Here is a 64,535-nt window from a genome sequence, read left to right on the forward strand (position 1 = left end):
CCAAGCATTGAATATGCAATGAACCAAATATCATACTATGTATTCCAATGGTACTTAATTGGAAAGTGGAACATTAGTTATATTATATTTCCAATAATCTCCTTCAAGCTGAAAATGTAGACTAAAAGCATCCAACTTGTTACAGATGTAAGAAATGGTTTGTTTTCTTATCCTTTCACCCCTTCTTTGCCTTCCCTCCCCTCTCCCCCCACACCTATAAAGGATATATTTATTTAAGAGAATGAAAATAGTGAGAAAGAACTAATTTAAATCATACGATAATCATAATTAAATGATTAAATTTGTTTAATCAATCATAATAAATAATTTTTTAGTATGATTATGAAAATAAATCTAAAAGCTTAAATTAATTCTTTATGATTTTTTTGACTGAATAATTCTTTATCATATATGTTCCAATTTTATTTTATTTTTTGAAAAATATGGTCCAATGTTATAAACACGTAATTCATTTACTTCTTTCTAATGATATACTATGAACATTGACATCAGTGCGTGTATAGCAATTGGTCAAAGAATTAATAATTTTTCGATTCCCTTTCCATTCATGTTTTTTCCTATCTGCTTCCGTTCATGTTTAAATTACTCAGAGATTCCGTACGTTATAACTAACATAGCAGTTTGTCTCTCCCTTATTCTAAATTTATGTTTTACACAGCCACATAGCAAAGGCATCACACATTTCTAACTTGGGTTTGATTCAGGAGCTTTTCTTTGAGCTTAGGGCTAACCTCCGTGATAATATCACGAGCTTTCTCTTCACCTATTTATTAATACATTTATTTTAGTCTACACATTATACAAAACAAATGTTTATTTTATATACTAAAATTCTTAATAAGGAAATATCTTAAAATATATAAATTATACTTAATATTTGCACAAAAAAAACAATTTAATTTGTGATATAAGGTTATTTATAATTATAAACAAATTCTTTTTAAGAAATTATTAAAATTCAATTTAAAAATAAAAGTAAAAGGATGGATTAAAAGATATAGACAATTAATAAGATCAAGAAAACATATAAAGATGAAAAGATGGTAGTTTAAGATGATTGAAAGAATTTTTTTGGTTAGTTGTCTAGATAGTATGTCAAGTCAAATACACATTCAAAGAAGAAAAGAGAGAATATACTGAGAATATCTGATTGAGAGAATGAACTAAGTTGTGCATTATAATTTACAAATATAAGTATATATTTAGTACTTAAAAAGAAAGCAAAAAGAAAAAAAATATAAATATTCCTTATTTATTTGGTTAAAAAATTGATTTAAAAATGATAACTATTGGCTTTGGGCCTATGGGCTTTGGTTATGTGTAAGCCGAAGTGTACGGCTGTGGAGTATTTATGAAGCACGCCCACTTATCCTTATTACTGTGCATGGCTCATCCTTTCCGTACCGTGTAGAAATATAATCAAAGATTTAAATTCACTCAACCACTTTTGTTCACCTTCTCTTTGTGTTTGTGACCCATGTTTATCTATTGGTCAGATACCACTGAATGTAAATTCAGAGAAGAGTTGTGAGAAAAGTGTAATACAGATCAAATGAGAAATATTGAAAGAAAATGAAATAAATTAAAGTTAATCTCAATATATTTATAATTTATGTTAATAACAATAACTTCATTTGGCCTTCACATTATTTTTACTCATTTTATCTTCAATAACTGTATATATACTCAATTATTAAAAGAAAAATAACACTCACAATGTATGAAAACTAAATTCTCAGTAATGCATTTTAAACTGAATTTTTATAATTAAATGGAAGCGTCTGTGTTCCCATTATAACAAAAACGGAATTTTGGTTGTTTAATTTTATTTTTGACTAGTTTCATTTCAATGCACTGCGAATGTAAAAGTTATAATTTCTAACCAATGAAAAATCATAATAAATGAAATTTTTACGTTAAATTCTTTATTATTAAAAGATCTTTTTACTTGTCAATTTCTTTTTTTTTTACAATAACACATGTCAATTTCTTTTATTATACGTAATTTTACTATATTTTTATAGGATATTGATCAAATGTTGCTCTTTTATTTTATTTTTTTGTTATCAAGGGGTCTAAGCCCAGAAAATTAAAGAAAATTACGCTGAAACTAAACGTGGAGTAGAAACAAAAGTTGACAACGGGTTCATAGGCTCTTGCCAACCGAAGTCCTTCATAGGCAACCCCAAACCCAATGTTCTCAAGATCGGGTAATCGAATCGGTAGCAGTTAAAGGGTTAATGGTTAAAATGGGATCGAAACGATTTTAATAAAATAATTTCTTGTTAATATTTTAATATAATGTTCTATTAATATTAAACAAAAAATAACATAAATTTCATAAATTGATAATAATAGAAAGTAAAGTTTACTTAAAAATATTATAAATGATAACATATAGTAATCTAACATATTATTTAAGTTCGCCAATACCAAATATTTTTTTAAATCAAAACGATATCGTTTTAAAAAAAATTAAAAAAAAATATACATGAAAAAATATAATTAAAAGAAAGATTATACTAAAAGTAATTAATTACATTATCCAACAAAAATTAATAATTATCAAAGTTAGTAAATATTTCATATTTATCATAGTATAATAGTGACTAAAAATTATTTTTTTTCAACCAGTTATCTTTTTTATTAAAATAAAATGGGATAGCCTGCTTTTAAAATTACTAAACTAATATACTTTTAAAAACTTTAAATTTTAAGATAAAAGTCCGACTTTAGAAAGTTGATTTTGCTTCTTTCTTTTTTATAAAAAAAACATTGTGCAACAAATTTTTCTAATCATGAAAAAATACTAGAAATTTCTTCAACAAAATTAAAGTTGACTTTCCAATGTTTGACTTATCTCTTCAAGGTGAATTTATTAAAATATACACTACTTTAATAATTTTAATAGTGAAATAGTAAGATATACAACACTTATTTATAAAATTAAATTTTTATATTTAGACAAATGTAATTAGTTGTTTAAATATTTTAAAAATCTCAATATAATAACAATATTATTTAATTTAAAGATACGAACATACTTAAGATAATAATATTTAAAATTTTGAAACAATTTATAAAATATTTAAAAAATAATAATTTAACTCTCATAATTAACTTATGTGTGAACACTATCACTACTATAAAAGCAGAATTCAACGTCGGTTAAAATAAGTATACTACGTCGGTTGAAGATCGTCGTTGTCTGCGACGACGTAATAAATTCAATAGCTTTCAAAGATGGTCAAAGAAAACCGTCGTAGAACTTATAGAATTCTAAGACGGGCTGCCGGATAACCCTGTCTTAGAACTTACGAGAGACTACGACGGACATCGGGACAGCACCGTCGTAAACATAATCTTGTTCTACGACGGTTGTATCCTACGGACCGTCGTAGAATGGTCCACAATTCTAACATGGCTGTCGGACAGCCCCGTCGTAGAAGTAACGAAAGACTACGACGGCCATGGGGACAGCACCGTCGTAGACATAATCTTGTTCTACGACGGTTGTCTCCTGAGAACCGTCATAGAATGGTCCTATTACTACTACGGTGTTTTGTTGCGGACGACCGTTGTAAGAGACGGTGTTAATACTACTACGGTCATGATACAACACCGTCGTTGACATAAACGTGTTCTACGACGGTTGTATCCTAAGGACCGTCGTAGAATTGTCTTAATACTACTACGGTCTTCTGTTGCCAACGACCGTCGTAAGAGAGGGTCCTAATACTACTACGGTTTGCTGAGTATGATCGTCGTAGAAATGTGCTGGTTCTACGACGGTCGTGTCCGTAGAACCGTCGTGGAATGTTTTTTTTTTTTTAAACAACAAATTGTGCTGTAAAAATGTGTTGGTTCTATGTTTTTTTTTTAACCCAAGCCTTGTGGATGGCTGTTCAGGTTATAGTACGTGCACAATTGTCCTATAATTTGAACCTGATCATAATAATCGGGAGAAATATACATTTAATTAGTCAAATTTAATCATAAGAGCACATAATTAAGGAATAAAAAGATGATATAAGCACTTTGAAAATCCTAAAAGCAGATGAACATGCTTCTTAGAAGGATACATGCATGATAATGTCTATTTATTTTAAAGTCATTAAATTAAGACACAGAGCTTAATTAAGGATCCTTACTGACTCAACCATTTTTCCATTGAACTGATTACCTTGTAATAAGATCTGTTGAAGGTCACAGCTTGGTTGATGTGTCCCCCTGTAGCAACAACAACAAACAAACCCAATAGATCATAGACTTAAGATGGTAATTTAAAGGAACAACAAAGTCACCACCACCCTGATGGTAATTTCAGCTCACCCCTCCTTGTAGTCCTTGTCACCACCACCCTGAGTAGAAGTTACCTAGCTGGGTTTAAAGTCAGCAATTCTAGCAGTAAAAGTTAATGACACGACAACATTATGATAGACAATTAAGTACAAGCAAAAAAGTTAGTTATCAAATGTTAAGTGAAACAAAAAGCAGAGAGAAAATTAATTTCAATATACAATTCAAGCATTAACTGAAACAATGTACTGTTCAAGGCACACACCCACATTGAAGGGCTGGATAGGAAATTGTTCAAGCTGAGAGAAAATTAAATTCAATATACAACTCAAGTTATCTAAACAATGTACTGTTCTCAGCAGAGAAATAAAATTTTGGCGGAAACGAAAATTGTTCCTAAGTTATCTAATTTTTTCTTGGTTCGCATTTCTTCATTTGGATAAAATATGCCGCCCATTTATGCCGGAGTGTGGTCATGGTCTCTTCTGTTAGCGCTGATCGATCAGAAAACCACTGCACATGTATATATGAATTTAGTAAATCACATAGCATCAGGTAAAAACTAGTGACGTCTAATTACATTAACAAGTAAATCAATAATCAGAAACATACGTGAATCCAGTCATCCTTCAATCCACCACTTACGATGCACCATATCCATTGCATAACATAGTATTCACACTCGTAATTTCCTGTTTGAACATGACTCTACACGACATACGCACACACATTACGTTGTGAATTCAGTCAACGCAAACAGAAATGACATCCATATGGCATTTGGAATTTAAATAAACATGTGCCTTTGCTTCAATCCACTGAGGCCCATGCTGAGGTGGCTTTCCCTCTGCAGTTTTGGTGACTGATTTCATTGCACTATTTTCAAAATAGAAACAAAGCATTACGATCATTGGTGGTTTGCTGTAGGAGTGCATTATGTCATTGAGGCACGGTAGAGGCAACACTAACCTGTTTACTGCACCCTTGATGGCAACATCCGACTTCTTTCGCAAAGAACAAAACCAAACCACTAGATTGTCGCCTGGGCACAATACAACGAGCTGCCAATGGGCCTTGAACAGGTAAAGATACTTCATTAAGTCAATATGTTAAACATTACCGTACTTGACCAACATTATTTGCTCAACTTACTGGTTTAAATAAGGTGCTATGTAAATTTGTTTTCCTGCTTCCTTCAACCACCTTCCAATGTAATTTTCACACTCTTGATGTCTACTGCTTGCATTGTGGATACACTGAGGTTCAAGAAACCCATACAATGCTCCATAACCAATGCTCGCACTCCAATCATGAATAAACCTATGTAAACCATTTTTTCATAAAAGTTGTTAATAGGTTATTTAAACTAGCTAACTCAATTGTACAATGTATAAATGTTTGAGCTAATATGGGTATACACTTACATAAGCCATAGCTGTAGAATGGAGATGTTTAATCACTTGTCTCCTAATATTATCTCGCTCACATCAGCGTGTGTGATGAAGAAGCCATCTTTGACATTATTGATCCCAAATTTAGCACCATCCCATGACACCTCAACAGGCCTTTGGTAAATGTCGAACAAGTTCTTCACCAACTCTCCCAATGGATCAATAACCTCAGCTGCCTTTTCCTCCTCAACAGTCTTCAATGGTGAGCTCACATCCTTCTCTGCTTCCTACAGGAGTACAAAACATTTAAAAAAGACTTACGTAAGTAACCATTTTAAATTATATGAATTAATGTTATTATCCATTAAACATGTTACTACCTCAGACAAGATGGGTTTGACCAAATGTGCTGGCCATGGAACAAAACTACCTAAAGCTTATTTGACAAACTTTATTTCTGATGTAGGGATTGGAACCTCCACATCACCGAAAATAACTTCAACCACACTCACGCGAACAACATCATCAGCATAGGGCACGTTGTGGATGGTGCCAAAACTGTCGCACTGTTTGCCCACTGCCACTAATTTGTTGGAGTTCTTGGCAGTTACATGCAGCCCGACGTTGTCACCATTCAACTCAGAGGGTTTTTTAGCTAATGCATTTGTCTCTGCTGCTGCACAGCTTCCCTTTGTGCTTACCCTTGCTGCTAATACTTGTATATCATTTGGCTGAAGTGGGGCTGAATGTTGTGATGCAATTTGTGACAACTCTAACTTGATAGCTTCTTGTATTTGTCCTTTAAATGTGTCCATAGTGCGCTGTTTTTCCTCTTCTACCCTCCTCATCCACACCTCCTCTCTTTTAATGTTTTCTTGTTCGGCCTGTCTTTGCCATTCTTCTTTTAGGTTACCAATTATATCAGCCAACTGTTCTACAGTGATGTTTGATGAAGTGGTAGACCGACGCGATGCTGGACCAAAGTACTGCGTAATTGTAACCCCTGTCCCAGCCCCACGTACATGATCAGGATGCTCCGATCTTGCAATAGCCATGTTCAAAATATCGTCACGTCTAGAAGGCACAATGCTGCCCTGCCTGCTTTGCTCTTCCAAAGAGTCCCGTTCATATAACACAAAACAAGATCAAGGCATAAAGGAAGTTGTCATTGAAGTATTTGATTTGTTTGTCAGTAACAATTAATGATAATAGTTGCTTACAATTTTGTTAGCAATTTCTTTGGCGGCTTGAGATGTCATCTGGCCATATTGTTTTGTGGGTGCACTCTTCCATTTCTCGTGTCTAGAAATTGGTGATGGTGGGAGGTACAATGAAGGGTCCTCAGTAAATGCTGCTTGTTCTTCTCGTATCTTCCTTTTTTCAGCCATTAATTTTTTTTCTAGCAGCTCATAGCTTCCCCTAGACAACAAGTGCGGAGAGTCATTGTACTTTTGAATTTCTTGTGCCTTTTTTCGTATCCCCTTGAAATTAAAAAATAAGCATTTGTCAACGATGATGCAAAACATGTATTCCAAGGAAAAGCATGAACAGTTTGTAAGATACTCAAAACATTAAAACTGGAAATAACCTGCCAGGTAGGGGTTTGCCTCATTTTTGCAAACTCGGCCCAATCTTTTTCATTAATGCCATATTTAACCAAAGGATCATCTTTTGCTTGGCCGTCAGTGTTACCATACACATATTTTGTTGTCAACGCCGACTTAAATTGCCTCCAACGCGTTGCCACAGTTGACATCACCTTCTTTTTGGCATTATCACCCTCGGGGATGTCGAATTTTGCCTACAAAACATGTGTGTCAAACTAAAAAGCATAAACATGAATGTGTGTAACAAATATTAAATGACCAGTATGAGGGACTTACCAATATGTCATCCCATATCATGTTCTTCAGTGTTTCAGGTATATCATTCCAGCTAGCGTGAACAATTGGAATCTTGTCTCGTGCCACAACTCCAAGGTAACTGTGAAACTGATCCTTGTGAGGTCCGGATCCTCTACCAGTCGCTGGATTCACACTGACTGTTGCCCTTGCTTGCTCCAATGTTCTTGCTGTCAACCTTCTTAGCCGAGTGGCTTGTCTAGTTTTCCTAGACGTCCCATCAGAAGGAATCTCGGCCTGTGTGGGAGATGGAGGGGGTGTCGTCATTCGAATGACCCTGCTGAAACAAAATACAGTCTTAAGTAGTCACCAAGTAACGATTACTGCACACAAATTCTTAGCATTGTTTGTCTATGCATTCAGTGGTTATGCAGCACTTATGATACACATAAACACAAACACACACATTGTTGCATTCAGAGACTAAAATGAAACCTATTTTGAAATTGAAAAGCATGTTTCTCAAATAGGGTAGAATGCAAATATGGTCCTGAAGATACAATGCCTAATGGTGTACTATATTTTATTTCATATTTGGTATTCGCATTGATTAAACTCTACCTGTGTTTCTAATCATATGAAGTATGACTAACAGCATTTGGTTACCTTATTTGGCAAGCAGTCGAAAGAAAAGTGAATATAAACACACACATGAAAGAAAAGGCCACTAACAGCCAAACACCAGAGCAGATCTGAGCAGATCATCATTTGAATCTCATTTTCATTGTCAAAGTCAACAAGCCTAAGTGAATATAAACATGGACATGCCAGCATCAAAGTTTTAATCAAAATTAGGAACTACATGATTCCTCTACAATACAAGCAGAAGTAGCCCTCTGTCGAGGGAATCAAATAATGGAAACACAAGGAAAGAAATAACAACTGAAATTCTGCAGACTCACCAAATATCCCACTCCTCCCAAAATGTCTCTAGCTTAGTCAATTGTTTCCTGCCTCTCCTCCTTCATTCTTTTCCCCTTTTCTCCTTATTCTTAACCAATTCCCCACATTCACCTCTTTTTCCATGACTTTGTGCCATGTATGCAAGGTTCTTACAATTTACAACCCTTTACAATCCAAATTTCTCTTCTGCATCTTATACACATTGTTCTCATAGTATTAGTTATATGAGGGTTCTGGTTAACAACTCCTTCAGTAATCCATTCTCTAAATTGCAATAATTTTAATTCATCATCAGATATTAATTTATTAAATCAGACTTGGATTCAGTTTTCTTTGATTTGTTTTTACTGTCTGATCTTCTGGGCATATGCTGTTAATTCTGTTATGAACTTTATTCCTTGCAGTTGGCCTAAATTGGTTTCCATGGTGCAAGCTCAAAGTCAACAGAATGGGGAATCAAGCACCCCAATAAACTGGATTTGTTATCATGACAAGTGTGTTTTTTGTTGGTGTTCAAGGATGGTGAAGTTAAATTCGAATAGCTAGGTGAATGAACAGTTAGATAAATAATGTGTGTGCAAGTGTTAGTTATTGAACAAATAATTGAGTTCTGGAAGCTAAGTGTAATAAGTGGGAGAAAGATGCTTTATTACCAAAGGTATCTTCATATTAGGGGAGGAACACACTGAAGAATAAAAAATTGTTCTGTATTCTACCTAAAGTGCTTCTTCTTGGAACACATTGAAGAAATTAAAAAAAATTTCTGTATTCTAGCAGTTGAAGCATTTAACTGTACACAATGGTTTAGAGTAGGAATAGGATGAATCTTTATAGTAGGTAGAAAAAGCCCATTAAATGTACTTAAACTTTTAGAAGGGTTAGTGGGCAGTGAGAGAAAATCTTATAAATAGACTTTATATCCTCAAATTACCTTTTTCAACTTATAACTTGTGTCCCAAACTGACCTTCAATGCTATAAATACTCCAATGTTTTATAAAGTTTATATTTTTTTTTACTATCCTCTCTGTTGCTCCTTAACTTTTACACTCACTCACCTATTGTTTATTGGATTTCTTACTGTATGGTTCAGGTGGACAGAGGTGTTACATCGAGTGAGGCTCTACTAAGGCATGACAAATGGCTTCAGAAGAAGGGAATAAAGAATTCCAACTTTGCTGTGGTTACATGGTCCAACTGGAATAAAGAATTCTACCTAAAGTGCTTCTTCTTGGAACATACTGAACAATAAAAATTTGTTCTGTATTGTAGCAGTTTAAGCATTTAACTGTACACACTTGTTTAGAGTGGGAATAGGATGAATTCCAAATTTTGACCAATGAAATGATTGTGTAGAAAAAGACTGCATGAGGAAGCTGATAGCAAAAGGATTATCTAGAATCCTTGATTATTCTATTGTTCTTTCATTGTGAAACTGTGAATTGGCAAATAAATCACATCATACTCATTGGCAAACACATAACTGGAAATAGTGGCTAATTTCTTTCAGAGGAGTGAAATTGTTTTCAAAAATGGAAATTGTAATAGTTGTAGGACTGATGACTAGATTATGATTTGGATTTCATCATTTGCAGAAAATAGAGCAACCTGTGTTTTCCCATGATGCACAGTTGTGAAATTTGACTGGATGATGAGGCAATAGTTATGGTATGGTTGTATATAAGGTATTAGCAAACATTTCAAAATGCAAAATAGTCGTGCAGTCCTGTAAGTGGCAGTGGAAATTGTCAGGGGAGTATGCTCTATAGATCAATCCAGCATGATTTCACTTATGTATAAATATTACTAAACACATGATTTACCAAAGAGCAAAACATGTTTCCTATGGATGGGTGCTAGGTTTTGCCATCCCTGCTATTTCTGAGTTGAGTAAAAACTTTTTTTTTACTCTTTCTGGTTTGAACTGTATACAATTTTTTTCTCAAGTTTTTCGCAAATTAATTAAGTTCTTATTTTTAAAAAAATATTAATTAAATTTGATCCATCTATCACATTTCTTTTACTTGAAATTTTGATTTAAACTCCCCACTATCAAACCATCCTAACCCACCAACATTTTACTCCAAATAGATTGCTACTTACAACAGAAACACATCCCACTATTCCTATAGATTCAATGACTATTTGATTTCAAGACCCAACCTTTTGAACCTTAGGTTAGGGATTACCAATTGAGAAACTTCCACACTATAAATTCCCCAGATATGGTTACCCCCTTCCAGTGGCATTGGGGGAAAATAGCAGTGTGATTGACATTCTTCAATCTGCAAATATTCAAAGAGGCCACATACATGTCTTTGCTGTTGAATGGATTCAGACTAATAAAATTCACTATGGATTAACAGTCTCATATTATGGTTTTGTTGGTTCTAAGTGAAGGCTCCTAAATGGTTCTTCTATATAAACTATTTAACTAAATTTGTATAATAATTAATTCAATTACTTTTATATATGATAACTTCTATAGTAATGAATTCAATTTTAATTAAAAATGATATTTATAATTTTATATGATATTTATTACTGTTAAAAAAGAGGTACATTGTATTTTACTTTAATTTTAAAAGGGATGATTTATATTATCATTAATTTCATTAGTTTAAAAATAGTAACTTGTATCAATAATTAATTATAATTTTTTCTTAAAAGTTTAACAAGTCAAATACATATATTTGTTGTGTAAAAGAGAATATAAAACTACACAAAAAAATAAAATTAACAAAATTATATTTATGTTATTAAAACATGTTTAGCGGAAGTAAAAATATATATATATATATATAATGAAAACAATGAAATCATATTTCTTGTTGTATAATTTTTTTTATCTCCTCTTACATTACAAAAATACATTTATATGATATATTTTATCAAATGAATAATGTTTTCATAAAAAATATATTCTCGGTAAATAAAATTTAAAGCACACTTTTGGGGATGAGGATAACAATTATCACCAAATAATAACACAGGGTCCTCCATTTTTATTTTTATTTTGTGATAGAAGATAAAAGATGCCTGTTTGTTAGAGTGAAAATGGTGAAGAAAGAGGGGTGAGGAGTGTGTAATAGTTTTTATGTGTGTTGTTAGGTGATGATTGAGAAAGGAAAAGTAGGGAGGAGAGGTCCCTCTTTATGCTGCAGGTGCTGTAATTTACGCAAGAAGAGATAATTTGTTGGGAAAATATTAAAATAATACCCGATGTTCTACACTTTAAAAATGAAGATTAAAACCATGGAAGAACAGTAAATAACCATTTGCCATCAATTTATAACTAGGTGATGACAAAGGTGAAGATTTTGTAGAATTTAAAACCATGTCACTTGAAGTGAAAATGCCAACAGTAAATAACCATTTGCCATCTTTATTGGAACTTAATGAGAATGAGGAAGAAAAGGTTCCTTACACACCCACTTCTTTAGAGAGTCTACATCAGCTACACAAGAAACTACTTCTCCTTGAGAGGAAAGAATCAGGAACAGAAGAGTCATTGGATGGAAGTGTGATAAGTGATATAGAAGGTGGTGAGGTAACAATTGATAAGTTAAAATCAGCATTGAAATCTGAAAGGAAAGCCTTAAGTACTCTATATGCAGAACTTGAAGAAGAGAGAAGTGCATCTGCTATAGCAGCCAATCAAACAATGGCAATGATAAATAGGCTTCAAGAAGAGAAAGCAGCAATGCAGATGGAAGCCTTGCAGTATCAAAGAATGATGGAAGAACAATCTAAGTATGATCATGAGGCTTTGCAACTCTTGAATGAGCTCATGATGAAGAGGGAGAAAGAGAAGCTAGAGCTAGAAAAGGAGCTTGAAGTATATAGAAAGAAGGTTCATGAAAAGATGATGATGTCAAGAAGAGATGGTAGCATGAGAAGCAGAACTTCATCTCCCTCTTGTAGCAATGCTGAAGATAGTGATGGATTGTCCATTGACTTGAATCACGAAGCAAAGGAGGAAAACAGGTTTTATAGTCATCAAGATCAAGAATGAAACAACCAGAACACCCTCGTGGACGTGGTCTTATATTTAGAGGAATCATTGGCGAACTTTGAGGAAGAGAGGTTACAAATTCTAGAACAGCTCAAGGTATTGGAAGAAAAGCTAGTTATATAAGAACCCTCTCACCCCTCACTAAACAAACTCACTCACAACACAACACAACTTCAATTCAATGCTTCAAGCTATAAGCCCAACAAAGCTTAAAGAAAAAAAATATAAGAAAACCAAAAAAATTACTAACTCTTGAAAAATGAAAATGGGTAATCCTAGCATGGGAGGCTCAAAGAGAAGGCTTTCAAGCAGAGGGCTTGGAGGAGCCCTTAGGCAGCAAAGGGCAAGGCTTTACATAATTAGAAGGTGTGTGGTCATGCTCCTCTAGTGGCATAATTAGGGATCAAAGTTTTATTCAGGTATTTAACAAACTATAAAATGTAGCTTAAATACTCCTGAATGTTGATCATGTGCTAAGCTAGATAACATTATGTTGCTTACAATGATTTTCCTTTAAAGTTTTGTTTATCTTCAAGGATTGATTTGCAATTAATAAGTTTTGTTTATCTATTGTCAAAACTCTCTGACTCGTCTTTCAACTACAACAACCAAAGCCTTTCTCACCAGGCAGGGATACTTGCATGAATCAAAAGAGGCCATAATGTTCTACTGTGAATCATGTCTATAAACAAACCATTGACCTCTAAATCCTGCACTGCCATTATAAATGGCTCATCATTGTAACCACCTTTTTTTAGGTCAACTAAAGTAAAGCCCATTTTGTCTTTGCGTACCCCTGTATTCGCATGAACCCATCGACAACTAAACACAGGAACTCTAAATTGACCTTAATCCAGCTCCCATATATATTCAATGACTCCGTAGTACGGCATTGACGCGTTAATGGGATTATTATCAGAAACACTACTAAAGTGAGCTGCCTCACCCTCAACACCAACCCCGCTGTTCTGCATGGTACTTCTTGCATCCTATGACTTTGTGTAGAAAGCATAGCCGTTGATATCATAACCCTGCCAAGTGGGCACATTCAGATTTGGGCCAAGGGCTAATAGTCGGAGGGTTTCGGAAGCTGTGGCATCGGCAAAAATACACTGCCTAAACCAGTTGACAAAAGTTCTATTATGTTCCTGCAACAACCTCATCTTGTTCATTCTTGGGTTTTTAGCTGACAATTGGTTTTTGTGAGAATGTATGTACGACATCACCTCTGCTGTGTTGTTTAACACATATAGATGCGCTTGGGACAGCCTTTGCAAATTCATGGTGACAACATCAAATCCTCAAGTTCCCTTACCTTGACTCGAGGGTTGATGCCGATTTTGAGGAACACCGACTGGTTGTGCGTTACTTATATAATTTGATGAAAACTCTATTGCTTCTTCAGCAACATATCTTTCAACTATGCTTGCTTCTGGACAATATTGGTTCTTTGTGTATCCTTTCAGCACCTTCATGAACCTTTCAATCGGATACATCCATCGTAAATAAACCAGGCCACACAACCTAACCTCGCGAACCAGATGAACAATTAAATGGATCATTATGTCAAAGAATGAGGGGGAAAAATACATCTCCAATTGACAGACAATAATGGCAGCTTCATTCTCCAAAATATCCAACTGCGATGGGTCAATAACCTTGTTGCAGATAGCATTAAAGAAAAAACACAAGCGAGTGATGGCATTACAAACTTTTTCAGGTAAGATTCCACGAATGGCCACTGGTAAAAGTTGTTGCATTAGTACGTGGCAATCATGGGATTTCAGGCCAATCAATTCCAATTCCTTAATTGACACAAGCCTCTTCATATTTGAAGAGTATCCTTGAGGAACTTTGACATTTGCTAGACAATGACGAAAACTTTTTTTCTCAGCTGTGGACATTGTGTAACATGTTGGGGGCAAATATGTCCTAGCACCTCGTAAAACTGGATGTAGTTGCTCCCGTATACCCAACTCAACCAAATCCTGACGAGATTTTACACCATCCTTTGTCTTCCCCTTAATGTTAAGGAGGGTGTCAATCAAACTATCACACACATTTTTCTCCACATGCATAACGTCCAAACAATGCCGAACATCCAGATTGCACCAATATGGGAGATAGAAGAATATTGACCTTTTTTTCCAAATGTTCTTCGCAGACATGTCCTTTTTTTGTGTCTTACCAAAGGTAGTTTCTATGTCTCTGACCCTTTGGTAAACATCATGAGCAGATAATGGTTCAGGCGCTATTTCAACCTCATTATCTCCATTAAACGCCTTCTTCAAACGCCGATATGGGTGATTTCGGCTTAAAAATCTTCCGTGCCTTGTATAGACTGTCTTCTTCCCATGGGTTAGTTGGATGTAACAAGTATTTTTTTCACAAATAGGACATGCATGGTGTCCTTTGACACTGTATCAGCTCAAATTACCATAAGCGGGAAAATCGTTAATCGTACAGAAGAGCATTGCACGCAAGTTGAATGACTGTTTAGAATTTGCATCATACACTTCAACCCCATCAACCCACAGTTTGGTCAAGTCTTCTATCAAAGGAGCCAAGTACACGTCAATATCATTTCCGGGTTATTTTGGACCAACTATCATCATAGAGAGCAACATATATTTGCGCTTCATGGACAACCATGGAGGAAGGTTGTAAATCATTAATAATACCGACCACGAACTATGATTGGTGGTCAAGTTACCAAAGGGATTCATTCCATCTTAGGCAAGCGCAAGCCTTAGGTTTCTAGGCTCTTGTGCAAAAGATGGATACAAGGAGTCAAATGTCTTCCATTGTGTGCAATCAGCGGGGTGTCTGATCATACCATCCATTCTTCTTTCATCTACATGCCACCTTAAGTATTTAGAATCCTGTACACTCGCAAACAACCGCTTCAACCTAGGTATTATTGGAAAATACCAACAAACCTTTGTTGGACGACTACTAGCGCTGGCTGAACCTTCAGTACCTTCCCCATCGTTGCCCTTGTACCGTGAAAGTCCGCAAGTGGGGCAGAATCGCATATCCGGAAACTCATTTCTGTAGAGAAGGCAATCATTCGGACATGCATGGATTCTTTGGTTGCTGAATGTATTTGGGCAAATGACAAAAACTCTTCAACCCCATGTTGATATGCTTCGCTTATACGAGGTGCTGTAATCCAAGATCGGTCCATGCTCAGTGTTGTCTAATACAAAGCACGATGATGGGAGGCAAAACAACAAATGTTGTATATGAGATAAGAAGCTACAATTCCTTCTTTGCAATCACAGCTTTCCTAAGCCAAATGAACAAACAAACAAGGAAATTTAACAAATGGAGAAAAGGTTTAAGAATAAGAATGTGCAAGCAGATGTTTGGACTTAATGGAAAAGAACATGGTAGGGAAGAATGAACATATAATAGGGGAATGAGGTCCATAGCATCAACTTGATATCAGATGAAAAGAAGAGAGGGACGGGGGAAATTTAAGCCAAAAAGGAGAAAGAGAGGAAATGGATCTACCATATTTAGATTTCGTAATGGATTGGAATCAAAATATACAGTTTATTATCATAACAACAACAACAAAAGCCTTATCTCACTAGGTAAAGTCAGCTACATTAACTACAAAACATCTTTAATCTTGATTAAAGACCAAATCTTTAGAGATATTAGGCCTTATATTGATGATCTAATTATAGAACTTAATTAGGTTAAATATTTAGAGATATTAGACCTTATATTCATCTGATTTCTCGGTCAAGATTGACTACAAAACCATGCCACAAAATATTGCTCCTCCTAATGTGTACTCCACTTCAAGATCCATGGGGAACAATAAGGACGTCAACATGGGTTTCAATCTCACGTGGATCTTCCAAGTTGATCCGGGTTCCATGTACCTTACAAGGTTGCATTTTTGTGACTATTTCTATTCCAAAGTGAATGAAATTGTTTTCAAAATCTTCATCAACAATCAAACGGCGGAGGCTGAAGCTGATGTGATTGGGTGGACAGGAGGTAAAGGCGTGCCAACTTATACAGATTATGTGATATATGTGAAAGATGAGGCAGGTGATGATCAACTCTGGCTTGCTTTGCACCCTGCACTTGAAACAAAGCCAGAATTTTATGATTCATTGCTCAATGGGGTGGAGGTGTTCAAGCTCAACGACACAGACTTATCTGGTCCCAATCCTCGACCTTCTGAGATGTAGATTCAACACGAGGAGCACGCAAAGACTTTCCAAAACAAACATGGTAGTAATAAGACTTTTGTTATTGGTAGTGCTGCTGGGGGTGCTGCAGGTTTTGCCTTAGTGGCTGCAATACTTGTTGTTGTTCAACACCAACAGAAAAAAAAAAGCTCCAGGATCATACAACACATCAAGCTGGCTACCTATTTACAGGAATTCACACACCGCAGGCACCAAAACCTCTGGGTCAGGGAAGAGTGTTGGTAGTGCCAACATATCAGCCATGGCTCAAGGATTGTGCCGTTATTTCTCCTTACAAGAGATGAAACAAGCGACCAAGAATTTTGATGAGTCAAATGTGATAGGGGTAGGAGGGTTTGGAAAGGTTTACAAGGGTGTTATTGATAATGGGTTCAAAGTGGCTATCAAAAGATCGAATCCGCAATCAGAACAAGGAGTAAACGAGTTCCAGACTGAGATTGAGATGCTGTACAAGTTGAGACACAAGCATTTGGTGTCCTTGATTGGTTTTTGCGAGGAGGGTAATGAGATGTGTCTGGTTTATGACTACATGGCACATGACACCTTGAGGGAGCACCTTTACAAAGGAAACAAGCCATTGGACACACTATCTTGGAAGCAAAGGTTGGAGATCTGCATAGGAGCTGCAAGAGGCCTTCACTACCTTCACACGGGTGCAAAGTACACCATCATTCATAGAGATGTCAAAACAACCAACATTCTCCTTGATGAAAATTGGGTTGCCAAGGTTTCAGATTTTGGACTTTCCAAAACGGGCCCAAACATGAACCAAGGTCATGTTAGTACACCCTTGAAAGGTAGCTTTGGATACTTGGATCCTGAATATTTCAGGAGGCATCAATTGACCGAGAAATCAAATGTGTACTCATTTGGGGTTGTTTTATTTGAGGCACTTTATTTGAGGAAGGTAGCTTTGGATACTTGAATTCACAGTTATAAGATAGGAGTTATGCTAGTGTCCTTAACCATATCAATTACAACCAACAATAAATTGAAATTTAATTTTTTAATCCAAGTTGCATACTGCTGATTATAAGAAAATTAAACACAAAGCTACCAAATTTATTATTTTTCAATATCACATGAACTATACTAAAGCACATAATATACTTTGAAATCAAATTCAAGTCAATGCTTTCATATCAGAATCAACCCAGAAAAAAAATAAAGCAAAACAGCTTGTTCATAGAAAATACATCATTTATCATGATTAAATACAGGATTTTCTGGGACCAGGAGTTCAATTTCAACTTCATATTAGACCACAACATATATAACAAGAAAAAAAAAGCTAAAATATTGTCAAAAAGCAACTTATTATAAAGGTAGTAATTATTTGCTATTTTTAGATATTTAGCGAACTGTATACCTATATGGTCTCATATATAGCTTGTCCTAAGCACGGGTTAATGAGGAGAGTTATGTAATAATCACCTTAATAGTCAATATCAAATTCTCAAATATGAATTACTCACTGCAAATTATGTGTTATAATACCAGGGTAGACTAAGAATTTGATTAAGAAAAAAAAAACTTGTAAGGATTGCAGGGATGACAATCTCAAAAGAGAAATTTACCATACACAACATAAGGTATTGATCTTTGATATTTGTCTCAAAAGTCCTAATCGAAAAATCTGACAAGTTATAAATCAAGAGTCAATTATATTGGTGGTGTCATTAATCATGTAGCTAGGAAAAAAGGCTATTGCTTTTGCAAGGTTGTTTTTAGCTATATTTTTATTTATTTGTAAATATTGGACTATTCAATTTGAATTTGGCTAACCAATACAAGTACAACCGACTTAAAGAGTTTAATTATTAACCTTTTCAGTAATAAATTGATATATATATATGCTTCTAGTCTAGCACAGACACAGTATAAAAATATCAGTACTTTTTCAATATAATTAATTACAAGCAATTATACCAATATGCTACTAGTGTATGAATTACAACAAAGCAGTAATTGAAATTAAATTTCCAATTAGCCCAAATTACTGCTCATAACATAAGACTAACAAAATTCATATTAGTTACCAAGAAAGATTCAATTTAAACAAAAAAAATAAGGGCTATAGATTGTTCATATAAAATACATTATTTATCAGTTTATGGTCTTCAAATACAGAAAATGTCCTACTAGAACGTTAACACAGTATCATAAAATTCATAATACATAAAAAAGAACAAACTTGATCCATTTGACTGTTCGCTACTCCTGTTTTCAAATGTGGCATTATTCTGGTAAGTTTTGGTGGGTAATGATAAACCCCTATATTCATCAACCTAACTATAGGATTGCTTCCTAAGAATCAGACCACAAAATTGTACTGTTTTAGATATATTGTAACAAATTAAGCCACATACTGTTTCAGGTGAGAACATCTTAGATCACACCAAAGAACCACATGTGGTATTTAACCACATGGTCTCTTTGATAATGGTTGTATAGACATGGCATTATTACCAAAAGTAATTAAATTGAGAATGTACACAGAAAAAAGTGGTATAGATAACATTTGGAACAAAAAAGGTGAAGATGAAAGTGGTATAGATAACATAATTAAGAACATTATTTAAAAACAAAAATTAATTATGAAAACAAAGAAGGGATCAAAATGAATAAATTCTTTGTTTCAGCCTTTCTGATTCCACATATCCTGAAGGGTTGATTGGTAAGGAACCAAAAGAAAGAACAACATATACTGCTAACAAGAACCGTATATATAATTTATTCTCCAGTTTATTCAATTACAGACACAACTAAGGATGGAGACAGCAAATCTGAAGCTCAAATTAAACATAAGGGGTTTCATCAAGTTCAGTGTACTAACTTAGACCACTAATGATGTGGCACAGGATGACACCACTGATGAAGGATGGCAGCAGGCTGTTCCCGAAGCTCGTCTTTGGATTTTAAACCCCACTGAAACGCAAAAATATAAAATTACAAGCCATAGCTGCAGATTACATAAGAACCTAAACAAAAATCATAGTTTCTGTCACAAAACACACAATGTATCTTACCTTATGGAACCACCTTATCTTCCTTAAACACTACAATGTAGACGACGATGAAGAGCACCAAGAACAACCAACGGCCTGAGACGACAACGAAGCAGAATCGTCAAATGAATGAAGGAATATAACTCATGCAAATGAAGGGATACACAAAGAAGACCTAAATGCAGGCTTACCTTTGTCGGCGGCGGCTGCAAACGGAACAAGAGGCAACGGACACGAGATGCTGTTTGTCGGAGACGAAGGTCTTTGTCGGAGAAGAAGCTCTGTGTAGCTAGGGCGCCAAAGTAAGGGTAAGTAGTCGAAAAATCGAGCAAAGAAGTGATACGGCGCGCCAAAGTAAGAGAAAGTAACGAGCACGTGCCGTAAACGTGATACAATTTGGGATACAACGACGGGTCCTAGCAAAGACCGTCTTTGAATGACGCCCGACACGTGTTTGTACAAAACATACAACGACGGCTCTTAGAATAAATCCGTCTTTGTATGTTGACGCATTAAAGAACGTGTCATCCACATGTAACCACCAACAATACGAAGACAGGTCTTGGGCATGACCGTCTTCGTAACTAAATGACGAAGATGATGACGTGTTTATACTGTAACCATACAAAGACGGGTTTTGGCCAAAGACCGTCTTTGTACTTTAACGCCTGCAATCACGTGGCCTACACGTGAAACCATTAACGATACAAAGACGGTTGTTCGTGAGGACCATCTTTGTAATTGAACGCCTCCAATCACGTGGCCTACACGTGAAACCACCAACAATCCAAAGACGGGTATCTGGATACGATCGTCTTTGGATTTTAAATCCTCAAATCACGTGGCTGGCACGTGAAAGTACTTAAAAAACAAAGACGGTCTCACCAGACCACCGTCTTTGTATACTCGTCGGCCCACTCAGGTGGTTGCCACGTGCTACCATTAACGATACAAAGACGGTTATTCCCCAAAAACCGTCTTTGTAACTTACCCACCTAATTACGAATTGCCACAACAGCTGGATATCTACGACGGGTAGCGGCAAACATCGTCGTTCTCATGCGCTTAATTACGAACATGCCACCGGTTCACCTTTTACGACGGTTCTTTGCAACCGTCGTAGAAGTCCTGACGTAGAAAGCTGTTTTTGTAGTAATATATGTAAGAAGAATTAAGTTAGGAGGAAAATATAAAAAAAAATAAGTTAATTAAAAGAGTAAAATCACATCTTAAAAACAAATACTCAAAATTATAATATAAAAATAAAATATAATAAAAAAATCTTCTATTTTATTTTTATGCTAGAAAAAAATCCTTCTATATTGCATCAGTTTTTTGTCCTTTTAAATTTGCTTTCTTTCGCAGCCTAATGATGAACCGCTCTTTTAATTTTTTTTAAAAAAAGATTTTATTATAGGTGGCAATCAAGTGGGGCTCACGATATTTTTGTAGGTTGGACTTGAATCACTTGATACATCGGAATCTAAATTTAGGCATGTGGAAAAGGAGTGTTAGCAACTCGTTTGCCGTCTTTTGTATAATGGAATACAATTAATGTTTTGACTGGTTTAGGAAGAATATAAAATAAAACAATTAAAAGAGTAGAAAATAAATATAAATTTATAAATTTTTTGATAGAAAATAAAATTTAGATGTGTAAAATAAATTATCATAGTTAATACATAATTTGTAAGGATTTGACGGCCTGCATTTTAGTATGTCTAAGGTGCATATATATGACTCCCTAAAATTCGAGGAACAGAATTTTAGGTTTGATTTGTAAAATGATCATGGGACTGGACAAAATAAAGGCGTAAAATTTGTTACTCGCAAAAACAGGAGACAAGGTTTTATAGGACAAGGGGAATGGAGATATGTTATTGAAGGTGGTTGGCTGGGTAGGATAAACCGTTGCCACATCACTTAACGATTATTAATAGTGTATGTTATCTCATTTTCATTATTCTCCATCTCAAATCTAAACAATGTTCTTTATCCCTTGCCGTTAAAATGCCATTGAAAAAACCTCCCAACATCCCTATGCAACTCCCATCACACCATCATGCCTCATTGACAGCAACACTCTTACCTCACTGCTCCCATTACTTCGATTGATACTTTGCTACAATTAAGAGACATAAAACATAATAAAATCATCCCAACACCAAACAACAAACATCTTCTATGCTCCCTTTCTTTCTTCCATAAATGTTTTTTCGGTTTTTCTTGAATGATCACTTGTTGTCCCCTATTTTTTTTTTTTGCGGTTGGTGCTAAGTGAGTTTGGCTTCTTAGGTAATAAAAAAGCTTTATTATTTTTCCTTATCGATGGTTGATGTCAAGGTTGCCACTCGGGATTGTCAAAATTAGAACAATTGAGAAAGGCTCGGGATTGTGAGAATGATTTTGGGGCATTGAGACTAATTAAGACAGAGAATAAAAGGAGACAAGAGATGAGATGTGATCTTTTAGTACCTTTTTTTATTCTTATAGATAAGAATAATTAAGTATTTTTTTTATTTCTCGATCATTTTAAATTGCCATAATTTTATCTTTATCTCTATCTCTAAATTAATCAATTATTATCTTTTATCTCTTTTTTATCATGAGTTTTGGAAAGAAAAAATCAATAATAATAAAAAAACTTTCTATTACAAATTTAAAAAAAAAAAACAATTTACTTTTAAGCCAATGATGATGAGACTACCAAAAATGTTCTGTCAGAGTATCAGAAACATTATTATTTTATTTTATTTTTTGAAAAAAAGTCATATAACCATATTAGCAGCATAGTATGTTGGTACTTTGTTACCTAGATTTCTGTACACGTTGAAGTTGGACAGCAGTTATGTATAATACGCATATATACCCCACATTCACCACTTACACTGAACTTATCCACACCCCACCGCTTCACGCGCGCCCACACCCTCACCTTCCCCCACCATTATAAAACAAACCAAACTCCCCCTGGCCCCTTCATGATTTCACCGCAAACCAGACATTCCTTCGGTTCACTCTTGCTCCTTTTCCTCGTGTTGTTGCAGAAGCGATTCCAAATGGGCTTGCTAGAAGAAAACCCTAATCATTCCAAGACCATCCTGATCCGCGAGGTCTGGGCATCCAACCTCGAATCCGAATTCCAGCTGATTCGTCAAGTCATCGATGATTACCCTTTCATTTCCATGGACACCGAATTCCCCGGCGTCGTTTTCCGTCCCCACACTGTAGACCCCACAAAACCCTACCTCCCACCTTCCGTCCACTACCGCTTTCTCAAGTCCAACGTTGATGCACTTAACCTGATCCAGATCGGTCTCACTCTCTCTGATTCCAACGGAAATCTCCCCCACCTCGGAACCGCCAACCGCTTCATCTGGGAATTCAACTTCCGTGACTTCGACGTGGAGCGTGACGCCCACGCGCCTGACTCCATCGATCTCCTCCGCCGCCAGGGAATCGACTTCCGCCGCAACGCGGCGGAGGGCGTCGACTCCTACCTGTTCGCCGAACTCGTGATGTCCTCGGGACTCGTCTGCAACGACTCGGTGAGTTGGGTGACGTTTCACAGCGCGTACGATTTCGGGTACTTGGTTAAGATCCTGACCCGGCGGAGCCTGCCGAGCGGGTTGGAGGAGTTCTTGAACATGTTGAGGGCGTTTTTCGGGAACAACGTTTACGACATAAAGCACATGATGCGGTTCTGCGACACGCTCCATGGCGGTCTGGACCGGCTCGCGCGAACCCTAAACGTGGACCGGGCCGTTGGGAAATGCCACCAGGCCGGGTCTGATAGCTTGCTGACGTGGCACGCGTTTCAGAAAATGAGGGATATTTATTTCGTGACGGATGGGCCCCAGAAACATGCCGGTGTTTTGTTTGGATTGGAGCTCACTTGCTCAACCAGTTGAGAAAACTGACAATATATATACATAAATAAAAAATTTATTCATTATTTTATTTGTCGGATAAATTATTAGTATTATTCTTTCTCCTCTACGTTTAGGAAAAACTGTCAATAGTTGACAATTTTTTTTTTGATGGGATGAAGAAATTGAAATTTGAAACACACGCCATGCATTGTTGTCTCTTGGAAATGAGGACCGGTCTCTCCTCTTAGGATTCCGAGATAGAATTAGGACAAGTTAAAGATGTTTAGTTTGACTGTTTTAATTTTTATTAAAAATAAAAAATAATAATAGAAATGTGTTTGTCGAATGATGAATCAAATTATTTTCAGCAATAAATTTAATTTTAAGTAAAATTAAAAATATATTTTTTTAAAATTTTTATTTTTTAAAAGTAAAAAATAAGAAGTTAAATCAAACATATTTTTAAAATTCTAATATTTTAAAAATAAAAATAAAAAATAAAAATACAAACCAAATACACTCTTAACTTTTCATCCTAAAATTCATTCATTTTTAGTGCTAGTTATTATCGTTAATTACACTTTCTTTTTCTTCTTTTTTAATTTTTATGAATAATTTATTTAACATTTTTTATCCACAAAAATACATAAACATAACAATATAATTATTATTATTATTTAGAATTATAATTTGAATAAAAATGGGGAAAATATTTGATACTATTATTTGTAAAATTAGTTTATTAAATTTTATAATAATTATGTTAAGTATTATGTCACAATATAATTTATTTACCGTATGAAAATTTTTATGCTTATGTTTATTGAATTTTTTTATTTTATTTTAAATGATTTTATCATATACACGCTGATCATAGGAGTGAATTAGAAAAAAAAATCAACTCAAGATAGAATATAAAAGATAAGGGTAACCTTCACTCTAAGAGCTAACTGGTCATGAAAATATAAATATTCTAAGAAAGAGTAATAACAGAAGAAAAAAAATATAAATATATATTATATGATGTAATAAAAGAAAAAAAATAAAAATAAAATATGTATTGTTAAATAGGTGTAAAAAAAAGATGTAACTCCTTATATTTTTATGTTTTTATTGAGCAAAGACGTGGGCCATGAACGAACGCGAGCATCGTATAGGAGCCGTGCTGACAAATAAAGTTTGTCTTTTGTCATGAAATTCGTGTACTGACACCTGCTCTAATATTCAATGGATACTGACTGCTATTCGAACGTTAGGCACAATTGGGATAAACTATGGGCCTGCATGCAGGTTGTTTTTGGCAATTAGTAATCCAGACTCTTTTTCTTTTTTTTTTTGTAAAATTAAATAGGAAAATATAGAAAATGAGTAAAGAAAAGTAGCAGTTGGTACATTCTTCTTTTACAGTCAATTAATTGAAAATATTTTTAACTATAACTTTTAAATAATTATTATTAAAAATTAAAAATTTATCATATTAGTCCATTCTAATTATATTCATAAATTCATTAGATAACATAATTGAATTTTAGTCCATCTTCAAAAATATGACCCAGCAAGATTAGCAGTAAAACAATTTTGAGAAATAAATTAATTCTTACATTATAAATATGATTTTTTTAACATGATCCTCCACGACTACTTGATTTGGAAAAAATAGTTCTTATATATTCAATTATTTATAGAACTATTATTTTAGTTTGAGCATTGCACATAATAAATTTTTTTTATAAATTATAATTTATAATAAATAAGTATTTTAACATTTTAAATTATATTATAATAAAAAATTTTAATAAATAATTTTTTAACATAAATTATATTTTAGATTTGTGATAAATCATTTATATTATGATATCATGTTAATTTTTATTATTTGTATTTAAAAAAAATCATATTTAAGTTTTAACTAAAGATATTAAAAATAATAGATTAAAAAGATAAGAAATTACATATTGGCAGGAGCATATTTGAATTTTAAAATAAAATATACATATTTAAAATTGATTTTATGATATTCAGTTATATGTTACTGACCATTCAATTAATATTAAAATTAAAAACATAAGAGAATATATTATATGTATAAGAGGAGAGTGAAGTGTACCACTTTATGAGAAAATAGTATTCAAACAAGAATAAATCTAAAAGAGAGTGAGAGAATGAAGAACAAAGGAAACATAAACTTTTATATATATATATATATATATATATATATATATATATATATATATATATATATATATATATATATATATGATTTCTAATGCACTCACATATTTTATTTTAAAATATAAATACACTAGCATATAACAACAATGAACAAAAAATCATTACTTTTTGCTTTCCTAAATTTATGTAAGGATATAGCAGTAATTTGATCCTTAACTTTTTTTTTATAAAAAATTAAATTATTTCTCTCTCCTCCACTACTCATCACTCCTTTCTATTTCCTCAATCATCTCTCACATCTCACCCCGCTAATTAAATTTTCAGATTCTACCATTTTCCTTTCAACACCTTTGTAAGTTCTTAAGTATTCCTCAAACCGAAGGAAAAAGAAAACTCTTAATCAGATTTATCAAATTGATCGTTGAAACAAAAATGCATGAAACAAATAAATTAAGCAAAGTTACTGAAAAACATTTTTTTTAAAAAAATAGTGTTTAAATGTACCAAAATGATTGATTTTGGCTTTAATGGAATTCAAGTATCTAATATTGTAACATAAGACCATAAGTGGTCATTTACTCTTTCTAAAGTTTGGATAAAGAGAGTTCATTGTTTCTTTAATAATGTAAAGTACCATTCCAAATTTTGTACATAAAAGCCATTTTTCAAGGATTAAAATTTTTCACTTTCCTCCACCATAGCACCGTTCCCCCATGCTCACGATATGGAGGTGTTGAAAGTTTCAGATTGCAAAAGCTACAGCCAAGATTGTCTCTTTTTCTTTTTCTCATTTTCTTTTGCCATTTATAAGGAATACAAACAAGGTTATGACAAGGTGTCGAAAGAATATGAAAATTTAATGGGTGACGGACGGTGAGAGGAAAGAGACAACAGATAGGAGAGAGAAAGGAGAAAGAGAAATAAGTTTTTTATTTTATAACAAGTTAAGAATTAAATTACTATTATATCCCTACATTAAATTTATAAAAACAAAGTAAGTGATTGGTTTTTTTGTCTAAAAATTTTGAACTATATAGGAAAAGTGTAATTTGGTCTGCTTACATTTTTCATTTTTTTATGAATCTTAAAATTATGCGTATTTTTTTTTCTTTTGTTTTTCACTGGTGACTTTTCTTTGGTCCAAGACGCAATAAAACAAAGACCCAAAATGGGCCCAACAAAATATGATTGTTATTCATTCAAGTTGAGAAATTTCTGTAAACGAGATCTGTTACAGAGCTATTGGCCCAATTCGAAAGTGCTGGTCTGGTCATAAGGTGGGGAGGATCATACCCATTTTGCCTATTTTTTGTACACTAATCCTTGTTAGGATAAATTCTCCCGTTTATGCTTTGTAAATAAAAGTTACAAAAAAATATGGTGATAAATTGAAATAAATTATGCCTGCTTCCCTTTCCCCTCCCTTATCTTGCCACATTTTGCCCCAATTGAATCAATTTATAGTTATTCCATTCGAAGTGTTTAATATATACGTTTAACATCGCAAATATTTCATATATGTTCATAAAAAATAATGTTTAAAATATATATGTTCCATACCCAAGTATTAGGATGATTGGTGATTGAACACCTAACTCCTCTGTAGCTCCTGATCGATATGAGAGGGGTGCACCGATAGAAAATACTCTCACATGCTCATGTCATCTTTGTGAGTGATACGTGTCTTCATAAGTTCAAATCTTATTACTAAGTTAAATTACTATATATAGAGAGGAAGAAATGGATTAGATTATAAGAAAGATCGACGATGAGTAGTAGTGACAAACATGGATGTGGTGATGATAGGTAATAATAAAATCACAGATAAGGATAATATATATCCCACCTTAGTATGTGACCCTAGAGAAGTAAGGAACATTTTCAAGGAAGGATGGGGCCATGATGTCTTATACAGTTATACCACTATTGCGACTATCCATGGAGATTTAAACGTCTCATGAGTATGAGGCCTCAAGCATGGGCATGAAATATCTACATGATTTTGGAATCAAATCAAGAGTTTAATTTTGAAGAGTATACATTCAGTCTCCTCACTTTCTTAATTAAAAATTCTCAATATCCTATTTAAATGTGCATTTCACACACTTTTTTTACAATTAACAACAACAAAAAGTCAAGGTCTTAAATTCCGTCATGTGAATATATAAATATGATAAAAAATTAGTCATTGACAAAATTAATAGATATTTTCACATTATCATATAAGATATAGATTAGGGTGGACCACCACTTCATGTGGTTTATGGTGTACCACAATTTTTATCCTTCATATTAATTTCATTCTATCATTATGGGATGTGCATCATCTACACCATATACCTTCTCCCTCTCGGATCGACCCCCTTTCATGATCTTTGTCATCATGCTTCACCATTGCGGCTCTGATGACATTGTACCACTTTGGTCCATCGTCAAAAGTTTGCTTTGTTGTCACCACTCCAACTTCGCAAATTGAGAACAAATTTCATTTTCATTTTCCACCCCTCTAATCAAATCGTCTTTCCAATCATTCTAATGACATCACTATCTTCTTTGAGCCTCTATTATTAGAAAGGTATGATAGGAAAAATAGATCAACACAATGACAAATTCAATAACAGAGCAATAGGCAGCAAAAATAAATTATCTAAAACTTGCAAGAACCTATGAGGAACATCAATAAAAATAGAACACAAAATAAAAAATCAAAGCACACAAGAGATACAATTTGTTTAATGTGAAAATCCCCTCAATGCAAGGATAAAAATTACGGGTCGTCTAGACAAAAGAAACAACCCCACTATAATCAATAAAAGTACAAGAGAGTCTTCAACATGTATAATAAAACATGCTACAAACAGCTAGATAGAGAGACAATAAGATGAAATCTTAAATTGGAGAGTAGAGAATGTGAAACACTTATCTCCCTTTCCATATATCATTTTGATATTCCAACCAGACAATTTGAAGTATCAAGTTTGTAGAACCTATTGTCCAAAAATCAGTCTGATCCAACAGTGAACCCATAATTGCAATTTGAAAAACGCTCTTTGGTGGGTGTGCGAAAATCACAATAACTTTTTCTCTCCTTTATCTCTCAATTTTTGTAACTGTTTTTTTTTTTTTTTACAAATGAGTCTCTCTCACCCTAATTTGACCCATTTTCACTTAAATAAGTGAGATAAAATGAACCTTTTTATTTGGGTCTTTACTTCATATAGAAAGGAAGCCCAAAAACCCTAACAAGGTAATCATGTCAAGAAGGTGACAAAGCTTGCATCTAATATAAGAAGACAAGGGTTCTTTGCCGTAGAATAAAATGAAACGTTGTCATTGAAAATTACCTTGGACAACAACAAATAGTGGCTGGCGGGCTTTGTTGGATGGAGTTTCCATAATCAGGTATGGCATGACCTATAATAGTAGATTGGTCCACCTTAAAACATATACAACACTAGACCACCCTAGAACTTGTCTAATAAACAAAAAAACTACTTATCTTCTAATTTTTCTATATATTTTGTCTCTTTAATTAGCAGTGTAAACTCTTTCATTCTACTTTGTTCTATTTCTAGTTGTAATTGATCGAATTTCAATAACTATCTTAAAAAGAAGTTATAAATATTTAAAAATAATCTTATATCAATTTAAATTCTTATTGTAACATCATTTTGAGTTAAATTTATACAAGTTGTAAACACATTAATAAATGAATTGTGCCATTACATAATTCAACGAGAGCTTTACACATACAAATGCATAAAATTAAAGTTATTCGAAAGAAAGATACACTAGTATTTACGTCCTTCATTCTAGGGATATTTATACTTGAATTTCCCTCTTTCTCTTTCGCATCTAAATTTGAAATCTCAAATCAAATCCCACAAAACCTCAATAAATTTTGAACCGTGCTCCAGCTCCTTCCAACCCCACGTACATAACAGTTAGATAAACGAATAAATGAGAGAGAATGAACATGATAAGATTTGATAGATCAGTTTGAAACCGTAACGTTTCCATGCAGCTTCATCCCACGTGCGAATTCAATGCATTCACGTGGCCTTCACACGTACATACGTTCGTTCACGCCTGAGCTAGCTCTAGCATCTGCAACAACATTCACCGACTCTTTCTTGTGATCTGGTTCCTGCGACATTGTTGATCAGGAGCGCCACCACCCTTGACCATGCTCTTCTTCGGGAACACTTCTTCGCAGATCTCCATGAAGGCTTGAACGATGAGTTGGTGGTGGCACGTGGCGTTCAGCTTGAGGAAGCACTCGAGAAGCTCTCGGAGATCGGTTTCTGTGTAGATCTCTCTCTCGAGGATCATTTGGAGCATGGAGGCTCGGAAATCCTTATGTGGGTCGTTTGAGTCCTTCTCAACGGCGATGCTGTCAACGAGTTTTGGGTTTGGTTTTGGCATACTGTTGTTGTTGTTGGGGTTTTGTTGATTTGTGTCGGGTTCGGAGATGGTGGTGGAAGTAAAGACTTCATCGTCGTCGTTGCGGTCACCGGAAGTGGTGGATGAATTGAGGCTGCTAGGGTTTGTGTTTTGGTAAATGGAGATTTTGGGTTTTGGGGTGGGTTCGTGGACGTCAGAGGATTTTGGTTTGCTACACCCACAGCCTCCATTTGCTTTGTATAGGGCTCTCATGAACCTCCTCTTGTTGGAAGACATTAATGTATTGATCCTTTAAATTGCGGTTACAGTTGCAACTGGGATTTCGCCGGGATCTTTGATATCGTGACAAATTACTCACTAATGCGGTTGATGTGGTTACAATTGTAATTGCAGAGATGGAAAAACTTTGATGTTGCAGCTAAAATTGACGATTGACTATTATGATTTTGCTTGGGATAAGATGGTGTTGTTGGTAAAAGTCCTTTTCAAAATCAGATTGAGGCAGGGAGAGAAAGAAAAAAAATGGGAATGGAAGAAGAAAGTTGGATAGTGGATTGGAGTTTCTGTGGGAAGTGTTTGGGAAGAAAGGCTTTTAGGTTTATGATAGGGTGGAAGGCATAATCATGTGAACGCTCTTTCGGGAGAGACCCTCACGATAAGATCCTTTTTTCGCGTTTATTATCAATAATAACCAATTTTGTTAAGAATAATATTATTTCATTTTGATTTTTTAATTGTTTCTACTTTCCTAATTAGGGCATTCCAATGATAACAGCGGAACGGACCCCTTTAATGTTTAATACTACATGTCAATTAGTACGTCATTTTAATTCGCAACAAACTTCTCTTTCTCTCTTTTCTTGGGTCTTTGACATAAGAAAAAAAATTCTTTTGTAAATGCTTGATAGTTCGAAGGCGCAAATCTTATCATTATTATATAACGTTCTTTAAATCTCATATAGGTTGCGTTGCCCTCCTTCCATCTACTTCATCCAATCAGTTTTTTCTGCTATTTCTTTAAACAAAAAGAAAGCTAGGTTTTGTCTTTAAATTTGTTCACGAAGATATTCAAATTAATAGTCTAGTATGAGATGGTTTTTATATTTTAGAGATGACAGTATTTTAGTCTGGGTATCATAGAACAAATGTTTATTTCTATATAATTGAAATTAATAATAAATATTTTTAATATATAAATATATTATAATTAAAATCTATAATAAATAAAAAATTATTATATAAATTATATTATAATTTAATTTTATAAGATATATTTTAGATTTATAATGAATAATTTAAATTGGGATATTACATTAATTTTATTTATTTACAATTTCTTTAAAAAAATTATTGAATTTTAATTTAAAGATATATAGATGAAAAAAGAAAAATTAAAATAGATAGACAATTAAAATAGATATAGGTATAGATAAAATAATAAGAGCAATTTGAGATGGTTAATAAAATTTTCAGCCAATTTGTTGGGTGTGAAATGTACTTTTAAAGAAGAGAAAATATTAAAAATGTACATCTAATTAAGATAGTAAAGAACTTTAAAGTTTCATTTTTCAAGTTATATATTTTAATTTACTGTAAATAATACTAAATGTTTTAGAAAATAATTTAAAAATCACCAATGAGCCATAAGTCAATAGACTTCCAAAAGTAAACCACTGAAGTTTGATTTACATGTGCATCTTTATATGATAATCTACATTTGATAAGGATAAGAGATATAAAGCTATTTTAGGTTAAAATAGATTTTGTCTTTTATGTTTTGAATTATTTTTAATTTGTTCCATTATCTTTTTTAATTTGAGTTAAAACAATCATTTTAAAATAATTATCATTTTTAATTTTAAAACATGATTTTAATTTATTTTTCTTACTTATTCAAGATGTAAAATTTGTCATATAAATTTATGTACGTGAAAATTATAAAATTAAATTAATGTTCAAACATAAAAAGTTATAAACATAATAAGATCACATGAAAAATAATCCAGCAAGCAACCGAAAAAGACTTTTAATAATATTTTCGTGCATGAGACATTCAATAGTATTTAAAAGCAACATTCAATAGTATTTAAAAGTATTATTGTCTTTTCAATATTATTAAATGAAATTAACTATACTTTTAATAGTATTTTCGTATGACATTCAATAGTATTTAATAGCATTCTCTATTTTAATAAATATTAAATGAAAGAACAAATTAAATATGATGCTTTGAAAGCGCTGTTCATGAAACAATTGAGATAGCAGCAATTGTTTAAGAAAGTACTTCTGTCTTTACATTTAATCTTAAGAACAAGATATTGTGTGTTCAGATTTCTTATTCTATTTTCTCCTCTAAAAGAAAGTATATGGGATGTTAAAATGAGCTCAACTCATCAGATCAATTATATTTGTTTAATCTATCAAAATGAACAGAAACTCTTGCAAGTACAAACCAAAAATCTCATTTTCACATAACCAATAAAAAATAAAATAAAATAAAATAAAACAAAATACTAACAAGTCAAATAAAATAAAATTAACAAGAATCTAACATTTAAAATTAAAATGAAATCCACGATTCTGTCCTTTTATGGGGATTAAATTGTATTTTAATAATCACATACATGGACCTGTGAAAAACAGAAGCTACTTTTAATTTATTTAAATTCAGGCATTAATTTATAATCGTCATACACTTTTAGGACCAAAGCGACCATTCTGCCCATTCAGCCTTTCTTTCTTTTTTGACTTTTTTGACTCTTAAAACTTCGATATTTTTAGATGTGAATTGAATTGTATGAATTGAACGACCATAGCAATGAGACATCAAGTCCACATCTTCCCGGGCTCAGTGCTTAGACAACATTGTATATGAAACGGGCTTATGCAAAGGCTAGCAACAGATATAGTTATGACAGTGTCATTATTCTCAGGCCCATCAAAGTCGCATTATATTCCAAAAGGAAATTAACTAAAAAAATTTACTAAAATAACAGGAGAGAGGCAAAACAACATAGGTAGATAATTTTCTTTATATGTTATACTTTCCATACTTAGAATTATTCAGACCATAGTTTTAAAAAAGCTATTCATAATTTATCATCGACCACAAAATTATGGATATATCATCCTCTTAAACCAGGATGTGTTATCCGCATATCTTTTTTGGTGTACAAGATAGGCCTTTCTCCAAGAACTCTTTCATTTCACTAAGAAGAAAAGGTCGAACTACATACAATTTTTCACGGCTTTAATTTGTAACCATATCTAGTGTCCAAGTTTTGTTTTCTTAGGCCCACTTTTTTTTCTAGTGTCTCAACTCTTGTTCTGGATTTAGCAGTGGTGACAAACAGAAGGATGCCAAATAGATGATGGCTATGGAAATTTTGATTAGACCAAAACAAAAAAGAAGAGTGTGGTTTTCTCAATAGGCATTGTACATGAGGCAACAAGCCAGCTGATCTGCTCCCTGTTCAATTCAAGTTGCCACTGGTTTGCTGGGTGTGTCCAAATTCAGCCTATCTCCTTCACTTTATTGCTTCAGTTCAATCTTTGGAAGGACAATAATTAGGTGTACTTTTGATGTTAATCTTTAATGCCAAATTTTATTAAGCAAATTATTGGCTATAAACTTTTAATTTAATTAGAGAATGACACCAAAAGCATTTAATAAATTATAGTTAGATTTTGTCCTTTTTGAAAACATTACATGAAAAATAGTTTAATTTAGTTTTAATATATTGTCAATGTAATTTTTTTAAGCTATTAGCCCGTTAAAAAACACCTTAAATATGTTTCTAAACTAAGTATTGCAAAAGTTAATAATTTTTAGTTATAATATAATGCAATAATTAAATGACCATGTAGGTAAATCTAATGCACAATAACCAGACATTGGCAATGTTCTTAGAATACTTATTAAGACTAAAAATATTAAATAAAAAGTAAAATTATTTTTGTTTATAATATATTACATATTGGCGGTGGACTAGCTTCTTCACATTTATTTTCTTCTTCTTCTAAAAACAAAGGTGAAAATATATTAATTAGTTGAATCTTTAGGATAATCTATACACTAAGAAGAGATATTAAATAGAATTAGATGTATCTACGAATTAGTTGTTTTAAAATGGATTCTTCCTAAATACAACACATGAAATGATATTTTTTTATTATTTTTTAAAATTTACTAATAAATATTCTCAAAACACTAGCTATTATTATTATTATTATTATTATTATTATTATTTGAGTTTTATTATTTACATATGTAGATTAGAAAATCTAAGTGCAAATATAGTATAATATAAAGAAATTTGGAAGACCTTGCCAGTATTATTATTCACTTCCAATAGCACATTTGTAAACGAAATGTGACTAAATAATATGTACAACTTTAACGAATATAGCTTAAAATTATATAACACTAAAAAGTGTGTTTTTCTTTAAATGTTTATATATCTATATTTGATTTGGAAATTCTAAAATTACATTAAATCCATCCCACATAACTCTTACTTACGCTGTTACGCATCGATCCTTTTAGTTTCCAACACTTCAAGTTTAATTAGATTGGTTCAGTTGTGCTTTGTTTTTTTTTTTTGTTGAATCTTTAACCTAAATTTGTATTTCAAGCTTAAGTTTCAAAGAACAAAAGTCTCACTTTCATGAGTTTATCTTCTTTTATTTGAGTTTCAAAGGACAAATCAAATATATGTGAAGTCATGTCTAAGAGTGTAAAAGCACGTTAATGATTTATTAACTTGAATAACTTATCTGCGTCAAATATTGAGAGTTCTAACTTCCAAATCTCCAATCGGACATCAAATACCTAACTTATCTCGCATTATTATATATGAGTTTAATGTTTATCTATTAATTTTATATTATCATTTTAATTACATATTATTATTTAAAATATTTTAAAATAATTATTTTAAAAATTAATAACTTATTATATATAATAAATTATGATTATATTTTTATGTTAAAAAAAAAATTAGACTTTGACTGTGCATGCGTAACTTATTTAATCTTTGTATATACCCCGTATCAAAAGGTAAGAGGAAGTTGGTGGAACAAGTTCATCCATCTCTCCTTTTAGAATCTGCAAGAACTAACTTTTTGTAAAGCTTCAGGTAAAAGAAACCACTACGAATATTTATCCTTACTCAAAAATCATATGCATTTAATTATGTCTATATCACGATGAATGACTTCAAAAATCTTTCAAAAGTGACCTATGCTCTATGATATCCGTGTGTCATGTGGTCCACATGCATTAAAGCCACATGATCCAACACTACCGAACATGACAATATATCCACTCTAATATTATGCCTAGAATTCAGTTACTCTTGCAACATATTAGTTTTCTTTGTTCGTGTCCTATTTGAAAGAGTAAAATGACAGTAACAATGATAACAAGAACAGCCACAAAGCGAAGTAGCTAGCAATTTGAATCACAAAGATGCAATGTAATTTTTGAGGGGAAATTATATATATAATCCTTATAATCTCGTGGTCAAGCAAGAACTATATAATCCCTTTAGTAGTTCAGAATAAGAAATTTGAAAATACTCTCTGATTTCTCTCTCTCTGAAAAATAAAAGAGCTAGCTTTCGAATGATATGGCTGATGCATTGTTGTTAGTGTTCTGGGAGCGGAGGACATGATCTAAAATACATGCAGGGATTGTAACAATTAAATTACTTATATTACAATTAATTGACTTGTACAAAAAAATGAGTTTTCATTAAATTGTTTTGTTTACATTAGGAGTATAATAAAGAAATGCGACTTTATATAACTTATTTAGTACGCTGCAAATACTACTTCTCCGGGCTAAACTTTATTACAGACAGTTTACTTTATACGCCAATTAAATTAAACTTTATAGTTATTTTTTTCATAAACCAATTTGGTCAATTAAACTTAGTTCATAGTTTGGGTTGTCGCTTAACAAATTAAAAATATTCCTATGGCCATAAAATGTAATTTGCGTGAAAAAGGCATTGTCCTTTCAATCGGGACGAACATACATAAATAAACCATAAAGCAACTTGTAATTTATAAAAAAAATTAGAGCACAACGCGCTCCTAATTGAAAGAGGTTCTTTAACTTATTTCCAATAAAAAAGAGTTTAACCTCATAATAAAGTGTAATCTCATAATAGAGTTTAACCTCGTTTTTATTTAGAATAAGTTAGCCAACTCTAATTAAAAATTGGAACTGATTAGTAGGATTATATAGTACTAGTAGAATGAAATCTCCTAATTGTCCGATTCTGCGTTCTTCCATAGTACTATTGGACCTATTATACCAAAAGAAACTGAGTCCCAAAGAAACCTTGGTCAACTACGTGGAGGACTACACCATTCCATCAAATTCGAGTCAATTTACTTCTTCTATGCGCAAATCCCCGTGTCACGGAGAAAGGATAAAAAAGAAAGAAAGAAAAATACTAGTATTGACTAGTGTCTTTAAAATACTCCTATTAGTAATTAAGAAATTAACAATACTATTAATATATCTCACAACAATTTTCAATATATTTTTACACGTAAATTTTAATAGTAATTTTGTATCATTAATGTCTTAACCAATATTTTTTAAATTGAATTTAAGAAGACAAAGAATTTGTGACACATTCTTAGTATGTGTAGTGGTATGATTTTAGGTAAACATTTACATATTTTATTTCATAATTAGAAATTAATGTTGGGTATTGAATTTGAGTTAAAAGATGTTAGGTAAGTTTTATATTGAATAAAAAAAATTCTTAAACTTTACTATGAATTTAATTTTAGAATAACATCCACGTATAATTAGCGTTGGTAGACGTGCAAATTAACGTCTATTAAGGTCATATTTTGTGAGTATAAATTGTCAAATTGATGGAAGGAAAAGTAGATGAGATTTCTCTGTTAGAAATTTAGAATTTTTAAAATTAAAATCGCGTGATAAAATTAAACCTAGTCGTCGAAGCACACATCATCAAAACAGGTCAACAACCAAAAAACTATCATATCAACTATTCTCCCGGGCTTTCCCTTTCATCTTCGGATTTACAGTTACATCTTCCATGAAAGCCTCTTCCATCCACGAAAACATAACCCATTATTTAAAAAGAACACACATTTAAATTAAATTACTTAAAAAGACAATTTTTATTGCTTTTTGTGAGAATTTAGAAAACAACCACACAGTTCAAAATTAAACTAAAATAAGCATGCAAATGCAAGGAGTCGGTCGATAAGGAACAAAAATAACAAAAACATTTTCATATATATAAACTGAAGGATATCGACTTTATCCAAAATACTTCCGAAAAAAGAAATTAAAAACATAAAAAGAAAAAAGAGAGCATTATGTATGAAGAGGGTGGTTGAGAATAATTAAGAGAAAGAAAGTAAGAACTATAACAACTATAGCAATGCAAGCAAACTACTTGGTTTACACATAGATATCACTGTTCATGGCTTCATGCATTGCTGAAATTTCTTGAGTCTGTCTCTGACTTTAGAACTTCTCAGTTGTTGGTATATGGAGAATATAATTACTAAACTAGACATCAACAATGCATGTTTGGAAGAGCTGAAACTTCACGGCCGGACCGGCAAATCCGATGGCGTCGTCCCGGTCGCCGGCGAGCCTGAGGTACGCCGGACAGTTGACATTAATATGGTAAATTCCGGAAACCCAAGTTCCGACCTTCCACTTGACTCTTCCGTTGACTTTTACGTTGACCAGAATTCCTCCGGAGGTTTTGTCCTGCTGGAGGATCTGGAGCGTGAAGGGGGAGACGGGGACGGCGGTGGCGTAGAGGTAGGGGGACCAGACGGAGGTGTCGCGGTGGCCCTGGTAGGTGGCGGGGAGGGAGGTGGCGACGGAGACCTGCTGGCCGCGGTAGGCGGCGTAGGCGTCGAGTTTGGTGTAGTAAACTCCGATGCGGTGGTTGGGGTTGAAGGCGGCGAGGGTGACCTGCATGGTGAGGGTGAGGGTGTTGGGGGTTGGGGTAATGGGGGAAGGGGTGTCGCCGGTGGAGGAGAGGTTGAAGGCGTAGACGGTGGCGTCTTGGAGGATGAAGCGGGGTTTGGTGGGGCGGAGGATGATCCAGATGAGGAAGATCACCAGGAGGATGAGGAGGATGAAGCCGAGGATCGCGGCGAATACGCGGCGGGGGAGCTGACGCCGCTCCTCGTCGTGGTGGCAGCACTCCTTGGTGCTCATGGCTAATTTGTTTGTTGAGTGAGGACTAAGGGTGAATGTGGAGGTGTGTTTTGCTTTGCGTGTAGTGGATATTCACCCTGAGGAGAATGTTTCTTGCATTATGTGTGCCTTATATAGCCAGAGCAATAATTTAACCAAATATCAAATGGATCTACCACAATGGACTAATTTTTCATACCAAGATGAATCAACCACCAAGGTTTATATTCTTGTTGAGAAATGTTTTTATTTGATCTCTAAATGTGTCTTGAATAAAATTGTCTTTAAAGGAAAAGATTTGGGAAAGATAAAAAAGTTTTTTTAGAAAAAAAAAGAGAGAATAGAAAATTAATTAAGAAAAGAAAGTAAGAGATGTTAAAAAAAGAAAGAAGGATTGTTGGAGGCAGTGCATGCTGCAATAGTACTACTTAGCAGATGAGAATAGTAGATATGTAGGTAATGTTTATTATTTAACATTACCATGGGGTGAAAACATGTCACACTTTTGTGGATGTGATCCTGCACCATAATTATTAAATCTGATTTATTTACTTATCATAAGGTTTTTTAAGCTTTAATTTAATTTGCTTAAAAGTTTGGTTTGACTTAAAAGTTTATTTAAAATTTTTTTTCTATATAAGAGTTTATAAAGAAGTCTAATTAAACTAATTAGTCTAAACAAATCAAGGAGTCTAAATGAACTTATATATAATATTATATGTTATTAATTTATTATATAAATAGATCAACCTCTTAGATCTAATAAGTTTTGTTAAAATCTAATGTCTGACTTTTTTAAATAAAAATACTTTTTTAAAAAATTAAATCTAATCTTTATAATAAGCATGTTAGATCTTTTGTGGGCTAAGCTACAAGCCCCTCGATGAGTCACTAGCTTATTTTCACCCACCAACAGTTAAGAGAAAAAGAAAAGAAAAATGATAAACTATTGATAAAATATTTATAAAGAGCTATAAATATTAGTATTAAAGTTCATCTCAAAATGTGATGGTGGTAGATATAAGAGATAAAGATAAAGGAAAAAAAAGGTAATAAGAGAAAATAATAGATGTGATTAATGTTGTATTAAGAGAAAAAATGGAAGTGAGATTATTAGGTAAAAGAAAATAATAAGTGTGAAGGTATAGAAAGAGAGATCTAAACAAATTAAGGGAAAAGCTAATGATTTATTTTCAACAAAGACGGTATATCAAAATTCAATTGATTATTTGATTATAAGTGAAATTTTAATTTTGAATAAAGAATAATAATAAACATTATTAAATTATTATATGTGAATTTCGTCCTATATTTACTTCTCTCTTTCCTTTAGTAAGATAAGCTTTTAATAATAATAATAATAATAATAATAATAATAATAATAATAATAATAATAATAATTCTCTACTTGCTACATACAGTTTGTACTTATAATACTCAATGTGCATGTATTACGGTTTTTGTACTTATAATACTCAATGCCAGAATATTTCCGCAAACACTGTTATGCTATTAACACGTCTCATATGCGTGTTATCTTGATTGTTTTCTAACTTAACAATCAGATAAAAATCAACTTAATGTCAAATGTTTTAAGTAAACATTCTTGATTTACCTCTTCAAAATTAAAATCCCCATATGTATAATTGGTAAGTCAGGACTTCAGGAGTTTAGAAGCCTGGCTAATCAGTAATTAGCAATATTAAGCACATATTTTGATTGAAGTTTATAAAAATATTTCAATAGTTACTTCTTTGAAACTGAGTTTTCAGACCAAATTTTAATTTCAAATATTCTTTTAAAAAATAAATAAATATAATTTCAAATTTATTTTTCTCTCAAACATGCTTTTAGATCCTTTCAAAAATCTAAACACTAACACTCCCTAATAATAGGTTCGGGAGGTCTTACTGTAACATAAGGTTCTGTAGAAATCTGGGCATGGCAATGGAGGGTCCCCCTAATAATTAATTAGTAACTCAAAAAATGTATAGCGTAGAAATGCCAATTATGGCATACTCCTACACTCACCAGTCACCCCCGACCACATGGGCTATGCCCAAGTACTTTACGATTTTGGTACATGAGTAGGGACTTACTACTTAGGAGGGTCTAATTTAATTTACCTATTTTATAAATTACCGATTTCCATTTGAGATTTTTGTTTCCTGTTATAGACAATGTATAATTGATTGCTGTATGAATTGTTGGCTAAGTTTTCAGGGAATTCTCACATTGATTATGCATGTACCAAAAAGGGTTTCACACTGATTAGATAAGAAACTACATATAAATTTTTAATTTTACACTCCGAAGAACATTATGTCTGAGTAATTAATAGTCAGCCTTTGTCTTCTGCAGCCAGTTTTAGAATTTCAATATGTATTTCGAAACTGGACTTGATGCGTGACAAATTTTCAGAGAACTGTTAAAACTTGAAATGAAAGACAGGGTTCTTAATTTTAACCAGACGACAGAACAGAATCAACAAATATTGACTGATTTATTTTGAGTTGTTTGCAACAATCATAATTTCATAAATTACTGACATCACTATTACGGATTTTCGCTGTTTTTCATTTGAATATATATTTAGCTACAAGCCAATTTAAATCATAACCGAATTAACTATTGCACCTACCGCCACAAACTTGTGTCAATTTGTAAAGAAAACATTATTTCGATCAAGAAATTCGTGCAGAACTAAACTGGATGGATAAAGCTTAAAGGTATCTAGATGTCAAATCAAATTAAGTTAAGGATCATCATTATAGATCCCAAAGTAAGCAAGGCACAACCGGAATATATGTGAATATATGCACAAAGAATTAGCGTATATGATCTTCATATTTGACATTGATAATTTTCCCTGACTTAAAACATATATACTAGTATATAAATATGTTAGGTAAGTTTGCAAAATCAACTAAAAGCATAATAGAAAGACTGAAAAGTTTAAAGAAAGAGGATATACCTGTCATGGGGCTAGCTAGAACTAGAATCTCTAGATTTAGACAAAATCAAATTAATTAGCTTGAAGAGAATTTATAGTACGTTGTCCTCGTGAAAGGAGTTAAAGAAATTAAGAAACTTCTTTACTAGGGAGACACCCAACACATTCCCCACCCCACGAAGAATTTATAAAAAGGTAGCATTGGATCCAGAGCAGAGTTAGTAGGGGCATTATAGTCACAAGGATTTCTTATGTGAAGGTTCATCTTATTACTTTCATTTTCTTTTTCTATCTAGTTAGACATGGCATCTCACGGGCGGGGACGGATATGGGTTCCTCTTTCTCTCAAAATTATCTTTATTCTTGATGAGTATGAAATTTTTTTCCCATACCTGTTCTATAATTAACAAAATATTTTTTTGCAAAAAAAAAGTACATCAAGAAATCAATTTTAAATAAATTGAACAAAGAAAGTAAAATAAAGAGCAATCTTTTACATATACACAATTTTTACATAAAACAATTTTAAAATAAAGAACAAAAAATTAGATAATCATTTGCACTTTTTACATATACACAATTTTTTTCTAAAGTTAAATGTTAATTCATCCCCTTAGGTATACATAAAACAAAGAAAGTAAAATAAAGAGCAATTTTATAATGATGCATAAAAGTGAAAAATTCCCCCAATAGGTTTACATAATTAAAAATGCTAATTTGCCTGTTAAATAATTAGTGCTCTCTGATTAGTATATACTCAAGACACTCGTTTGGGAGGTCCTTCCACAAATGTAAGTGAAAAGTCTAATCATGCGTCCAAGGTCTTTTCCTATTGTACACCTTAATCATCCATTAACACGGTGTCTTTTCCGAAGAAGCCAGAAAGTTTGATAAAGTTATTTCTTATTTAATCACTTCCCCATTTCTTTTCGTTTTCATAATCTTTGAAATGTAGTACATGAGAGGATTACGTAACCACTTTTTTTTTTTTTCTTTACAGAAGATTATGAAACCACTTTAAGAGGAGCTTTCATCAAATTACTTTGCCCATATAAGTGTAATCAGCAAGTATAGCCGTTGGTTAAGTTCCTCCACCAATTAAGATACGATATGAGATGCGGAGTATAGTTTATCTCATATTCACATTGACTGTTAATTGTTATAAAACATGCTCCTCAATCTATCCATTTTTTTCTCCCCTTTTTACTTTAGTTCGCTATCCATTCTTGCCTTCACATTGGAAAACAATAATAAAAGTAACAAGGGTTGAGGGAGAGTCAAATCAATGGATGTTCATTGAAATTTCGAGTCACATTCAAGTCCACACCAATGTCACCGCTATTTGGAAGGGCACCAATTGGAAGATATATATGAACATACAGATAGACTAGTGCAACCTTTTCAATGGATGCTAGCAATTGTAGCCTTAAAGGGGGGCCTTTTTCCAACACATGATGAATGGAAAGCGTTAACCCCCAAACTGTTTTGCTTTATGAGATTGGATGTATTAGTGGATACTCTAACTCTAATATATTATTAATTTGGTCCCTAACAAAATTTGATTAGATAGAGGTAGACAGAAAAACGAACTCGTGGGACCATGACAACCATAAGATAGTCCTTGGATTAGATTTGTTATATTATTTAATTTGAAGGTAGTTGAAGGTGGGTGATGGATAAGTTTGGGAAAAGAACCGCTTAGTCCCAGATTTGCCTTATCTTTCAAGGTAGACATGTAGGCCTTTTGGAATTTTTGTACGCAAATCATGTCCTCCTAATGCATGGCCAATTTCTGGTCACTTTCTCCATGACTCGTTAATTTCCTCTCTCGCTGTGTTTGATTTTCATGATGATATTATGGTCGATTGGTCGTTAACTTGACTATGCATGATTTTAAGTTGGAAATCACAACTCACAATGAAAGCTCTGCTTTCCTCGCAGGTGCATTGCATTAATTACTGGTAGTTTCAGGAGGACTTTGAGAAGTTTCACATGCAACATGTTTTGTTTACTATCTTGGTCTTCCACCGTATGTGACACGAACATAAACACCAGCCTTTCGAACATTGGTAGTGCTTCAAGTAATTAGTTAAATTAATTTTTGAAATTATATATATATATACACCAATGAATTTAATCTTTAAAATTGTGAAAATTCACATTAGGCTATGTAATTATTAAAAGTAAGTAATTTTAAGACCAAACGTTTTTATAACATTAAGGATTAATAATTGAACATATTATTTTATTAGGTTAAAGCAACATCATGGAAAGTACATGATGAGACATTTTAGTCCTTACGAGATAGAATAAGTATAAAGCCTTTTTAATAAGTGGGTTTTTATTCCTGAGATATGCATCCAGGAAATTTCCTTTAGATTTGTCATGTTATCTTCAATTGAAGGAATATCAAGAACGTGGAAAAGTGTCAGTAGAATTTTCTTTGAACCTTCGGTTTGCATATCCATTATATCAAGAGAAGATTCTATTAGCATCCCCTTTTTTTCTCTTTTCTCTTTGGACTCCTTCGGTTTGCATATCCATTTTTTTCTCTTTTCTCTTTGGACTCCTTCGGTTTGCATATCCATTTTTTTTTCTCTTTGTACTCCTTCCGCATTTTTGTGCTTTTCTTTTTGGCAAAAATACTATTTTCAAAATTTAGTTTACAAGTTATACATTCGGAAAATTAGTTCAGTACATTTGCAATCTTTGGAAGAAAAAAGAGATGAAATTCATTGGTGAAAACAGCACCAGTGAAGGACATGACAGCGAAAAGGAGAGGGGAGATAATGTTGAGAAAAGAGGAAGGAGAAGGACAGACAATGGGGTGAGCCAGTGAGAGGGAAACAGGGAAACAGGTGTTTATGGAGGAGAAGAAAAGGAAAAGAGTATTTTGAAATCCTTTGCAAAGAAAAAAGCTCTTGCTATTTACACTCCGTTTTTTCTAAGTTCACTTCCTACTCCTCTGCCTCTTAATTATTTATTATACCCTTTTTTTTAAGGAGTATACCCCTTTCGCTTTCCAAAAATATTTTTCCTAAATTACATATATCTATTCCAGAAGTATATGTATAGAACTATGATTCATAGTTATGAAAATATACTTCCAAAATAAGTATATATTTTTAAGAAAATATCACTTAAGAATTAAAATTATTGATGAGAAATTAAAAAAAGATGACAAATACTTATCTTATATCCATATTTGTTAATCTTATTTTCATCTTATCATTAGTGTTCTTTAAATCATTTCTAAAATCTTATTTTCATCTTATCATTATTATTTTTTAAACCCTATTTTAAATTATTTTACCATATATTCATTATATGATACTACATTTTCACCATTATTATATAATATTTTATATTTTCCTTCATGTGATACTACATTTTAAGGTACGTTCATCACTAAATTCATATATTATACACCTTAATTACAAAGCAAAACTTTTGACAATGATTTATTTTCTTTAAGTGTGTTCATTCATTTTCTAATCCAAGTCTACATCAATGATTCAGGCTGCAACCACTCTTAAGTACTTCGATTGAAGTATGATTTGTTAGTAACGAAAATGTCTTGAGGGATATTTTATTGAAAAATATATGCTTATTCTAGAAGAATATTTCTGAAACTATGAATCATAGTTTCAGAAATACACTTCTAAAATAGACATATATAATTCTCAGACATTTTCAAAAAGCAAAAGGAATGCACTTGTTTCAAAAAAAGGATATAATGGGTAATTGAGAGGCAGAAAGGAGGGATACAGGGTGTGCTTAGAACAAACGGGTGTAAATAGAAAGAGCCTAAAAAAAGGAGGTACAAACTGCGAATAAAAGACCTATATCAAGGCCTGGGCCGAGGTACTTGTGAGCCCCTCCCCCATTCTGGGGTAGTAATGGGTATTGCAAACCAATCTGTCCGTGGTCAAGTAGACCAATACATTATGTTTTGTAGATCTGTTCACAGAAGGCCCATGTGCCTATTTTTTTTTTCATTACTTGTAGAATTCTTGATTTGTGTGCTACCATGAACAAGCAAAAATTATGTGTTTTACTATTAAAATTACCTTCTTTATATTTATATATATATATATATATATATATACAAATAAATAAGTTAATCAGCAAACATGCCAATCAAATCCAAACTTGCAAGTTTTGCAAACAAATCCTACTTACGCCTACAATAACGAATTTAGCTTCTCTGTTGTCCCTTCCCATACTGTTCCTGTACTGTTCCATGGAAATAACACTTCATGACAACTATATTAATATTTAATTTTAAAAATCATCAAAATTGTATATTTTTAAGGGGACAACACAAGAAGGGACAACAGAGAAGTCAGATCCCACAATAACATGACTAGTAATTCACTTTGTCCAAAATCAGTACTACCACATCAGTTTGGAAACTGGGGCCATATATTCCTCTCAATTTAGCGGAAAAAGATTATCTCCTTATGATTTTAAAAAAATAAAATAAATGACTCTCCATTTAATGTGTATCACATCCATTTCATTTATTTTTTCAAAACTTTAGTAATAAAAGAAATGAAGAGAAAAAGAATTGGGAGTAGATCTCGATCCCTATTAATTTAGCACAATTTGAGCAAGGTTACACTTAGGCCTAGACAATAAACTCTCCATGATAATCCTCATAACGATCATTCAAACATTACACCTTAAAAGTTACTTCAAAGCCTAACGGGTAAGGCATATACTATATTCACTTGGACTCGTCCAGATAGGAATCTCAATTCCAAAATTTTGAATGAAATTAATTTTAAAATGATGTGATTTATATATGTATGTTTTATTATAAAATTAAGTTAGAAATAAAATTTAATACATAATTTTGAATACAACACAAAAATTACTTAAAGTTATTTCAACTCAGAATTAATTATGGACCCAAAATCAAATATATAAAAATATATCCAAAATTAATTTTTCAAGGCAAAACCAAACATGCACTAAGTCCTTGAGATACTATTATAGAATCAATACTAGAAAAATTGAACCAAAATTATTCGAAACGAAAAAAATGTAGGAAGCTATATACCGGAATAAAGTCAAGGCAATGACATTCACATGATATCACTTTATGGATGAAAGATTCCAATTGCCTACAATAAAATGGAGGGTAAAAGTGTGGTAGAATGAAGGTGGAAAAGAGAAAGAAGGAGGAAAAGAGAGAAGAAACAGATTTAAGAGGATAGAAGAAAAGAGAAGAGAAACAAAGAGGTCAAGGAAATGTGCGCTGCAGTCTGTCTAAAATACCACAAACTTACCTAACAACCATAAAATAACAGTAGTTGACTAAAACTAACTATCTGACATCCTTTTCTTTTTATATTTACATATCAATACCCCTCCACCAAAAGAAGACCATTACCCTTAAGGGTCTTGCATTTCAAACATTGGAAATTGTTGTTCTAACTTGATTAAAGGAATTCATGTAGTCTCCTCATCGGGTAAACCTCGCCATTGCACCAAAATTTTAGTGATAATACAACTCTTCTTCCTTCCCATACGTTTGTTGAGAATCTTTTCAGGAAACATAAAACTAATTATGGCTGGCCAATCAATGGGAGGATGCCTGTGCTTAACAGAGGGGTCCTAGCATAACTTGAGTAAGGAGACATGAAATGTTTAATGGATTCAAGAGTTTTCTGGAAGTTGTAACTTGTAGGCAACTAGATCTACCTTTTCTAGAATTCTACAAGTCCCATAATACCTAGGAGCAAGTTTTTGAGAGCTTCTTCTTGTTGTAGAAATCTATCTATAGGCCTGAAGCTTCAGTAACACCAACTGGCTAATTTGAAATTCCCTATTAAACCTTCTTAAGAACTCCTTCCAAAAATTGTTCATGAAAACAAATCCCTATCACTAATTATCTCAACTAGTGCTCCACGTAGTTTGTAAATCTGATCCATGAAATGCCGAGCAAGTGTTGCCACTGTATATGGCTGTGAAAGGGCCACGAAATCGACATACTTGCTCATACGATCAATAACAACCCAAATAGTATCCTCGTAATTGGATGTGAGGACCCTCAATAAAATCAGTTGTTATACTTCCCCAAATCTGACTAGTAGGAATAGGAGGGTGCAAAAGTCTAGGGGTAGCAACTGTATCATACTTTTCATCGTGCACATGTATCACAATGTTCAATGAAATCCTGAACATCTTTAATCATCCTTTCCAACCAAAATTGGGATCTAGAACTCTGATATGTTGCTTGCACCCCTGAATGACCTCCTTGAATGCTAGAATGCATCCATTCTAGTAACTGATGCCTCAACTCAACATCATTGCCAATTAATAACTTCCCTTTCTTCCTCAAAAGTTGACCATCCCAGGTGTAGTGTCCCAAATTACCTCCCATCCAAGTTAAATGAGACATACCATACACCTTCAATCTCTTCCACATACCATACTCCTTCAATCTTTTTATTCCAACTTACTCCAGTGTAGATAATTCAACCCCATTCTCCTTCAAACACAACCTCTTGGTCAAACAATGTCCAATAAATCATGGTTGCTGCCATTTTCAATGAGGATTTGAAGTGTTCTCCATCCCACATGCCCTTTTATTCACATAAAGGTTGTTCCTTCCTCACCTTCAATTGCAAGCAAGCTAATGTTAGGATTATCTTCATTATCACATTCAGCTTCTTCTACAATAGTAACTTCTTCTTCATCAAGCTCAATGAGCTACAATTGCATCCTTCTGCACTAAGGGAAATTACAGTCGTTGGTGAACTTATCAAGACAACAACAAAAAAAAAAACGATTTCAAGCTCTATGATCGACTTCTTCTACAGTTAAAGCTTTCAACGTTCTTGATGAATTCTTGGGGGGAAAAACGATTCTATTTATTGTCCCTGCTGCTGACTTCTCTTTTGGCTGGGACTCACTCTCTACTATTGCGTTCTTGATGGACTTTCGATTATCTTGGGTACTCTCTATTGTATTATTGCTTCCAGGAGCCATGTAACTCATGTTCTTGGTAGCCATTTTCCTCTCATCATGTTGTCGAAGATTTATTTCTTGTGCCAAGCTGCAAGCTCCTCTCATGGTTCTTAGCTTGAATAAACGGACTGGGTTAACATATTCATCTTGCAAACCAGCCAAATAAGCATCGACAAGATAGTCTTCAGATAAGCAAAATTTACAAGAAATCGCATCAAATGCATTATTAATTTCTGACAAGGTGCCATGTTGTTGCAAACACCTCAAATCTTGAAGATGATCTTGATGGCATGTATGGTGGCGCCCTTCTCTGTAGCCATGTCCAAGATTGATGGGACATAATACCTTTTGTCCAACTGATTAGAAATACCCTCCACCTTGTCTGAAAGTGCATCAACCTTTGCAAGCTTTTGCTCCATTTCACGCATCATTGTCTATGATCTAGTTTTTGTGTCTATCGGTGAAAAGATTCTGATCTAGTGGTCGTGGACAGCCAGCTCTGAATATCACTATTATAGAATTTACAACAATCAAGATTCCTATTTACTACAATGTCCAGATTAACAGCAAGCCAAATATTAGTACTCAGCCAATAGAAGTAAACAGAGACAAGTGACAACCATCCCATTTGATAATTGTCAACATTAACAGGTTAATGAATCCATCCTATAATACTATCCAAACCCAAAACCGATCCAAAACATGGGCACCAGCCTCTACCACTAGCATCCAGCAAAGCCTGTAACTTGGAACAACTTTCGTCGTCACCAATGCTTCACTATGATTTTATATGAATATGATCTGTTTTTACTTTGTGTTAATTTATTAATAAGAATACAGGTGACAGGGAAACAGCAAATTTGCCTCATGTAGAGTCATAATAAATTTCTTAAATAATTACTCAATCAAGAAAAGGCCTTCAGTTTGTACTTTGGATGCTCAGAAATACTTGCAAAGACAGGCCTCCCCTAATGCAACATATTTATTAAACCAAATCGCATAGATATAAACCGTCGACATAAGCATCAATTATATATATTAACCATGAGGTAGTGGTAATTTTGAAGAAGAAAATAGTACTAATAGAATAGAATATGTATGGCTAGGTAGGTTCCACAAAGCATCCTGGAAAAACACAAGCATGAGGGTGACTTACACGTATAAACATAAATTAACTGATCATCGACAAAAGTGAAGGTATGATCGGTTAGTTAAAAAAAAATGCCCAAGTAAAAATTATATATATATATATTTTTATAGTAGCTAAAGAATTATACTATATATATCATAGATTTTTATAATGTTTTTATAATATTATTTTTCATTATATTATTTATTTATTTACATTTTTTTCCTTTTCTTATTTCTCTTTTTATCGTACAAAATAATTATACAACTATTTAATTTTTCTTTAATAATTGTGGTTATGCCAATATATCTGTGTCATCTTTTCAAGGAATTTGATTCGAGTGTTTCCTACTTTTATTTTTAATTAAAAAATATTATATTATTTTCAGTATTTTTTTTAAAAAGTATGTATAAGAAAATGTGACTTTTTCCTATTTTTATTATTCCTGGATCCTTATACAAACTTTTGAAAACATAAGATAATGTGATATTTTTGTAATAAAAAATAAAAATAAACGTTTTTCCCTCAAACTAAACCGAAGCTAACATTAATACAAAAAAAAAAAAAAAAAAGCTGAAGATAAGATTTTGTATTTGCTTAAGCCACTTAGTTGAAATAAATTATTATTGATAAAATAATTGGCTTTCTACTAGTTCATTAATGTTCGGTTTCTGTGTCATTGATCAGTATTAAAACTTTTTCTTAATAATTATAAACTCTATTGCTATATCTTCTCAACAATTTACTCAAATATTAAATAAAGTAATCGTTAAATATTTTTGTACATTATAAATTTAAGTCATTATCTCTTAAAAAAATTAAATCATTATTATTAACTCTTTTTTTTTTCAAATTTCACTTTTATTGTTTTCTTAAAAAAATATTTTTTCGTCTCAAATTTCAACCATTTATACTTTCAAAAAATTTGTTTTTAAAAACTACTCTTCTCCCTCTCCCTCTAAATTATCATTTTTTTTGCTTATTGATATATTTATCTAACAATTACATTTTTTTTACTTTTAAAAAGTTCAATTAATTAAAAAATCTAAATAATGCACAAGATATTTACTATTTGTTTTCCATAGTATGAGACTTTGTAACTTAAGAACAATAATTAAGGAAAATATAATGTTTTTTATATTAATTTCAATACTTTCAATTACTTAAATAATTAAAGAATTTTTATGTATTTAAAATAATAAACAATTTAAAAAAAAATATTTTTATTGTTTCTTTAACTACTACACCCATACAGAAAGTATAAAGTATTGGTAGAATATAGCATTAACTCAATTGTTTTCTTTTTGATGCATAATCGTTTTCTATTTGTTTCATTACAGCATGATTGGAGTTGACCATCTAGGTAGAACACTGAGCGCGCACATCAATTCTTAATAAGGCCTGGCCATGTCCACACAATTGATCGTAAGTTGATGGTATTCATTCGTATGGTTACTATTTACATCAGCATAAAAAGAATTACAAAAAATGAAAGAAAAAACGATAAGCCTGTTTGTTCTCTCAATTCAAGTAGCACTTGAAAAGCTATGAAAGTGGAAAAAGTAAATTGAAAATATCAAATAGAAGCAAACTCACCATGGATTAAAAAACACTCATTAACTGCGTCCCCCACTTTCCTCGATCATCAATCCTTTTAGACTCTTGGCTAACCAAATGGCTGTCTCCCTTGGGGAGACTTTATCTTTTCCAAAGGGCTTCAGAACAACTGCAAGTTCCTCCAATCTATTTTGCTGCAGCAAATCTGCAGATAATTCCAACAGACCTTCAAGTGCTTCAGCTCTCTGCCTGGAAGATTTAACATCCAAAATTTCCTTTGGGGGTGTTTCCTCTGCAGCTGTAGGAGTGTTATGTTTGGTATACTCGGAGGAATCAGATTTTGAAACAAGAGAATCAGTGTTTTTCACATCTTGTTTCCTAACAAGAAGATGATCAGAAAAACTTGATTTGATGTTCATCAAGTCGGTGCAACTTGAAGATTTTAAGTTAGGAGGACTACTCAAGTTTCTGATTTCCATATTATCAGAAATATTTGACTTCAAGCCAATAGCTTCAGAGCAATTTGAAGATTTTAGGGTCAAAGGGGTGCTCACATTTCTCATTTCTAAATCATCCCTTGCAATGTTGATAAACTTACCGACATCTACATTTTGAACTCCCATCTCCACAGATTCCTTCCCTGGCTGCTCACTCCCCACGCGGTAACTGCTATGGCGTATGACATGAATGACATCATCAAAAGCTGGAGGAAGATGGCCAACAGCTGGCCTTTCTGGTGCTGGATTCTGTAAAACCATTCCTTTCTCTTCTTGCAAAACTTTCTGGCTTGAAATTTTAGTAGAGATAATCGAAGGAGCAGTTTCATCCACTGATGACAGTCTTTCCCTCACCATGAATTTGTCATCACCAGTGGAGATGCACATAAGTTTTGGCCGGCTAACTTTATCAAGCCTATTACTTCCTTTACTTGAAGGACCAAATTCTTCACAAACAGACTTTTCTCCAGAAATGAGGAGCGACTGTTGGAGAGATTTGGCTGAAGACATTTCCTTTGAATCTTGAGGGTCTTTGATTTCTTGTGTGATTTCAGCAGAGGGATCTACAGATAAATTATCACACCTGGAGCCAGCAGATGCAGTCCTTTGATTTATGGAAAAACTATCATCAGAAGCAAACATTACCTCAGCATCTTGGCCTGAGTGATCAAGAGTTAAACTGGGACTTACTTTCTCATTACTAGTTATATTCTGAAAACATGGTGTAACCACAGGGGTTTCCCCAGATAATTGTTCAGACATCTCAAAATGCAAATAGGAAGCACATGAAATGCTATATGGACATGATTCCACGTTTTCAGTGTGGTTTAAACTCTCATGATCAGGAAGTGTTGGTTCACTTAAGTCAATAAAAGTGGTTGCAAAATCAGAAAGTTCGAATCCTTGAATAGAGAGTGAAGATGAGACAGAATTGCTGCTGTCTGTTTGCATTCCTTTGGAACTGGTTTCAAAAGTCTTCAAAGGCTCTCTAGTAGTCTCTCTAGAAACATGTGGTAGATGAGTGTTGGTCAGCTGATGATGGCTCATCTTAGGCTCCCAAACCATTTTCTTTGGACTTGACTTTCCAGTATTATTTGTTGCATTTGGAACATCAAACCCAGCCTGCCTCACATGTCCTGGAAAAGAAGGTGGTTTAAGTAAGCTTGGACGAGTCTTTTGCCTTGGCTTGGAAGGAACTTCCCGTCCTTCTACTTGTTTGACTGGACCAGATGGTGGAATCGCATTATGTCGAGGTTTAGTTTTTGGAGTGGATTCTATCATTGGTAACTGCCAGCATGCATCAATATACCAGAAATAAATTTCAATGTTATGAGGAAATCTTCAAAAGTAACAAATAGTACACTATAGCATTTATAATGGTAATGTACCTGATGCTTTGAAGTATGCAATCCTTGCATTCTTTTTGCAGAATCAGGAGTTGTTTTAGAAGGTGCAGTAGTTGGCACCTCCAAATTAGGCTTCAAATCATAAGCACCAAAATTGGGTTTGGGCAATTTGGACACTGTCTCTGAATTTATTTTATGGGTCAATACACCACCAACCTTTATGCGATTGCCTCTTATTGGAGAACTTGTCTCTCTAAGTTTTCCATCTTTTAAAGCTGTCACAACATTCTTAATTGGTTTTGGTTGCTTAGATACAGCATTAGAATGGTGTACATTATTAGATTGCTTCGTCAGCTCTTTCTCATCTGTTTTGGCATTGACTCTACTGGAGCCATTTCCCTCTTCCTCGGGCAGGAGTTGCTCAGAGCTGTCATCCTCAATTGATGTCAGGTCTATTTCGGTGATTTTTCTATCACACTTCTTTACTTCATTTGCAGTGTTTTTCTCACTCGACATGAAACTATCTTTCTCAGGACTCAAACTACTACTACTGTTTTGACTTTCTGGCTTATTTTTTCGAGGATGATGGACAGCAGAAATTGGCCTTTCAGGAGAACCAGCTGTTGGGGTACAGAAAGATGAACGATATTGATCAACATAAGGCAGCAAATAAGGGTGTTTTAAGATTTCAGATGCCTGAGAAAAATATATAATGAAAATGTTCAGGATTAGCAACAATAGGAAACCAGGGAAACATTTGAAACTCTCAAATAGAGGCTTACTGTTGGACGATGCTCAGGATTTTTTCTCAGCATGCCCTTTATCAGCGTTTTCCTGTAGGTATGACCAAAGTTCAAGATTTGTCATGCCCATACATGAGAAGCGAGAATTTAACTAGAAAGTATATATATATATATATATATATATATATATATATATCCTCTTATCCTATAAAGATTTGAGCTTCTCTTAATGCCAAACAGAAGCCTTTTAATGGCAGCTAAAGCAAAAGATAATCGAGTTAGGTTGCCTTTTTCTTTTATAGATCTCAACTCATGAACATTGATGAGGCATATAAAAAACTAACAGCATTCTTGAGAATAAATAAAAATTGGAATGGTGCAACAAATGCAGAATATGACCGTAAGTGCACCCACACAAGCATGTGTGATACTAGTTGGTAACAAGGGGCATAAACAATGTTACTTAAGACTAGAAGATGAAATCTTAGGTAATAGATTTTTTAGGAAAAGCATGATGGTCACTCATTTAAATATGATACTTGAAAAATGAAATTAGCTAAGTGGTAAATATAATATTAATAATAATAATAACAACAACAACTAATATAACAATTCTCCAAGTAAATGTAGTAAATAGAATTACGAATCTCCAGGTAATACTTACATATGTGATCTATTAATGTCAAGTCTACGGAAAGTTCGGCTCATTCAAACAATCGAGTCTACCTTCATGTTTGAGTTTGTTTATTTGTTTAGCTAAGCACAGGAGCTTGGTTGAGCAATCAACAACCCAAATCAAATAATTCACAAATAATCTAGATAATTTACACCCCTACTATATTAACTACATTTTTCTGCCATACAAACATGACTTCACCGAGAAATTCTGAGTAATCACTCACTTTCTATTAACTTGATTATACTAGCCTTAAACAAAAGCAGATGGAGCTTACAAAGATGGGGAATAACAGGGAGGCAAAGGGCCAATAGAGGAACGGTTTATCTTGCTTATCAACCCTGCCATATCCTGAAACAAGATTTACCATGCTTATCAAGAAAAAAAAACAAGATGACAAATTGCACACACATATCAATATATCAGACCAAATTGGGGCCACAACAAGCTTAAATTTAGAAGTTAGAACTCCATCACTGGTATCTGAATACCAACAACCATAAAATAGGTCATGATGAGGATTCAGGTAGGAGTGGTTCTTCGATTATGCCTGGGTTTTATAGTTTTATCCCTTCTAGACCATTTACATGAACTTTATTTTGTGGCACAAAATCATATATTTGTTACCTTTGGCCAAGAAATGAGATATTTTGTTCAGATCAAACTTGAGGATAACATATTACAAGAATTCTCAAAAGATAATATTTATTATGAATACTACAAAATAAGTAAAAAAATAAAATAATAGGAACTCAAACAAAATTGTTATTTAATTTCAGTCCTTGTGGACCATTATGCAAATCAATACCTTATCCTTTCTGTTGCAAAAAAATGCAACTTTACCATCTTCGATGCACAAATGAGATATTACATTCATATATGACTTAATGACAGTGCATTAAATGAGACAATTGATTATAGCATATCTATAATTACTGTAAAGTCAAAAAAAAAAATCAGAGGAAAACTTACAAAAGCTTTAAAAGCTGGGCGATGAGCAGCCATCTCATATATACAACAACCTGAACAAAAAAAATGCCTTTTAGCGGTAGCAAAACGAATATCAGAAATTCATCGCCTAAGACATATACCTAGTGACCAAATATCAGATTTGAATCCATAAGGAATATCTGCAAGAAGTTCAGGACACATATAGTTGGGAGTTCCTACCACCTGCACACAAATATTTACAGCAATTAACTTCCACAACCAGTAACTGCACATTTATGAAATAAACACAATGCTAATAATATGGTACCAATGTCATATTATAAGTAATTGGAAACTATTAAAGCATGGATTCCATCCTTCCAAAATATGAGAGCTGATAAAAATGAAGTTCAGTACAACAGTCTTCCAGCTGAATTGGATTCAAGTAGAAACTATGATCTTATCACCAATAATAATAACCATTTGTCTTATTTATCAAGTCTGAAGCAAGGAAATTAATGTAATCCACTCAAACAACTCTCAATTTCCCTCCACATTTTTTATTTTCAGAAATGTAGAATAAAATTAGAAAAGCTTGCTGACTATATCAGCAATGGAGAGAAAGACAAGGGTATGGAGCTGAAGATTGCAATATGGCTCCAGGGGAATGCCACCTTAGCCTATTATAGAATATTCTCCATCACAACTGACACCTTATAGGTCATCCCTGTTGTACTAACATATACCTATTTTCAAGATATATCACATATGCATAGGTTTAAGTGTCATTGTGGTCAACAAAAACAGAAGAAAAATATTTATAGTAACTAGTATTACAAGGAAAAAAGTTTAAAATAATGGAAGAATTGGAAGCATTATAAAAGATCTCAGTATACTTTAAAATTCAACCCTATGTATACAGTTTTTTTTCTTTCACCTACAACAAATAGGCTTGCACGTCTATTTATCCAGGTTTGATGTCAATTTTTGCCTTGGCTAAAAGTAGATATGTTATATATGAAACAAAAAAATAATAATAATTCTTTTATGTGAAAAAAATAATTGATTAAGCAAAATTCTTTCTAGCAGCCATGAATTTGGTTTAAAATAAGTGTTTTGGGGAATTTAGATTTAGCATCGTAGTAATAACAAAAGAATGGGAAGTATAGTGTAAAGGAATAAATTGACTGGACAATCAGAGAAGTTTTAATTAAACGTAATTGTGAAGGTCGTTATTAGCTCATGGCTAATGGCTTACCAAATAGACTCAATGACAAACATAGTAACAAAGTGAAGCTTTTTGTTCTCATGGTTATATGTAGATATAAATAGGTATTTTCAGAGTGTAAGTATAGCTAAATATTTCCAACCGAGGGAGCAAGTAAGGGGAATGATGTGAGGATGAAAACCCTAAGCTCTTAACTTGGTTTTAGTGCTGCTCAGCATATGATGCTAACATATGTAGGATTCAACAATGCTGTAGAAACTAGACAGAATAATAGTTAGCATGAATCCTAACATCATTTAAAAAAATGGATTTAAAGAAGAAAAAGAAGGCAGCAAGTTCCCATTTCTCACATACCGAAGAAGCCAAATCATCCGCTTTTAGTGTCTTAGCAAGCCCAAAATCCCCTATATAAATGTCAGGAAATTACAGACAAAATTCAGGATGAAAACGTCATAATCTATCCCTAAAGTAGTGAAATATGATATATGAACTCACCTAGGCGAACATCTTGATCCTTGGTTAGAAAGATGTTGGAACACTGCCAGCAGAGTGGACAAAATAATTTAACATATTTTCAAATGGAAGATTAAGGAGGAAAAAAAAGAAGCCACATTACCATACAGTTTGTTTCATCTAAGTAATACCTTCAGATCACGATGTAAAACAAAATTTGAATGCAGGTATTCTACTGCCAAAAGTATTTGAGTAAACCACTTGCAGAGTTTCTTCACAATGTCAAACACACCCAACATGAGTAACCAAAATATTCAAACAAAAATATAAGAATTAGAAAATTCCAAAAATCAAATATATATGTGCAAAAATACCTCCTCAGGAAAGTAAACCCCGATTGATTTTTTCATCAATGCAGCCCTATTAAGTATTTAAAGAGAAAACAAACATAACAAAATAGTAAGTAATTGGACATACACAACCCATGAACTTCACATTACACTAGGACTTCACACTTCACAGGTATTATCCAATACACTCACATGTCTCCACCTTCACAGTATCCAGTAACAATGCAAACATAGCAACCCTACAATACAACCAAAAACATACACAGCCAAAAAGAAAAACGTTACAATCCAACAAACTCCAGTTTACAGCAGAAAGTACATTACTGCATACTGCAATATAACAATTGAAACGGTGTGCTTTCTCTAACCTTCTCAACCCAAGCCTCTTTAAATTGCACAATGTAGGGATGCTGAATTCGAGCAATAAGAGCCATCTACAATTCCCAAAACAGCCAACAACGGTCAAATCACAGAGCACGAAGCAAATCAACAAGCAAGAAATTGAAGAAACCAAAAGCCTACCTCTTGATGAGCAGATCTTCTGCATCGTTCAGTCTGCCGCGCGAGCCTGATTTTCTTCAACACGTACCTGCAATCCACGAACCAAACGAACCGTTAGTTCTCAAAATTTGAATAAACGCAAACCAAATACAGACACAACCAAACGCAAAAAAATGGAGACGCAAACGCACTTCTTCTTCTCCGCTTTGTGGTTTACGAGAATCGCAGCGCCAAACGCGCCACGACCGATCTGCTCCATGATCTCGTAGTGATCCATCCGCGACTCCATCGCGCTCTCGATCCAATTGCAACAAACCGATTTCGCTCCAAACGAATTTCACTCTCCGAACTCCGGCGACAGCGCCGAAACCATTTCTAAACGCAGTTCGCGCGTTCTACATTGCTTCCACAGCGGAATCACGTGCGAGGTTAAAGTTTTCTGAATTTTCTCATCACTGACGTGTCTCCGCAATCAATGCAGTGCTTCGGCTACACTCAATTCTCTCTCTCACACACACACTCTCGAAGCGCCGTAATGATAGCAATAATGCCAATTACGCAGCGTAATTATCTTGCGCGGAAATCGCAATGATGAGGTTACTTTTTCGTATGAAGAACAAGAAGAAACAACTGCGTTTTCCCTTTCTCTCTCTAAGCAGAGGAGTCTAGAGAGAGAAAGAAATAGCATACGCCGACAGTCACAGCTGGTCTACCAGTCTACCACACCGGCTTCGTTCCCACCCGTGGATTTTTCGTCTTTATTAATATGCATATAATAATGTATTACTGTTAGCGTATTTATTAGGAGGATGAATTGATGAAGTAATGTCCTTAATTTTCTTGAAAAGCAGTGATTACTTTTCTAAAATTAAGCTAAAACGCTTGCTTACTTAAGAATTAGATTAATTTCACTTTCAGGTTCCGTTAACTTCAAAATTCAGCATCCATTAATGACGATTATCATGGGGTGTGTCGCCATCGTGGGAGAAATAGAGAAATACTCCTACTGTACCAGTTATCCGTTGTTAATTACCGAAACAGAAGACGTCAATTGTGAGTAGAATGTACCACAGTGGCAGTCAGAACCTGGAATTGCAACTTTGCAACCCTACTGAAAGGAAATTTTTAGTGTAATTATTAACGAATAAAATATTTGTCGCCAGAAAAGAAAAAAGAAGAAGATATCCTTACTATAAATGACATATCTGGCAAATTAAAAAATGGAATGGCCAAATTGTTTTAATTCATTTCAATTATATGATTTTAATTGTGTTTTGTTTTTCTAAATCTTTCATTATTTTTAATTTGAAAACAAAATATATTGACATTATAAGGTATTTTTATAATTATTATCCAGTTGTAAATCGTCAATTAAGTAAAATTGTTAACCTTTATAGGAATTATTTTAGAACTTATTCTTATAATGATTTCTAATTGGTTCACCATGGAAATATTTTTTATAAAAGTTATCAATAAAGGGTATTTTCATAAAAAAAATCTTATTAACTAAAAACATTAGAATTTAATAAGTATACATTGTCAGTTTTATAGTTTTTATAAAGACTATTAGTTGACTCGCATATTTGACGTTACAAAATTGTAATCAAAAGCTTTATTACCCTTTAATATAAAGGATTAAAAGTTTGAGTTTGAAATATGCAAAAATATTTTTTTCAATTTCTAGCACTCCCTTCTATCTTTTCTCTTCTACTTATGTTCTTCTCAGTTTTGGCCTCAAGTGTTTGGAGGAGCAAACGAGATATCAGGTTGAACTAAAGGTCTATTAGAATTTGCTTTTATGGTAATGCTTTTTTTTTTTTGGTCAGCTAAAAAAAATTCATTAATAAGGTACCAGAGGTACCACAAATACATACAATGTTAACATACCAGCCCCAGCCTCCAATACAAAACCGGCAACGTTTCTTTTCCATTTGCTTTTATGGTAATGGTTATTGTCATGACACAACTTTTCTTCTCCATTATTCTTTTATTGCTATATCTTTTGTATGGATTCATTTTGTGCCATCAGTTAATAATATCTTACATCTATGATTCGTTGCTAGAATGAATTAAGGTGTGAAAAGACTTACGCCACTATCTTATAATACAACTCGAGAGTCATGGTAAAAAACTTTGGCAATCATCATCCACTGTTCTAATTAAATATGAGTCAATGCTTTTTATTTTATACTTTTTTTAGAAGCAATATGAGTCAATGTTAAATATGACAAAGTTGACCCAACCTTTAGAATCGTTAGTTGTAACCTTTACAATTGTCAAATCCAAACAAGGCATGCATAATTGTTAAATCCAAGCAAGGCACGCATAATTGTAACCTTTACGGTCGAATTTGTACTGAAATTATGCGTGCATAGAAACTAACATTCTTAGAACGTATAAATCAAGTTCAAGTATATATATATATATATATATATATATATATATATAAACACCTCCAATCGATTAACACAAATTGGACCATGTGCAATAGGATATAGATATTATAAATCATTGAAGGTGAACTTATAAATCATTGGCTGGCTTATATAGCGACAAAACTCCTACTCTAATTAAGGTCAAAATTGTCTTATATTCTCTGTTGTGTAAATTCGTGTTTCAGAAGGCACGACCATGTCCTAAGCAGCTCAAGTGCTCAAGTGATTAATCGAAGTTATTAGGTACTGATAAAGGGTTAGAGGCTTGTTTTAGATCAACTAAACTAAAATATCCAAAAGTTCGTACCACACTAAAATACAAATGTTATTAATTGGCCCTATCCTGTATCATACGCCATACATATTTAATGGAGTTCTTTGTCTCTAACGTGCGATAAAGCAAATATGTACTAAAAATGATGCGTGTGTACAGATAAGTATGCTGTTTTTAATAAAAACAAAATAAAATTGAAGGAGAAAAATGAAATAGAAAATATACACCAAACGGACACACCTAACTGACCATTCCAAAATTTGACATCTAATATTCCTTTTAGAGTAACGCTAATTACAAATGAAGGTGAATAAGTTGGATTGAAACTCTTCCTTAAACTTTTCATTTCATATGTTCTAGGGATGAGAAAAAATTATCTTGCAATGATTGTGCCCTTCTCTATGATAGTTCTTTAGCTTTCTGAATTCTGATAGAAAGTTGCTTAACCGCTATGGTCCTGAGGGGGGGCATACTTGTTATGTTAGATGATCTTGTAATTTAAATAGAGATTTATTTAACTATTACAACTTAATTTATATCAGGATAGATACATCTTATCTTTTATCTAATTATGACTTCTTAGCTTGTTTGTTATAAATCATCATTATTTTTTACTAGAGGCTCGTGTCAGGTTGTAATAACATAGATTAAATTAGGATGGATCTTCTCTTTTATAATCTTATCCCTTGTCAACTGAAGCTCGTGTCATGTTGCTGCAACTTAGATTCTACACACAAAGAATATGAAGAATACAGAGAATAAGTAATATTTTAATGAAAAATTAAAAATATAAATAGGGCTGGAATTTAAATGCTAAAGTAGTAATATGATCAATAATCTATTTTTTTCCTCAAATTTTAGTTAGTTTTTTTAGCATGTATTTTTTTAATCATCAACAAAGAATTTTCTTTTAGAATAACTATAAGAAAAATGATAAGAATAAAAAATTATTAGACAAAAATTATTAGACAAGTGATTTGATACTTATGTCTCTTAATTAATGTTTGAAATTTGATTTCTAATTGAAATATAAAATTGTAATTAGAGGTATTATTTTGTTTCAAAATGTACCAACTCAATACTAGAAGGATTGCAAGGTGTGAAATTAAATAAGAAATCCATATAAAATAAAAAAGAAGAAAGAAAAACCATTAGAAATATATAGGAGGTATAGAGTCGACCACTTTCAACTACAGTATTACTTTAAAAGCTAATTTCCACACACCATTAATACAATCTAATAAAAATAGAATTCACAGCATTTATTCATATATGACAACGGTCAAAAAAAATATTAATAATACTAATAAACTTCTGCCATGAGGAAATATAATACTTAAACGTCATTATTCCAACAAAAACAGTTGAGCCTATACAACTCCTAGAATAGACTAAACAAAACACAGACCCTAAACTGCCTCACAGACTACCAAATCAAACATAGAACAGGATTGTTGCACCAATCCTGCAATATAGCATTTGATAAGAAATTCGCTGAAGACAACCAACCACATATGTAAGTATTAATACTTTATGCAAAAGATTATCAATAAATCTCTATTAGAAGGAAAAACATTATATGATATGTAAGTAGTGATACCAAATCATATAATAACTTTTTCTTTGTTTAACTCTCTAAGTGCTCTGTTCATAGAACTGGACCGTGGGTGAATTGAATCACAAACAATTATGACATTTATTAAGTGCAATCAAATCTTTGCAAAATGTAAGTTCTATTAAGTACCGAATATATTCTTACTCTGCTGATATGGGAGATGTGAATATATGGTTATGTAAGGGAAATTAGTTAGTAGATGAGAAGTTAGCTGGAGGGTGGTAACTGAATAATTAACTTATTAAATTATAATTGTTTAATAAAATTAGGTAAAAAATATAAAATAATATAAAATAAAAATTATAATTTATTTAACAAATGTAACTAGAAAATTGAATAAATATATATATCGAGGATAAAAATGAAAAATAATATAAAAATAGTGTTACAAAAATGATTATTTTAAGGTTATGTTTAGAGAGATATTTCAGTTAATTTGTAGTTTTTTTTTATTATCTGGAAAATTTATTTAAATGTTTGGTAAATAAACTTCTTTTAATAATTTTTAGCATTTTTTTAAATGCTACTTGAAGTAACGTTTTTTTTTTTTAAAAAAGTTAGCTTCTAGTTTCTAATTTTTTTTATCCTTAATATATTTATCAAATTTTCTGATTATTATTTATAAATAAATCATAATTTTATTATTTTTTTGTCATTTTATTATTTTTAGAGTTATTTCAACAATTAATTTATTGAACACTTATCATTTAATAAGCTATTTTTTTCATTTCTATCCCATTTTTTAACTAATTTTATTGAACATAACTCAAATAATATTTTAAAAAAATGTTAAAAACTATTAAGAAACTTTAAAAAACTTATTTAGCAAACAATTAAATAAGCTTTTTAACTAATAAAAAATTAAAAATTAATTAAAATGTTGCAACACTCCTAGAATTTCTGGACCCCTATCAATTGCCTACAATAACTGTATAGAATATTAACCATGAAAATATTATAACAGCCATAAAATTTTTAATGGAAATTAATATCCTGTTGTATTTTTTTCTTACCTAGAAAGTTAAGAATTCAAAGCTTTCATGATAAAACTTTTTTATTTATGCCATGGTGAACATAAGTTATCTTTCCTTATATATATAAAATAAATATATTTCATATAGATATCATATTATTAATATGTATTATTGTTATAGGATCTAATGACTTTTTAATTATTAATATATAAAATGACTTTATTTTTTTTAGATTGTAAGACCATATTAATGTAAATTTTATTTATTGTTATTGTGTATAAGGGAGTCTAACTCAAAATTGAATAATGTATAAATTCACTGATACTTGAGTTCCATTGCTAAGAATAAAAAGATTTGATTGTTATTATGTTCATAAAATTATAACCTTCCAAAATTTGAACCCCAGAAATTAGTAAGTCTTTTAGTGAGTAATATTTAAATAATTGTAAAATAATAAAAAAGAAATTCAGTCTCCTTCAATAGACATCTGGATCCGTCCTACTTAAGCATAATATTTAAATTCCGACCCTGATATGGTACCATCTTACCAACGTCCAGTTTTTTTCTTTTATTTGGCACTTTCAATCCATGAGATTATTGGTTCCAATTTCAATTCTAGTCGGTTTTTGACGTCAACCTTTAATTAATGCGTAACGCGTTATATGCATGGGGAAATGTTTATTATACGTAGAGTGCACCCAAGTTGTATATTCAAAGCCAACTAATATATGATACTATATCGTTAACTTAAATAGTAGTACTAATACGACAGTTAGGTAAGAGTATCTATAATATATAACTGTATAAACAAGTTAACTCTTTATCTTAATTTTGTACATCATATAATACTTAAAAAATATATTATTTATAATATAAATGTTTTAAACAATGATGTTTATATAAATAATTTTATGTCATCTACTTTAATGAGAAAAAAATTAATAATATTATTTAAAATTAAACAACTCATGTAGACACTCTATTAAAAATGTTATAAACAAATTCATGTTAAAGATAAGTTGAGTTGTGTATAATTTAGATGTGTGTAGATAAATAACCTCATTAATTATTTATGAAATAAGTTTTTATTACACAATAATATATGTTATATATAATTTTGATCGTAAAATGAAACAAGTTAAAAATAATTTAGTGTGATAAATTTTAACAAGAAACTTATTCAAATGAATTAATTTTTTTTATAAAATATAAATTCAAATAAATTTCATTTTATATTGTATAAAAATTGTATGGCACAAAAAAATTTTTGGCATGGAAGAAGGACATTTTTATTACTGTTTTATGGTTACTAGAGATGTACACATGTTAGATTTGATTTGGTTAAACATGTTATTCAACCTCATAAAAAATCTACGAGTTGAGTTGGATCGACTTTGTGTAAAAAAAATTTTGCAGACCCAATTCAATCCAACTTAATCATAAACATAATAATTTATTTTTGTCTCTA

At 32.6% G+C, this 64,535-nt stretch overlaps 6 protein-coding genes, 1 long non-coding RNA gene and 1 pseudogene across 8 annotated transcripts; 6 read left to right on the forward strand and 2 right to left on the reverse strand.

The window, feature by feature from the left end:
* Positions 1 to 11,850: 11,850 nt before the first annotated feature.
* On the forward strand, positions 11,851 to 12,528 carry LOC112998571 (myosin-binding protein 3-like). The gene has a single exon (XM_026124688.1). It carries the CDS (start codon positions 11,851 to 11,853, stop codon positions 12,526 to 12,528), a length of 678 nt encoding a protein of 225 aa, XP_025980473.1.
* Positions 12,529 to 12,581: 53 nt separating this feature from the next.
* LOC106795388 (uncharacterized) lies at positions 12,582 to 12,916 on the forward strand. Its single transcript, XM_014764842.2, has one exon. The coding sequence runs from the start codon at positions 12,788 to 12,790 to the stop codon at positions 12,914 to 12,916; it is 129 nt and encodes a 42-aa protein (XP_014620328.1). The 5' UTR covers positions 12,582 to 12,787.
* Positions 12,917 to 16,301: 3,385 nt separating this feature from the next.
* On the forward strand, positions 16,302 to 17,685 carry LOC100783500 (receptor-like protein kinase ANXUR1; annotated as a pseudogene).
* A 4,890-nt stretch (positions 17,686 to 22,575) lies between these two features.
* On the forward strand, positions 22,576 to 23,805 carry LOC100817875 (CCR4 associated factor 1-related protein). Its single transcript, NM_001317666.2, has one exon. The coding sequence runs from the start codon at positions 22,750 to 22,752 to the stop codon at positions 23,677 to 23,679; it is 930 nt and encodes a 309-aa protein (NP_001304595.2). The 5' UTR covers positions 22,576 to 22,749; the 3' UTR covers positions 23,680 to 23,805.
* A 4,318-nt stretch (positions 23,806 to 28,123) lies between these two features.
* Positions 28,124 to 30,186, forward strand: LOC106795343 (uncharacterized). Its single transcript, XM_014764770.2, has 2 exons — positions 28,124 to 28,225; positions 29,917 to 30,186. Exons 1-2 carry the CDS (start codon positions 28,124 to 28,126, stop codon positions 30,184 to 30,186), a joined length of 372 nt encoding a protein of 123 aa, XP_014620256.1.
* Positions 30,187 to 32,702: 2,516 nt separating this feature from the next.
* LOC121173210 (uncharacterized) lies at positions 32,703 to 33,833 on the forward strand. Its single transcript, XR_005887627.1, has 2 exons — positions 32,703 to 33,438; positions 33,557 to 33,833. It is a non-coding gene; the product is annotated as an uncharacterized lncRNA (long non-coding RNA).
* A 3,639-nt stretch (positions 33,834 to 37,472) lies between these two features.
* LOC100818413 (NDR1/HIN1-like protein 1) lies at positions 37,473 to 41,535 on the reverse strand. Its single transcript, XM_006592709.4, has 2 exons — positions 41,403 to 41,535; positions 37,473 to 38,526 (listed from the first exon to the last, which is right to left on the reverse strand). The coding sequence occupies exon 2, from the start codon at positions 38,447 to 38,449 to the stop codon at positions 37,784 to 37,786; it is 666 nt and encodes a 221-aa protein (XP_006592772.1). The 5' UTR covers positions 38,450 to 38,526; positions 41,403 to 41,535; the 3' UTR covers positions 37,473 to 37,783.
* A 9,372-nt stretch (positions 41,536 to 50,907) lies between these two features.
* Positions 50,908 to 58,580, reverse strand: LOC100818943 (serine/threonine-protein kinase Nek5). Of its 2 annotated transcripts, XM_003540214.5 has the most exons (14): positions 57,961 to 58,580; positions 57,791 to 57,857; positions 57,637 to 57,702; positions 57,461 to 57,507; positions 57,293 to 57,338; positions 57,110 to 57,190; positions 56,961 to 57,003; positions 56,820 to 56,869; positions 55,399 to 55,480; positions 55,280 to 55,329; positions 54,585 to 54,658; positions 53,671 to 53,722; positions 52,931 to 53,584; positions 50,908 to 52,829 (listed from the first exon to the last, which is right to left on the reverse strand). In XM_003540214.5, exons 1-14 carry the CDS (start codon positions 58,056 to 58,058, stop codon positions 51,105 to 51,107), a joined length of 3,135 nt encoding a protein of 1,044 aa, XP_003540262.2. In that variant the 5' UTR covers positions 58,059 to 58,580; the 3' UTR covers positions 50,908 to 51,104. The 2 variants fall into 2 exon arrangements, with proteins under 2 accessions (XP_003540262.2, XP_014620494.1); XM_014765008.3 differs by lacking the exons at positions 56,820 to 56,869; positions 56,961 to 57,003; positions 57,110 to 57,190; ... (3 more) ...; positions 57,791 to 57,857; positions 57,961 to 58,580 and adding an exon at positions 56,661 to 56,681.
* Between the last annotated feature and the right edge of the window lie 5,955 nt (positions 58,581 to 64,535).

The sequence above is a fragment of the Glycine max genome, chromosome 12 (assembly GCF_000004515.6).
Source record: "Glycine max cultivar Williams 82 chromosome 12, Glycine_max_v4.0, whole genome shotgun sequence".
In the NCBI taxonomy this organism is placed as follows: domain Eukaryota; kingdom Viridiplantae; phylum Streptophyta; class Magnoliopsida; order Fabales; family Fabaceae; genus Glycine; species Glycine max.

What these genes read in the sequence shown, in the direction of transcription:
- LOC106795343 (XM_014764770.2), top strand. Translation starts at nt 28,124, where the DNA reads ATGGGATGTGCATCATCTACACCATATACCTTCTCCCTCTCGGATCGA. An exon ending in ATTGCGGCTCTGATGACATT is followed by an intron (nt 28,226 to 29,916) that starts GTACCACTTTGG and finishes AGCTAGCTCTAG; the next exon opens with CATCTGCAACAACATTCACC.
- LOC100818413 (XM_006592709.4), bottom strand. Translation starts at nt 38,449, where the DNA reads ATGAGCACCAAGGAGTGCTGCCACCACGACGAGGAGCGGCGTCAGCTC.
- LOC112998571 (XM_026124688.1), top strand. Translation starts at nt 11,851, where the DNA reads ATGTCACTTGAAGTGAAAATGCCAACAGTAAATAACCATTTGCCATCT.
- LOC100817875 (NM_001317666.2), top strand. Translation starts at nt 22,750, where the DNA reads ATGATTTCACCGCAAACCAGACATTCCTTCGGTTCACTCTTGCTCCTT.
- LOC100818943 (XM_003540214.5), bottom strand. Translation starts at nt 58,058, where the DNA reads ATGGAGTCGCGGATGGATCACTACGAGATCATGGAGCAGATCGGTCGT. An exon ending in CGGATGATTTGGCTTCTTCG is followed by an intron (nt 55,481 to 56,819) that starts GTATGTGAGAAA and finishes ATTTGTGTGCAG; the next exon opens with GTGGTAGGAACTCCCAACTA. An exon ending in GCCCAGCTTTTAAAGCTTTT is followed by an intron (nt 54,659 to 55,279) that starts GTAAGTTTTCCT and finishes ATCTTGTTTCAG; the next exon opens with GATATGGCAGGGTTGATAAG.
- LOC106795388 (XM_014764842.2), top strand. Translation starts at nt 12,788, where the DNA reads ATGAAAATGGGTAATCCTAGCATGGGAGGCTCAAAGAGAAGGCTTTCA.